General features: G+C 38.1%; 1 protein-coding gene and 1 long non-coding RNA gene across 10 annotated transcripts; both read right to left on the reverse strand.

Annotated features, from left to right (window-relative positions):
* Nucleotides 1–7,286: 7,286 nt before the first annotated feature.
* Nucleotides 7,287–10,038, reverse strand: LOC122356994. Its single transcript, XR_006252406.1, has 2 exons — nt 9,918–10,038; nt 7,287–7,319 (listed from the first exon to the last, which is right to left on the reverse strand). It is a non-coding gene; the product is annotated as an uncharacterized LOC122356994 (long non-coding RNA).
* A 2,071-nt stretch (nt 10,039–12,109) lies between these two features.
* fgfr2 (fibroblast growth factor receptor 2) lies at nt 12,110–58,189 on the reverse strand. 9 transcript variants are annotated; one of them, XM_043255034.1, is made up of 18 exons: nt 57,668–58,189; nt 55,171–55,430; nt 47,446–47,712; nt 46,175–46,249; nt 42,646–42,815; nt 40,990–41,113; nt 36,764–36,954; nt 35,634–35,772; nt 32,814–33,010; nt 31,693–31,832; nt 28,269–28,390; nt 25,224–25,334; nt 24,800–24,990; nt 23,834–23,956; nt 21,591–21,661; nt 17,376–17,513; nt 15,729–15,834; nt 12,110–13,926 (listed from the first exon to the last, which is right to left on the reverse strand). In XM_043255034.1, the coding sequence occupies exons 2-18, from the start codon at nt 55,352–55,354 to the stop codon at nt 13,762–13,764; spliced, it is 2,514 nt and encodes an 837-aa protein (XP_043110969.1). In that variant the 5' UTR covers nt 55,355–55,430; nt 57,668–58,189; the 3' UTR covers nt 12,110–13,761. The 9 variants fall into 9 exon arrangements, with proteins under 9 accessions (XP_043110969.1, XP_043110967.1, XP_043110968.1 ...); XM_043255032.1 differs by lacking the exon at nt 35,634–35,772 and adding an exon at nt 34,947–35,091 and having other exon boundaries at nt 32,814–33,007; nt 57,668–58,188; XM_043255033.1 differs by having other exon boundaries at nt 32,808–33,007; nt 57,668–58,188.
* Between the last annotated feature and the right edge of the window lie 9,099 nt (nt 58,190–67,288).

The raw sequence follows: 67,288 nt of genomic DNA on the forward strand, positions 1-67,288 counted from the left end.
GACACAAAACCGTCTGATTTACCTAAAGCTGCACAACCTTGACACCCAAACTGCCACAACATTTCCCTTTACTAATGATCTGTTTCAATCCTTTAGACGAGCACATCAGAAGAACTCAAGCGGGTTCGTTGCCTAATATAACATCCAGAACCATGTCAAAAATGTATAGATTAGGTTTCTTATTTTCAAAGATTGCTGCTGCAGTCACTTTAAACCCGCATTAAAATTACCTCCTAAATTATTTAATAATGAAAAACTGCATGCTTTCAAAACTGCACACTAGAACTTAAATAGAAATGATGCATAAATCTACTAGATTATTTTCTCATTATCTAACGTTTAAGCTCATGCATTTAAAATTTGGAGTTCCTCTCCACTGCAAATGTCAAAAGTAGCAAACAGTTATATGACAACACTGTCAAATTTTAACATTTTAACAATCATCTTAAATATGCAGACGTATTCAACACAAATCAAACTATTTGCCATTTCAAGCAAATATTAAATAGCGCACAAATCCCTGCTCATATAGTGCTCTTCACGGACAGTCACGCATGTTTCCATCAAAGTCATGAATGTAACTCACGCGGAAATTGGAACATCACTTAAAACAATAGTGAACCAAAGCATAAAATCGTCACTTTGTAGGAAATTGTCGCGAAGCGTCTGTAATAAAATTTAAAGTTGCTGCTCTCAGGGAAGCCTGGGGATATTTTTTATTGCATAAATGACTCGCGCCTCTGTGCATTCAGACAAAATGTCGTGCATTCAGACGCCTGATGTTTGGGAACGCGTTGTGGGAGACAGTTCTGGGTTTCCCTTAGATTTTGCATTTAAATACATGGATGGAATCTTAGCTACTCTAAACTTTCTATTAAGAAGGGAAAAAAAACAGCATGAACATTCTGGCGGCTACCTTTTTTGCTAAAAGTTTTCCTTTTTGCATTTTTGAAAGGTTTTGCGTACAGACAGCTACGTCCGTCAACCAAACCCTGTCCACATGGATTGGGAAAAAAACGACTTAAACACTAATTATGCATAACGAGGCACTCAAAATATGCCACGGTTTTCAAAAACTTGTACTCTTAAATCGGTTTTCGAAAGTTTTCAGACCCTCAAACACTGCTCTCATGTAAATGAACAGCCAAGACCCATATAAAAAAAAAAGAACAAAAAAATAGCTTTCCACCCATTAAAAACGACATGCGGGTGAGTAAACGATAATGATGATGAATTTGTTTCAACTACTCCTTTCAATTTACTTTATGTTTCTCTAACAAAACTGTCTGTCAAAATCAGATCAACTCTAATAAGAGCCATGTGGGGAAAAAAATAAAAAGTTAAAAGCTCAAATGCAGAGATACGGCGCTATCTATGGTTCTGGGCTGCCTTTGCTGCTTATCTTTAGACAGGAAATGCTGTAGTCAGAAGACTACATCACTCAGGCTGGACTGTGCATTTGAACTCTCTCACACACACACACACACACACACACACACACCAACTGAAGTGATCACTAACCTCCTGTCTGGAGTCTCTCTGGCTCAGCAGGGTAAAGCTTTACAGGATTTACTCAACAGATATTAAATCAAACCGAATTATTCTGAGCCCTAAAGAACGCAAAGCTGTAAATCTGATAAAATGTTAGGAAGAATAAAAAGATATTAAATTCATGACTTCTCTTTAACCCACTTCTCGCTGAGGTCAGCCATAACTTGTGCACGTATTAGTTACTTATCATTTAAAACGCTTTTATTTCAACTGTAAATGTATCACTCCTTGAATATATCTGCCCAAGCCGAAGAAATCCTTTCACACACAATCAAGTGCAGCGGTTCTCCATTGGCATTTCAGTTCCAACAGCCAAAAAAAACTATGCAAAAATAATGCAAAATTGTTTTAGTTCTTCAAACAAAAGTCTCAAACTCTCCAGCATGGGATTTTTAAATTTCAGAGTGTTGAAAAATTGATTTGCAAACTCGCTCCAAAAATTTCAATTCGAAACATAGGATTAAATGATTCACGCTCCCAACTTGATTTGTGATCCGATCTCCAAAGAACCGATGTGAATCTGAATATTCACAAGCCATTATTTCAGAGGTTTAATGGAACTAATTATGGATCACAAATCAATAGATCAATAGATTCAACCAGCTCCAAAAGACCCAAAATCTGAATGGGGATCTGAGTTCTAAAGTTCTGATCTAAAGTCATATGATTCACGGTTCAATCTCCACAGTCACAATCTGAATAATGACTGGCCATTATATGCGTTATGAAAGGGATAGTTCACCCCAAAATGAAAATTTTATGTTTATCTGCTTACCCCAATGGCATCAAAGATGCGACTTTTTTTTAGTAGAAAACTTTTTTAAGTCAAAACGTTATAGTCTGTCGGGCGTATAATGCTTGGCATAGGAAACTTGGGGGAAAAACTAGGGAAAAAAAGATGCACAGAGAAATCCAAATTAACCGATGCGGCTTGTAACGACACACTGATGTCCCGAGACACAAAATGAGAGGTTTGTGTGGGAAAACGAACAATATTTCTATAGTTTTTACCTCTAGTACACCACAATGTCCAACTGTTCTGAGGGCGTATACGTCACTTATTGTTCACACACCGCACAGACGTTGCAAAAGCGTTACTTTTCCAATATTTAGACGTACAGGACATCACAATGGAAGACGATTTTGACATAATTGCTTCCGGCCAATGATATGACATATTTCAGATATAAACGGTGTTGAAGTTACATACACATACTTAACCGTTTGACCAGTATCATTGCTAGGGACAATTCAGTAGTCGCTGTATATCGCTAGGGACATGTCGCTAGCTTCCCTACAAAATTCTAGACCCTTACAGGACATGCAAAAATGAGAGTATGTGATGAGGTCAGAGTGAAAATACTAGTCCTAGTTGTATAAACAGTGTTTATGATTATGGCTTTGATTATAATGTCACATCAATATAATTAGGCAGCTCATTATAAATGGTTCGGTCTCTGGAGGGATCGTGTGATCTACTTTCTGTCCCGTCACTCTGCTAAAACATTTGTGACCTTAAATGTTTCCAGCATGCCTTCTATTAACAACTCATTCACAGTGACGATAGAGTTTAAAATCCATACAAGAGGGGAAGATCAACAGAGTAGGTTCCTGTCAGACTCATCGGAGAACGCCGATAGTTAATTGACAGAATAGACATCACTCCAAATTAGGTTTACCGAGCACTAAACGAACGACCGGTTAAAGGAAGTTAAAGGTCCAGACATTCAGGCTGCATTGTGTATCAAGATATGTTCAATTATACAGGACATCTATAAACTTAAGCAGTAATAAAAAACAATAGCTTACCAGAAACTTCATGTGTTGGGGCTTTCCTTTTGAGCTGTGATCCTTTTGATTAGAACCCATGACAAATCTCCACTTAAAACTAAATAAACTACACTTCTATTTTTCACTTTGAAATACAATACAATATAAAAGTAGATAATGTGATCTTATGAGATATATATATTTTATTTATTTTTTTTTTTTTTATTAATTTAATTTAATTTATTTATTTATTTTTGATAGGGTATGAAAATATACTGCATAGTATAATTAACTATCCTATCCAATTTTATGTAATTTCTTTAAAAATCTGATATATCAGTGTACATTTAGTACTGTATGCCTTTTTATTTAGCTGGGACAAAATAAAATAAAGCATAATTTCATGATACTAAATCTTGAAAAACAAGTCAAGTTGAAATTATATATATATATATATATATATATATATATATATATATATATATATATATATATATATATATATATATATATATATATATATATATATATATATATATATATATATATATATATTCATTTCAACATTTGAAGTGGATAAAAAAAAAAAAAACTTTCAAAGTTGTCCTGAGGACCTGAAACCAAAATAGGTTCTTGTCTTAGGACAACTTTGATGAATGTCTTTGATCCACTTCAAATGTGTAATAAAGTATGTCTGGGAGTTGCCAAAAAGCTTTGACTTTGATTTAACAAGTATTTCAATACGGTCTCATGAGACCCTGCAGTTCCGTTTAGAACCTCTAGGGGTTTGCGAACACCTACATGAGACCCTGACCTAGACCTCCGAACGAAAATTAGGAGGTACCAGTGAAGAGAGAGAGCCAGCTGCCACATATCCGCTATTAGCTAAGTGCTGGTGTTTATGGTCTGCACTGTGTTGCTCTTAAGTGGAGATTATGTCACTAACCAGCTCGAGATGGGGAAGCACTTCACACTGGGGTAAACAGTAACCAGGCACTGAAAGGCCATCCAACGCCGTGACCCTCACGCATGACTGGACCCTTCCCATATGGACATAAAGTGACTCCCGAAGAGCAACTGTATTGGTCTGTTCTTATTGGAAAGAATCAAATGTAAAATGTAATGTAAAAATACACTAGTTTAATATGCATCTCCAATACGCTTTGAAAGTTTGAGAGTCGTTAAGACGTATTTATTTTTAATGAATTTTTTTGACAGAAATGCTCAATGGCAGCATTTTATTTCATAAAAATAATATGGAAAAAAAGAAATACTGTGAAAAATATATCAAGTTAAAATAACAGCTCTATATATGTAGTAAAATGCATTTTATTCCTGTAATCAAAGCTGCATTTCCACCATCATTACTCCAGTCTTCAGCGTCACATGATCTTTCAGAAATCATTCTAATATTTGCTGCTCCGGAAACATTTCACTTATCATCAGTTATGATTATTCTTTTTCTTCCATTATGAAAAACATGATTTTGATTGAACTAAAGTTCAAAATAAGATGAATTATTTAAAAAAATAATATTACTGCAACTTTTGATCAATCTTGTTGAATAAAAGTATTCACATCTGTCAAAAAAAACCTTTTTAATAATACGGTTTTATTGATTTGAGATTTCATTCATGTCTAAATGGGTTACGCACTGATCTCCGTTCCTCTTTGTTCAGAATTTTCTCAGCAGACACAGCAAACGCTTTATCCCAGGCCGTACCAAGAGGCATTTTGTGTTTTTTGCGTGACTGAAGTTCATATAAAAAGACTTTGTCTCATAATTTGCTTGGTTTGGACGGCGTCCACCAGCGAGGGCTTTTTATTTGGTGCGTTTGGTGTGACGGACTGAACCTTCGCTCACAAACCCCTTTCAGTATGGTTCACATTTCTCAACTCACCACGAATCATCCGTCATCACAATCGCCGAACACAGGCTATTGATCTACATAAACACGCTCGCATCCTCTGGGGCTTGACTTCCATCGCGTTCACCGGCTCAGACCGCTGACAGAATGAACGGCGAAACCGTAGACGATTGAAAGAGCTCGGCGGAAAACTTTCATTTCTCTTGCTCGTGAATCCATGCGGCAGACTTCCATTTGCTAACCATTAAATGAGCCAGATTGAGATCATCTTCCAAACCCGAATCCTCCACTGAAGTTCAAACCGCACGGTCGTCGAGTCGAAACGGATTTACAGCCGCTGCGTTTCAGGCTCATCAAAGGGAAGCGTCTTACGAGAAGTCAACACTTCTCACGGGCCATCTTACTGACGCGATTGTGAACGAAACGGGATGTTGAGTGTGGAAGAACCGATTGCGCCCAAAAAGAGCAGGAACGTGCATTTAGAAAGTAAACAGGGTGGATTTTGATGTCTGTTGACTTTAGCAGACTCAATCACGCATGCACAATTCCAACTGACGTCGTTGACAGATACAGCGAATGTGTCATCGGCATCATAAATCATTTTTGATGACGTTCGTCTCGGCCAACACAAACTCTTCGGTACCTTCCAGTTCACTTGAGCGCCGCGGCACATCTGGGCGTTTCGTAACCCGCGTGTACCTTCACTTAAGGTTTAGAGGGGCCCTTGTGAAAAAGAAGCGCGCTTAATAGTACTGCGTATACACTTGGAGTGCACTTCAAATCTTAAAAGCGTATGCAAGTGGCTGCGAACGTCAATTAATTAAAAGGCCAGCGTACTTAAGTGTTTTACAAAACGTAGTCATGGAACTCTACTAAAGTGTAAAAATACCATAAGATATTTAAGAGACATGCTAAGTGAACATACTTGTTTATCTGAAAAACAATGCTACGGTCTGTTGCTCTCCTTTGAAAATGGTCGTTTTCGAGAGTTCGAATGTCGGCTTCTGTTTTGGTTTGTGAAACCCCGCCCACTGCCAGTTTACCCAATCGTGTTTCGGAACCCGGGTTGCCAGTTGGCGGAAAAATGGAGTGCAGTTCATTTCAGCAATTGAATCTGGCAACCTACGTGTGCGTCAAGTGTGAGTAGGAGGGGCCGGGTAAAAAAAATAAAATAAAAAATACATCTCCAAAATTTTAAATTTGGACTGCAATACCTAGTTCAACCACTCAAAGTTAGTCCTACATACAACACCTTTAAGTACACTTCTGAAAAGTGCATTTTTGTATTGTCAGCTTTTGAGTTTCTTTAAACACTTTAATTTAAATGTTCTCTCTTTTTTTATATTTTCATATAGTTTTTTTTGATTTTTCATTACTATTTTATTATAAGATAAACTAAATTAAAAAGAATATATAATGTTTGTTTAAATGAATGCACTGATAAACATTTAAATTGTGTATATATATATATATATATATATATATATATATATATATATATATATATATATATATATATACACTAACAATTTGTAAAATGCAGAATGTACAGATATAAATGTGTATATAGATAGATAGATAGAGAGACATTTGACCTTGCTCTACAACTATTTATAATTCATGAAATTATAGTTAATAATAAAAACAACAATAGCAATAATAATAAATCATAATATAATATAATATATAATAATAGTTCTGCTTACATGGGTCAGAAACGTAATGCATTTAAAATACACCAACACATTTTCATTTAATTGCAACTAATATGTTATGAAGTGTTTAAAAACATTACACCCAGTTTGCACTAATTTTAATGTGGAGTATATTAGCTTTGTAATAAAGTATTCTAAGCGTACTTGTTTTTCACAGGGGGGTTGAGTCTCTGGTTTGTTTTTCCATCGGCGGTGGCTGGTTGTAGTTGTAGCTGGGCCGGGTTGAGGTGTTGAGCCCAGCTGTGTGCTCTGCAGACGGTGCCAGCGAGGGCCTGGACGTCCGCCTAGAACCACAAGCGCTGACGGGTCCACCTCTGTCAACCTGGAGCCCAGGACAAAGCACCTTTTCAGCGCTCGCTCTCCTTCAGACTCACTGTTTTTCCCCCCTCCGCTTTGGTCCAGTCATCTCCAGGAGCTTGGAAAAAAAAAAAAAAAAAAAAAAAAAGGGAGTTATAATTATCATGATTTCCATTACAACTTTCATCCTGCACTGACTGATGGGTAAGGATGGCTGTGCTCAAGGCGTACCTTTTTAGATCGGTGTAACTCCTTAAAGAAACAGTTAACAGAAAAAATAAATAAATAATAATAATTTCTGTGGAGCACAAAATACAATAAAATGCAATGACAAAAGCGTATAACAAAATATATATTTATATTATTAATTTTCAGTTTTAGCTTTAGTAATCTTAGTATTTATTACTAAAAATACTTAGTATTTCAGTTTTCATCAAGATCAACTAATGGTTGGAGAATGGATGAGTATATACAGCTGCCAAGTGTTTTTAATTTACATTTAATTTAATTTCAGCAATTTTAGTTTTAGTTAAAAACAATCAGCTTTAAACTTTTTTTTTTCCCCAATGAAAGTCTATTTAAAATGTATTTATTTGAAATTTTTCACGAACTATTCCTTAATTGCTTTTCAGAACCTTTTCTGGCAATGCTCCGTTTTTTGGCCCGAGGGCATCTGAACAATAGCAAGCGATAGAAAGAGGTAAAAGAAAAAGTTAGCATGGTCGGAAGCTGGAATTAGCGTTTCTTGCCAGGACAAGATGGGAAAAGTTCTTGTCCTCACAGGTAGTCGGCATTGAGTCACAGCCAGGAAGAAAACTGATTTAATTACATTCTAACCCCAAGACAAGCACAGACATTCCTGAGCGTTTGGAAGGGCAGCTCCTTCAACCTGCAGCCGGCAAGCTAATTATCCACACAATAGACACTGTGTCCAGGTAAATGACTTTAGATATTGAGAATTAGCTGAGGGAAAAATTGCAGGGAACGGGAGCGGGAAGGAGGTCATCCTTCTCTTATATGGCGTAGGATCAGCCTTGTGTTGTGCTCTTTTGGATTCTTTGGCCCGTCTGTTTTCCCGCTCAAACGAGCAGCTGTCTCTGATCCTCGAGCTGCAGACTAATTAAGTCATGCTAACACCGAAGCCACCTCAGCAGCCGGGAAATAGAACTCGAAGCAAAAAAAAAAGCTAAATAAAAAAAATCAAGTGCTAGTTTTAAAGCTATGATTTATTTTATGATTTTTTGTAATTATTTACAGTTTTGGAAACTGATACTGCTAAATAATTTGAAGGTAAGAAATGTTTATAAATAATTCGTTCAGAGTTGCCAGTGTTAATTAAATTAAAAGCATTAATTGGACGTTCCTTTATTTTATTTTATTTTACTACTCGCTTTAGACTGTTCGGTGAACATTTGTCCAGTTCGCAAAATTATAAAAATGTGAAAAAAAAAAAAAAAAAAAGTAAAAATATTTTTTTTAAATCAGGATTGTTTTGCATGATCTTTCAGAAATCATTCTAATATGCTGATTTGCTGCTCCGGAAACATTTCACTTTATTCTTTTCCTTCCATTATGAAAAACATGATTTTTATTTTTTTTGTCAGAATTCCTTGACTGAACTAAAGTTCAAAATAACACCTTAGCAGCCAGTAAACATAACTAAAAAAAATAAAACAAAAAAACAACAACAGGTAAATAAAAAAAAAAAAAAAAAAAAAATCAAGTACTAATTTTAAAGCTATGATTTATTTTAGGATTTTTTTTTTTTTATGATTTACAGTTTTGGAAATTGATATTGCAAAATGATTTGAATACAAGAAATGTTTGCCAGTGTAGCATTAATTGGACGTTCATTTAATTTATTAATTTATTTTCTTTACTACTTGTTTTAGACAGTTGGTGAACATTACAAAGTTTTGTTCCCGTATTGTTTGCAAAATTATAAAATGTAATGCGAAAAAAATTGTGTAAAAATATTTAAAAACCAGGATTGTTTTGCATTTTCAGAAAACATTCATAAATAAATGTTTTACAGCAGTATGTTCCAATAATTTTTTTTTTTTTTTTACTCTTTGCATTCATATGCTAATGACTCAATTTGTTTTAAGGCATCTTTTAAAAGTTTTTTTTACATTTTTTTTTTTAAATTGGTGCTCGCATTAGATTTAAAATTCTGGACTGAAATCAGCTTTCACAATGTCTGAAATGAGCTAAAAACTGATTCATTATCAGAACTCATTCATTTCATGTCAAAAAAACCAAAAAAAAAAAAAAAAACACACTTTAATAAAAACAACTCGCACATTTCTATTCTTATATTCTACGTTTAATGTCAAAGAGAATAGCGTAAAACCATTTCTAAGAGAATTACTGAAGAACCAGAATACTTCACTGGAATCAGGAGATAAAAGCACAATTCTGGATTATTTTGAAGCATCTCGTTCCACCTCCAGCACTAGCAGGCCAACAGCACCAGAGCTGCGATCAACTGCTCATCTGCTCATTTTCAATTAAACCTCATTTATGAGGCAGCGCTTCTTTATTGCTGTTTTTATTGGCCGACTTTATGACAGTAGCTGCACATCTGCTAAACCCTCTTAAACTTCAGAAACTCTATCGACAATTTAAGTCCCGTGGAGAGACGCAAGCTTCAGGACTGAACTTGATCGCTTTTAATAAACCTCTGAGGAGAATCTGAGGATGCGCGTGCACCTACCTCAGCATCTGTGTAGACGATCTGTGCATTGAAAAACGCTGCAAGCGGGTTGCAACTTATGAAAATAAACTTTAGTGTATGGCTTGAAAAGTGTATAATTTCTACACACCAAAAATGAACCGCTAATCAACTTCTTTCAAACACGCTCTCTTATTGGCCAGGAAACTGATAATCCCGCCCCCAAACTCACGCTATTGGCTGAATGTTCTTCTTTGCGTAATATCCACAATGCTACGATCCACAATTTTATCTCCAAAACGACTCGTTTCGCTGCTTAATTATATGATATTATAAAATAAGTGTGTCTTGCCATATTGCCTTTATCTTAATTATGAACACACTGGTTTATAGTGCAAACATTTTTTTTTCAGTTTATCGCACGTTCTTATTCTTCTCGTTATTTTCCTGTAGCAGCTAGTAACCGGAAGTGCCTCCCATATGTTTACTTTCGCGTTAAAGAAAAGGGTGGATAAAGATACCTGCGTTTTTCTGACGTTTAGAAGTGTGTGCAGCTGCAGTAATAGTATGCTAGTATGTTGTTACGAACCACGAAGTCCACGAAGATACAGTAGCATGAGAAATAAAAAGTAATATAATTACGCTCACCCTTTTCAGCTAATTAATGGCAATACATGTTGCACTATATGTATAAATACACCCTAACTTGCATACATTTCCAAACCAGAACTGTAAGTGCTACCGTAGTGGAGCTAAAATAACTCCATTAGTTTTCTTTCCGTTAAGTCTTGGAAGTTGTGTCAAAATTCATTAAGATTATACTTATGCACCGATTTAGGATGAGGGAGGTGAACCTCAACGGATCAATCTCTGAAAATGACTGAGTCTGCTTAAAGAGAGCGCAAGCTATGAAGCACTGGATGTGGTTTATGTCACTGATTAACTCTCTCCCAGCGTCACCCGTGTGTTATCTGTGAGTGCCCGCTCACGCCCGACTCATGTTGACATTCCAGAGGACTGGACCTTGTGCAAACAGCCTCTGACAGATGGAGGCCGTAAGAACCAGTAGATTGAGAGGCAGTCAGCGCTCCGATGGGCCTCCTCGCGTTTTTCAACAGCTCTGAGCTGAAGAACCCTATGTGGCATATGCTCGTGACGCTCTCTCGTTTAGAGGATCAGTCATGAGGTCTGAACGCTGCTGTCAGTGAAGGGCATGGCAGGTTTCAATCGCCACAGCTTTTTTTTTTTTTTTTTTTCGCTTTCATGAGTGACCTTCGACCCGTCTTAAACACACTGTAACCAACGTCGCTTTTAGGGGACACCGGAAATAAAAAGGTGATAGTATCTCAAACTGAAATATTATGCCTAATAAAATAATGTCTCTGATGTCCCGCAGGGGCATTTCCACAGCATTTTCAATTAATTCCTACGGAAGTTGAGCTGAAACACTTGCGCAGTGCATTGTGGGACTGAAAGCAGCACAGACAAAGTGTTGTAGAGGAAGGTTGGGTTTTTCCTCGACTTTATGCAGATATCAAGAGAAAAATGGCGGGTGACAAAGCGCTGTGAACACGAAACACAGATTTAACGTTGTAGTGAAAAGCACCGTTAAAAATCTCAAACTGCTCAACTATGCTTAAACAAAATACTTATAATACTTAATAATATATTAAATTGTGTGTGTGTGTGTGTGTGTATATATATATATATATATATATATATATATTTTTTTTTTTTTTTTTTTTTCTCATATCTCAGTATGAACATTTATTAAATTGTTTGTGTATATATATATATATATATATATATATATATATATATATATATATATATATATAATTTTTTTTTTTTTACCATGAAGATGTGTTAACAATTTTCATACTTTTTTTGTAAAAATATATTATCACTCATCCCATTAAACGTAGTTGCATATTTAAGTATATACAATTTTTTTTTGCATATATACAGTATATTTGCCCAAGACAAGAGATGATTGTTTGTATCATTGTAAAATGTAAACCATTTTATCAACTTCAATCTTCTAAATGCGACTAAAGGCATGAAAATATTAATATATTACAAACATTAACATGCTGTTTTGCAAAGCTGTTTTGAAACTGTGCTGCGCAAAAAAAAAACGCGCTATATAAATTTCATTTGAATACGTGCAAAAACACCAGAAAGGGATGTACTTGGAAAAGTGTCTCAAACTATAAAAACTAAGCACACACGAGTCATTTTTCATCTTTAATTTTACAAATCTGTCAGGAACACTTGTTGAGAACAACCTCAGCTCATTTGTCTGGAAGAAAATGAAACACTTGAACAATTCGTAATACTTTCGAGTTGATGTGGGTAAAACTGCACAAAATATACTGCAACCTCTTTTCCAGCATTGCGTCAAATTCAAATGCAAACTTCAGTGTGAGTAAAACAGCCGGATAAAAACGTCATCCTCTACTATAGAAAAGGGATTAGCTGACTATAAAAATGTACGTTATTTTTGCATTTTAACTTACCATTCACATTTGTATATATATATATATATAAAAAAGACGTAAGAAATGCAAATCTTTCGATACCAGCTACGAATAATTCTTTGTACCACTGAAATGTCATTTTAAATTACAAAATAAAATTATGAATCATTATTGTTTCTACGGTCATCATTAATATTATTATCTCTTTATTATTTTGATCTTTTTTTTGATTCTTCTTTAACATAAGTCAATAAATTAACACGCTATCTCTTTCCCTGAAAGCCAATACGCGACTGTGTCAGCAAGCGAGAGTTGCGCAGGACCCGACATTAAACGTTTCCAGGAGATTTTGTGCGCCCGGATTTCGAAACCAGCACCACGGCTCAGAAAACCGGAGAGTTTTGTGGCTTTTAGTCCGTGTTTGTTAGTTCCGAGGTCTTCTGAACGCTAGTGCGCTCCCAAAAGATGACAGAGAAAAGAGACAAAAGAGAAAACTGCACTCGCCGAGCCATTTCATGGAGTTTTTTTTAATGTCGAGTCCCGCTATATATGTGCTAATGAAAGTATTTCTGGGAATGTAATAGAAACATCTATTTTTCGCTCTGAGGGAAAAGGGAGGAATTGTTCGGAAGTCCATACAAAAAATAATTCATTGTAAATATATAATATATATATTTTTACATATTTGAATATATTTACAAATATACCCAGCACTATATACCATGTATTATTATTTTTTTTTTACCATTAAGGATAACTGCTTGGGATTTTTGTATGATAACTGTGTTATCATGGTAAAAACGGAGCATTTAAAAATAAAAAATTAAAAAAATCAACTGGAGGCAGTGTTATGTTTTCTTCTACTTCTTCTTCTTCTTCTTCTTCTTCTGTTAGTTAGTATGTTTCCTTATTGTACTCCTTTTTTTGTCTCTTAAGAGTCCTGTCCATGTGCTCCGTTAATTTCTCTTGGGAACACAGAATCCTGGAATGCCAAGCAATGGAATGATGGCAATAATGTAATAGAATTCCAACACAAATGGAAAAAAAATCATCAAAATAAACAAAAAAAGCAAGAGGTGGGTCCTTGGAAACAGTCACTTTTCTTCAGTCCTCGTCCTCTTTTTAAGAGCTTGGTCACGTGTTTTTGTGCGGGCAAGTGTGCGTTTCCACAAAAAAGGCACCTGCGCTTCACACACACTTCAGTTTCTTTCCGGAAAAGCAGCACTGCTGGCGTCTCAGCCTCCTTTAGCGGGCTCCCAAAGTCCAGCGAGAGCTTCGCCAGGAGCCTGGAGGCAGCATACGGTTCTGGATGGTGAGAAGGGAACTGTGGGTAAAAAGTCTCTCAGTCTTGTTGAGGACTGCAGGAGTAGCTTGGATGCAGTGGGTTTGGAAAAAGTTGGAGAGGCTCATGTTTTGATGCCTCCGTTGATGTGCTGGTACTTGGGAAGGCAGGGCTCGTCTGCTAAGGGGTCGTGGGAGAAGACCGAATCGTCTCCGGAGGAGCAGGAGCTGCGCGTGTCGGGGAAGCTGGGAGAGTACTGCTCCACCGGGGCACACAGGTCCAGATACTCCTGCAGACACAAAGAGGAAGATGAATAAACATGACCAGAACTAGAGCTGCCACATTTACTAGGGACAAAATATTTCAGTCAGTTGAAAGAGAACCTATTCCACGGAAATAAAGCCTATTCTAAAAAGAATGTTTTTTTTAAGTTGATTTAGTTTCAAACATTTTATTTCAGGCGATTTTTTTTGTATTTCAGTTATATATATATATATATATATATATATATATATATATATATATATATATATATATATCTCAAATCTCAATCAAACTGTATCTGTTTTTTACTATATTAAAAAATAAATAACAAAAAAACTGCTAAGTAACACAATAAAAGAATTATAAAAAAGTATTTTTCAAATGTATAGAATAAAATGTAGTTACGTGTTTTTGCAAATAAACTCTTCCTAAATATTACTATATTACTACATGAATGGTTTCATGTAGTTAGTATTAATATTTTAGTTAGTATTAGTAGAACTTTTAGTTCAAATGGGTTATTGTCATTTTAATCCATTAAATGCATCATTGCTGGAAAAGGTATTAATTTAACTTTTGAATGGTATTGTATATAATCAAAACATTATTTATTTGTTTATAATAATTATTCTAAACAATACTTTCTGCCGTTGCCTTGGAATAAGTTAAAGTTTTTCTTATTTTTTATTTATTTTTTCTACTTTTTACGTTCAGTTAGTTTTCAGTAGTCTGCGATGAATACAGAGTTAAAAAAAAAAAAACAGCATTCATTTAAAACAGAAATCTTTCGTGGCATTTAAATAGCTTTACTGTCACTTCTGATCATTTAAATGTGTCCATGCTAAATAAAAGTAATAATGTCTTTCCTTCAAAAACAATAACTACCGAACCCAAACGTTTAAATGGTAGTGTATATAATCATATAATCATTTATAACTCAAATAATACTTTCCGCTGTGGCTGACCAGCAATAACACTGATCTACCAGTCGCTTCCTTAAAAATGAAGTGTGCTCAATCCGCGTTTAACCATGCTGAAAACCACCGCGCCAGATTCACCAGTCTGAACGATCGCCTTCAGAATGTCGAATCTAACCAATATTTGCCTATCGAATTTCAGTGACAGTCCTGGAGACTATATATTTCTGGAAAGCATATCTAAACATCCAATGCACATGAATATACACGACCGAAAAGGATGTTTTTTCCTGGTTCATTCCTCAGACTAAATTGGAGCCATTTTCTCTTTGTGGCTGGTATTGAACTATTTGACGAGAGGAAGAGGGGGGTTTTAGGTTGCCGAAAATGAGTGTTGGATTGAACTCTCGCTGCTCAACACAAGGCAGCTCACGTTACTAAAGACCTTCACATCTGTGAGCAGTTTAAGACGGGGGGAAGAAAGCAGAGGCACTTTATTACATTTCTAAAGTTCAAAACGGCGAGCGAGAGCGGGGCTTTTGGCATCATCCCTCTTCCACGGCTCAATCCCCCCCTTCGACAAGTTCTGACAGATTTCCATCCCTCAGTCCGCCACACGGATATCACGGATGACAGCTGGGGAACGGAAAGAAACGTCTAGAAGGGATCCATCTGACAATTGAGCAACGTTAGCGCGAGGGCCGCTCTCGAAAGCCCGAGCCTGGATGAAATCAAGCGACCTGTACGCTGACCGTAAAAAAAAAAACGCTTCCTTTCCCTCGCGGATCTTGCGAAATGTTGCGAGCCGAAGCCAGCGTTGGCACGGCTTTGATGGATCCCAGAACTATAGGGAAAGCGTGAACGGTGTGGAGTGTGTTTATGCATGTGTGTAAACGTGTGCAGGCCTCACCTCGTTGGTTGCCAAAGTGAGAATGCGGTCCAAGTCCTCCACCAACTGTTTGAACGTGGGCCTGTGGGAGGAGATGGCGTGCCAGCAGTCCTTCATCATCATGTACCTGGGAAAAGACAACGTGACATCATTTATTTATTTCTAAGCTCTGTTTTGGAAATCAACCATTGGTGTAATCAGACATGCTCAGGCGGGTACACGTGCGCTAAATACGGTGATTTTGCGCAAAACTAATGCGGCAAGTCTATGTGAAAGACTGTTAGGTCATCGACACGATGGCTTATATGTACTTTTCTGGTAATTTAGGGTGGGAAGGAGCTCATTGGTCAATGCGAAAACCATGAGAGCCTGATTGAAAACCTCCACTGGGATTTTTGTATGATTGGAAAACTAGCTTTAAGTCGACATGACCAGCATTTTACCATTTTACTTTTTTTTTAGTATGTAAAATTGAAAATTGTAAGCGGGACACTAGCTAAATGGAAGAACTTAGCTTAAATAGTACATGCACACACCAAATGCCAGCCAATAATGTGATTACTAGTTTAACTAATGCATTACTAGGCTAAACGTAACAAAATTTAATAAATGTACATAATGTACATAAACTAAATGTAATAAAAACATAAAACAGCTCAACTAGTACATACTAGTACTAGTCAAAAATGTGATTAAAAACTGTTAATTGGCAACTACCTTAATGTATTGCTAGGCTAAATGTAAGGCCAAAAAATGCAAGTAGAACATTAGCTTAACTAGTACATGTACACTACACACAAGTCATAAATTTGATAAAAAAGTTAGACACTAGTTTAAGTTGGACGCATTGCTAAGCTAAATGTAAGACAAAAAACAGATAGTAGAAAATTTGCTTAATTAGCACATGTACAAAGTACATACACGTCAAAAAATTGATTAAAACGGTTAGCAGCTTAACTAAGCAACATGCTAGAAAAAGAAACAAGTTTAAAAAAGGCAGAAAAAGTAAATGATTGTTGTTTGAACTACCTCATGATGATAATTAAACCGACTCACTGACAAGGTAAATGCACCAACTTAACTAATACACAGACACTCTGACATCAAGTAAAGAATATGCTAACTAAAACATGCATGGTGCCAGTTTAACCAGCCGGGAAATGATCAGAAGTATGATAGCTTAACTAGCGCGCTGACAAGATAAATAATACAGTTAAAAGATCCTCTGCTCTGAAAAACGTGAAAGTGGATGACCTGATCACATATGGAAGTCGCTTTCAATGGCAAGATTTTCTGTTGCTATTTGGTGTGCTATTTGTACATAGAAAGTGAACTGGCGTACATATGAACTAGTACAAGTACATACTAAATGCAAGCTACAATATGGCAAAAAAGGGGCGCTAGCTTGACAATTTAAATTTAAGTGCAAAAAATTAAAAAATAAATAAATTATAATAATGGGCATATAATTTCCAATGCAATAATAGAAAATGTTTAGCAGTAGGACACTAGTTTAACTAGTCCTAAAATGCAAATGAAATGACAAAGACAATTTGGGAATGCCACCTTAATGAAAACAAACTTCTGTCAAATGCAAAGAGATTTATCAATTGGAAAAAGATTTACAGACAATGCGGCATGAACTCTTTAGAAAACATCAACACTCACAATTCGTTGGTGCAGTTAGCAGGTTTGTCCATGCGATGACCCTCTTTTAGTAGCTTGAAGAGCTCCTCGACAGGTATTCCAGGATACGGAGAACCGCCGAGTGTGAAGATCTCCCACATTAAGACCCCGAAAGACCAGCTGGAAGAGACAGACAAACATTCATCAGATCACTTTACCAGTACAACACACAACAAACAAAGTCCTCTCGTGGTTCATATTACACTTTCAATCAGTGTTTTGACCGTAAATACAGTGAGAGTATATTGGCACTCGACAATCAGCATTTGTTCAGTTATTCTCGGTTATTTAACAACAAATTCCAGCCTCTTCTGTGGTACCATTACTTCACTATCCCCAAAATTTGGACATGGAACGCTCTTTCCAAAAAACCCAATTTGATCCATTTACAGTAGTGATATTTGTTGGCGCTGACAATGCAGTAGCTGTTGGGGTCTCAATGCGGTCTTTCTGAGAGTGTCCCGGACTGTGGGGCCATTTTTACACGACTCAAATGGCTCTGGACTCAAAGCTGGCTTTTGTCCTCCGTGGAACGCCACAATGACACATACTGTCCAGCCAAAACAAACATTAGCGAGACCCACAGGAAACAAACATCCAGAGGACGGAAGATTGTAGCGGGGAATGATTTTTCAACACATGCCAATTCCGTGTTGCTTCATCTAAGACGAGGAGGGAAAATAAAATACGCAAATGATAAGAGTTTCCACAGAGGGTTTGTGCCCTTTGACTCATCATATGCGAGTTAAAAGCTTCCCAAAATAGGCCAGCGGACATGCAGAGCCAGAAACGCTTATCATCTGCATAAGCTTTTACTTATCCTGCTGAGTTAACAAAAGCGTTTCATAATCACAAGATATATTGGTTTGAAATCAATGCGTTACACAACGCTCTTGAGAAATACATCTCTACAACTATACACGCAGGTTAGCAGAAAAGAAAAGGTGTGAGCTTCTTTTAACATTTCAGTGGCAATGAGAGTCAGTGGAGAACAAATTTAAGACTTTGGCGTAATCTCCTGCTTCTTTCCTGATGTTTCTTTTCTGAGAATTTTAGAAGAAATCTAAAATTCTAAAATTATCTCAGATTCTAACATTTGCAGTCAGTGAGATCTCAATATGAACTCCAATATTTCTCAAAGATTCCTTGGAGGGCTAATTCGAAACTTTGCTTTGTTCTCCTGCTCCTCAAATGTTTCTTTTGAGAAAAAGCCTGAAAAAATGTCTCAAAATATGCTCAGATACTTGCACTTGCACTCACTGAGATCTCCATATCATCTCCAATATGTCTCATAAAGATTTAGTAGAGAGAAAATTTGAGACTGGCTCAAAACGTGATGCGGTATCAGAGTTTGTGATCAAAATATCAATATTTCCCATAAATAATTTGAGACTTTGTTTTGGCTTATTTAGATGTTTCTCCTGAGGAAAACTCACAATTTGGTCAGATACCGGGATTTTCAAACAATTACATCTCAACATAAATAGTTTGAGACTTTGGTGCAATCTTTGTCCTGAAAAAAAAAAGACTCTAAAATGATCTCAGATACCAACAATTGCACTCAATGAGATCTCAATATGAACTTCAATATTTATCAAAGATTCCTTAGAGGGATCATTTTAAAACGTTGCTTTGGTCTTCTGCTTCTCAAATGTTTCTCTTGAGTCTCGGAAAATGCTTAGATACCAAATCAATGCAATCAAAATTCATTATGAACACCATTACTCACAATGATCCCAATGAGATGCTATTCACATAAACTGAATACCTCTAAACTATTGCATTATGTTTATTTCTACTTCTAAAACATCTGAAACTTAGAACCCATTAAGTCTCAAGAGCAGCCTCCGAACAACACGACTCTCCTCTGGTTGTGCTCTTTTCTGTTGGCCCACAGCAGTCACACGAAGCAAAGCACAAAGGCTCTCTGCTTTCGTTTACTCCTGCGGTTACCAGTCTGTGTGTTTGTTTATTCAATCAGTTACCCTGTTTGTCGTCTTCTCATTTTTATCTAGCGCTGCATCTTCTTTGACATGTTTGCCAAATTCATCATCTCTATTCAGTCACCCCGTGTAACCGTGGCTAACCTCCCAATGATCAATCACTCACACTGAGAGAACAAAAAGGGTCACTGCAATGTCCTCTTGAACCCTTGCGCTTCGATGCAGTAGGCTGCAAATGGCTTGTGTGCAAATGATACAGCTGTATGCTAGACCTTGCTTGCTAATTAGCCACATTTCACTTCACTATTAGGAGAAAAAAAATGTATTTTATATAAAGAAAATATTTGGATTAAATTAAATTATCTTGACAAATTTCATGAGAAGAACTCTACATGCTAACTAGGCAATAAAAGCAAAAAGTGACCCTATTTTATAGGTTTAAAAGGCCAACACCTATCTTTATTCTAATTTAGCTGACCTCGCGTGAAGCCGGATGAACCTCAACCATAAAAGCCATTAAATTAACATCCTGAACAAACATGCACACACATGCATCCATATTTCCATTTTTGCAAGCTCTGCAGCTTACATCCCATTCCCCAAGGGACTTGTTTCTCGATTTTTATTATAATTTATGTTTTAATTTAATATGATGTCATGTATGGACCATGTCTGTTTCTGAGCCAATCAGAAAGCTCTAGACCTTAGCGACTTATGATGCATAATTAGCATTGAACCCCAAGACAAAAGATCCAAGCATTTGCCATCAATAATAGTCTCTTTGTTATTGATTTGATTTTACAGCACGGACCACACAAAGAGCAGACAAACATGACAAAAGATAATGAGCTGCGAGAGATTACACAACATATATCATTAGGGGTGGACAGTATAACCGCATTCCTTTATGATAATATCTGTTTATGTACATTCCAATGCCATTCCATTAAATACTTCACAAGTTAATAATTTGGAACTTGATAGGGGCAAACCAAAAGATCAAAATATTAATAACAAATGAATGTAGAAATGACTTCAGCCTGCGCATGCAGCCAAAACTTCAAAGCATCCAACAGAGGTCGCCTGAAAAATCCAACATGCACCAAAGCGTGACTTCCGTTTGGTTTCATCTCTTCAAGAAAAAAATAAATAAAAGGAACAAGCATGCAGTAGCGGATGAACGCAAATATAAATGACAATTCTATAGAAAATAAAAAGAAGGGAAGAGACTTTCAAGTGTTCAAAAAAAAGAAAAAAACAATGAGGACGAGAAGAGCTGGATGGAGGGAATGGAAGATAGAGGGCATTTCCGCCCGGTCTCGGGGAGGTGAGGGTCTGGCCCGTCTGAAGGGCTTTGAAGCTGCGCAGATTAGTAACACGGCACTGGTCGCAAGTCGAGCGTGAAATCTCTTGCTTTTCGGTGTAGCGCTGGCCGCGAACAGCCCTTCTTCTTTCTCTGCCTGACAAAAACACTTCCTTAACTTTCCATCACTCGTGTTCCTTTTTTTTTCACGAGGGAAACAATCCTTGTACTCCTGAACTCACCTGCCAGCGGGTCCCTTTCTTCCCCAAACTACTCGCTTTACACAAACACACAGCCACTCCAATCACAGTAGAACGGTCTTGTTCTCTCTAGACAACTTTTTCAATTTGTAGAAAGAAAAACAGCCCTAACAGTATCATTTAGACTTGGATCAATAAGAACCAACCAGAACCATCCAAAACCAATGAGAAGAAATAACAAGCTGTCACTATACGCAAATGATCTGTTATAATTGGCCACGCTGTTGCACTGATGTGTAAATGTGCATTCAGAACGTTTAATGTATTTGTTATTGCTATGATTCTATAATTGATCGCCCTATCTGGACAGCCTGAATCCCTGGCAATATTTCTTTCTCTTCCGTGTATCTCTTTCTTCTCGCTGCATCTTACGGAAGCCTGTTTCTGCCACTGAATAAAAAGCAAAAAAGGTAACGGCAACTTTTTTATCTCATAATTCTGACTTTACTTGCTGTTACTTTCCTATGTGTTCACTTTCTTTAATCCCTCTCTGTTTAATGTTTGAAATTTCTATAATGTTCTTTGCGTCATTATGATGAATTGCTTGTGTACTCCCCATAGTGAGTCGCTTTGGATATAAATGGAGATTAGGTTGTAAACATCAATGAATGAGCAATAAAATCTTCTTTTCCACAACATATGCCAAGACAAGACAAGACAATTTAAAAAAGGACATGAATGGATGACTTACACATCGCTCTGGTGCGTATAGACTCGGTCAAACAGAGCCTCTGGAGCCATCCATTTCACCGGCAGACGACCCTACAGACATCAATAAGAGAAAAGGTCAAAGACGAGGCAGCGCAACAACATCCAGACACTACAACGCTCACATCATCGTCTGTACCAGACCCTTGTTAGCCTGGAATTTCATTAAGCCCCAAGCAGCCAATAATGATGGTCAATTAAATCTTGTTGGGACGTTTCGCCAAACTCTAATTTCCCACAGGAGTCATTGTGGGGTTATAAATTAAAGCTAGTGGAGAAGATACAAGAGTCAATGGCATTTGGAGTGCTAGATCCAATAGGAAGGGCCCCGAGTTCACAATCTCCTGGCTCACAGTGTTTTATTTAGACGGGGTTGAACTAGTGTAATTGAATCTAACCCCAGCCATTAATCAGTCATCAGTATCTCTCAATCTGGGCTTAGCTCGTTGTTTTAATAATGGCAAACTATGTTTAAAATATTCATGGCCAGATCTCGGTGACCTTGATAAGAATGGAGAAATAAATCAGGACTAAAGCCGTACTGATGAGTAATGTATGGAAAAGTTGACGCTTACATTTACTTCCCTGTTGTAAAAACTAGCTCCTACCAGTTAAAGGTTGGCAAACTGGGAAGGCTTGGACGTTGCTGATTTTTTAACCAGCATGACCTAGAGTGTTAGGTCTGGAAACCTACACTGAAGGTCTGGAAATCCAACTGATCATCTCTCTAAGCCAACTAACAACCATACATATCCTTTTAGAATCATGCACAATAAGACTAAGTATGTTTGTTAAGTAATAAAATGGAATTGATCTTGATTAATTGAACAAATCAACTATAAATTTACATCCAATGGATCAACCATGTATGCCATCTAAAAATCATAAACAACCAACTAGAATCATGCACAATAACATTAGCGATGCTTATTAAATAATAAAATGTGGTCAATTTTGATTTCAGCACAACTAATCATCAATAAATGACCAACTTAAATCACGCACATTAAGACTTGAAAGGTTTACTCATTAACTAAAGCTAATTTTTATTAACCATGTATGCCATCTAACAACCATAACCTAAAACCATACGCTATAAGGAATTAAATAGGCTCCATTTTGATCATTTTGTTGATCGTTCGTGAACACTGACCCAAAGATAATGATGATAAAGATGCCACGTCCGATGACCTAAACTCTCAAATGAGTGAATTACAGCAAAGCATGCTAAGCAAGCATCTACGACAAGCTAGAGACTGGTATAATGGTGGGAATGCGAGTTAAAGCTATGCTAATGTGTTTAGGTTTGTCACTACCATTTCTTTCTCATGAGCTTGAACAACAAGCTTTGGAATAAGAGAAGAGGGCAGGCCCAAATAAGCAAAGAGCTGAAATCACTTTGCACGCCGACTGCCTGGGAATCTGCAAATCATGCCAAGACTGACGAGAGGAGGGGGGTGTGTGGCAGATAAACAGAAGGGAAAAAAGAGAAATGAAAGAGAGAAAAGGTAAGAGAACAAAGAAAGAGATGGCAGGAGGCTGAAAGGACTCGAGCGTGAATATGTCTGTATAAAGGACACTTTAAGACCCAATGAGATCTAAATCATAGGCATTTATAAAGGTGTGTACACATTGACAGACTTAACATTTAGTAAGTCTTAGCAAGTAAAATGAACCAAAGGACTCAATATTTAAACTAGTGTTCAGTCAATTTTTAAATTGATCAAAAATGGCATTTACAATGTTGCAAAACATTTCTATTTCAAAAGAATTGCACTTTTGTACTATGTAGTAAATCCTATGTATCTCGGTTTCCTTAAAAATAATAAATAGCACAGCTCTTTTTCTCCTTAATAATAATGAGAAGACATTTTTGGGGGCATATCAGAAAGATTTCTGAATGACTGGAGAAATGGCTAGAAATTCATGTTTGAATCATAGAAATAAATGATATTTTAAAATATATTAAAATAGAAAAGAGTCATTTTAAACTATAACAATTTTACTGTATTTTTTAGATTAAATAAGCACAGCCTTGGTGAGCAGAAAGGACTTCTTTCAAAAACGAGTCTGTATCTTATCTCAAATTCCCATTTAAGCATCAGCTAATGGAGCGCCGTTACCTGCATGCACAAATATAGCCAAATGAATGCGTAGAGAGATGAAAATCAACAAGAAATGTGTTTTACAGTAAACAGAGGTGCCTCCTGATGAAATGAAACTCACATTTGTGGTCTTTTTATAGTAATCTATGTTGTGGACGTCTCTGGCCAGGCCAAAGTCTGCAATCTTCATAAAGTTGCTTTCCGTGACCAACACATTCCTGGCAGCCAGATCCCTGTGTATACACTGCCATAGAGATGAAGAAAGATAGAAAGAACATAAATCACCACGACTTCATCTTGGAAACACAGACAAAAATCACACACGCAGACACAAACAACACAAAGGTTTTAGGTGCTTTAGGGATAAACCGCAGGGCGGATCGGCATGCGAGAGCGTCTGAGGCGCGATAAAGCCAGATAAGGAAGGGATAATAACTGCATGAATCTAACTGGACGCCTAAAAGCTCATTTTATGAAATGTGCATGTTAGAATGAACTGTCTTAATTATGCTTGTTAGGTTCGATTGATATTCTGTAAACGGTTTAGCATGAAGTCTTGTCCATTTCTGTTTAGAGCTGCTTGTTAACTTTTAAGGGACAATTAGACGTGAAATCAAACACTCTGAGAACGAAACAGAATATACAGGTGTGTGCAAACAAAACCCTTCCAAACTATCCAAACTAAACCAGTAGCAATCTTTTTGCTACCGCTTATTCTAGCAGCCTGAGATCACTGACACTAAACTTAAAGTTAAAGGAATAGTTTGCCAAAAAAACAGCCTGGTCACAAACTTTCTTTAAAATATCTTCAGCAAAAAAGTTTGAAATTTTTTTGGGGGAGGGAACTATTCCTTTAAATCAACACTGAACTGAATTATGACATTAATGTCTTATGTACAGTTTGCTTCATACCAGTTTTCCTGTTTATTACCATGAAGCTTCTTTGGAACAATCTGCGCTTTATAAATCAAACTGACTTGACTTGAGTAGAAAGATCGGATCTGAGCCTGAAAAAGTCTATTTAAGTGACATTTAGAAACAATTAAGAGAGGTAAACGGTATTTATATGGCGTGCGCGCGCAGATACCTTCTGTGAGGCTAAATACTCCATGCCACGGGCTACTTGATAAGTGCAGGAGACCAGATCTTTGAAGGTGAGAGGCTCATCTGATACTCGGGCTATATCGTATGAGTACTCCATTCCCGGGGGCCGCCGGGCCCTCAAATACTCCCGAAGGTTTCCCTTAGATGCATACTCTACTATGACATATAACGGACCTGTGAAAGAAAGAGAGACCACTGTCATTTATACAGGTTAGAGCTTAAAGGAACAGTTAACCCAAAAATAACACCGCCATGTTATTCCAAACCGTTTGGCAACTAAATGGTTTCCTGTAGACATTTTTTTTTTATTTCAATAGCTACCAGCAATGTTTTGGTAACCAACTTGCTTCAAAATATCTTTTTGAGTTCAACAGAAAAACAAACGGCTTTTATTTATTTCCACTCACCGTCCTGAGTGCACGCTCCCAACAGATTGATGATGTTCTTGTGCCGGCCAATCATCTTCATCATCTCCATCTCTGACACCAGGTCAGAAAGATCTTTCTCTGTTGCATCATCTGGAAAGATAAACACGGTGTTTATTGTGCCCACCCAAGAAAATGTAACTTGCTTTTTCAGGAAAATAAATGAACCTTGTTTGAGTCCTGCTCACTACAATGTGAAAATGGATACATTTGAGTACATTTTAGAGCAAAATGATAAATATCTTTACTTTGTAACTTTGTAACATTTGCCATTTTTTTGTAATTATTTCACAATACTAAATCACAATAGTAGTGTACTGCATACTTAAAAGTATATAAGCACTATGAACTTACATTTGCATGTAAGTGTAAATGTACTGTATTTTGCATATTATAGTTAAATAATATGCAAGAAAGAATAATATAATCTTCATTTGTGTTTTTAAAATATTTTTTGCGACATCAATATTCGCCAGTTCACTTTAATAAATATAAAAAAGTGACACGTGATAACTTCTAAATACACTGTCTGTGTCCCAGTGTAACTGTCTGTGTGGTTTAGTGTTACACTGAAGAGCCGCCACACAGCTCTCCTTTCATTGCCTCACAATTAAAAAGCGTTTCTTCCATTTAGAGTAATTACCTCAGAGACAGTCCCCTTTTCATTATCTGCCTGCTGATCACTGGAGCGAACCTGACTCAATCCACTGACCGCCATTCCTGTCTTATCTTACTCCAGTTTCTTCCTTCCAGACTAGATTCATCAACGTTTCAAGACCTTCTCTAAAAATTGGGTGGTTTTCTGAATTCTGTTCGATACTTTACATTGGCAAAACAACTTAATTAGTATAAGTAAAGTATTATAAATATACTTTTATATTTTATTATATTTTTTTTATATATATATATATATATATATATATTTTTTTTTTTTTTTCTTACGCTTACATTTTTTCAGCAAATTGCCAAAGCAATATTTATTTATTTCTTTTTTAATTAATTTTTATCATTTTTTGGTTTAAGTTTTTTAACTGGTATGTCTAATTTCAGTTACCAAGAAGATTTATCATAGTTTTCCAACTAAAAATCTCAATTCTAAATTCAATCTAAAAATGTAAAATTCCACACGAGATTGATCGATTTGCGCAAATATTTTGAACAATTTCGCACAATGAAAATCAGTAGGTTGCAATACAACACCGGACCTGGTTTACTTTCATTATATGCACAAAAAGACCTTCACTTGCGTTCCACCGAAGAAAGAAATGAAAATGGATTTGAAACAGAATCTGTAAATAATGCCAGAGCGCTCGTTTAAGGGTGAACTTTCCCTTTACGTTTCTAAATGTTTTTTGTCCGGGGCCAGTAATTAAGCCAGGTGTAAGCGGTGAACGTGCTCTTGTTTCAAGTGTTTTCTCCGCTGCAGCCCTGCCCCCTCGGCCCTCTCAACATCCTTTAAAACTTCTTTTGAGCTGCAGGCTCCCTCCCCCACTCTCTTCTCTTTCTTTCAGTGTGAGGGTCTTTCTTTGTGCAGGTGAAGAGCGAGAGCCGTGCAGCTGGTGAGCACCGGGTCAGCTATGCGGCCTCTTGACCCGAGCTCTACCAACATCACTCAGCACCAACAAATAACCCCGCGCAGGCCCCTACAGTCAAGACCTCTTCTCCCACTTTCTCCCTTTCTCAACATACGCACATTCTCGGATCATAACAATACCTTCCCTAAGATTTGCACCCAGTTGAAACACTCTTAGCTTACGTGAAGTACCTTTTTTTTTTTTTTGCGACTCTGCCAGAACAATTAATCGTCTGATATTCGGCCAGTTTGAGATAAAAGTACCCAGAACCATCCATTCCAAAATCCTTGAAAACAGATATTTATAATAAAATTCACATTTCTTTTTAGCAAAAATTAGCTAATTAACTAATACCTAGAGCTCCAAAATGGCTTAAAATATGTAAGTATATATAACAATTACTAATCATATGAAAATTATATAATAATGTTATTACATAATATTTAATATATAATATAATTTATATATATATATATATATATATATATATATATATACATGTATAATAAAAATAAACAGCAATCCATATTAATTGAATTTATACAGTAATTATACAGTATTTTTGTAAATTATTATATTGATGTGTGTATAAATTATAGAAATAATTATCTATATATATGTTACTTAAATAATTTAATATAATATATTATATTTATTATATTATATTATATTATATTATATTATATTATATTATATTATATTATATTATATTTATTTATTATATTTATTATATTATATTATATTATATTATAGTTTCCAACACTCTGAGAAATAAAAGCTGAGGTGAGGTGTCTGGGATCATAAAACACTGCTGTTTTTCACTGATATTTTAGCCTCATAAGGTCTATATGACAATATTATTAGTCTGCATCTGGCTCTGCCCGTCTGTTTTTTTGTTTTGTTTTGTTTCGCAAGATGTTTTTTGCCGCTTCATCCACTGCCTTGTCATTTTTATTAGCGCTGTTTGCAACCCCTCATCTCAAACCTTTCTGCATAAAACAGTCTAAAACCTCCTGCCTTTATTTCTGCAGAATATCACGTGAGAATTGTATCTGTCTGCTGAGCCGCTGTGATTTGTAGCTTGTATCTGGCGGGCTTTGATCTTTCACTCGAGTACCATCCATACACGAACCAGTAGTTTTGTGATTCACAGCAGCAAAGGAGCAGCTCCCTCGTAAAAAGCAATTCGAACTTTCTGAAAGGTGACGCCCACATCAATTTATGAGCTGATGAGGTTAAAAGTCAAGTAATTCCCACCGTCCTACATCCGATGAAGCCATAAGCGGTGAAACGTTTCAAATAAATTCAAATAAATGCAAAAAATGGTGCAACTGCAGAGACCTACATGATTAAAAAACTTCAGACATGCTAGCAAACCGAGGCTAAATGTTGATTTAGGACTTCCACCAGAATACAGTTTTACTCACATGGAAACGAATCCACAAATATTTACCTTTCAGCATCTTGACAGCCACCGTCACGGCCTCTTTAGGTTTGTCCTTGTCGATGCCCAGAGCTTCAGCCATCACCACCTGCCCGAAGCAGCCCTCGCCGAGCGGTTTACCCAGAGTCAACCTGCCCAAACAAACGGCAAAAAGCACAAACGTTACACGCAAACCCAGTCTGAAGTTATTCGTGTCCATTTGCATGACTTTTTTGGCAACTGATGCCAAAAAACGCGGTCTGGTTCAAAAACGCGTTGCATTGGCGACATTCAAGTGTATATCAGAGCCGCAAGAGCTTGTGTTTTGTTTACTTAACTCGTAGGTGTTAAGTGGATGCCCTTTGCCTTCCGTGGCAAAGCTTACATTAGACATTAGCGAGTGTGACAGCCGAATGTCTGGGAGATCTAGAGTTACGCTCCTCTGGGGTGAGCAACAATACGCCTTTGGGGATTTCGAGACTTTCTTAAAGCGTGCAAGAGAAGGCTGGATAGCCGGGTTAACGCTTGACTAGCTCGCTCTGGTCAAGTGCGAAAAAGATTAGAGCTTGTTTCAGTGCGTTGTAACGTATACATTAGTTAAGAGACTCACGCCTTTTTTTAAGGGGTAAAGGTATATTTCTGTGCAGAAATGCAAAAATAATGACTTGCAGTGTTCAATCAAACAGTTGATGCCAGCAATGAGACAAAAACACTGCAATTTCGTTTTTGTGTTGAGTATATAGTAATATATCATTTTCACATATGTATAGTCTCTGGGTAGATCAAGATATATATTTATAACATTTAACATTTCTATGGCAATGTTTGTATAAGTACTTGATATCGATTTTATTTATGAACCAACCCGTTCTGACATCTTAATTTCATTAAATTACCTTTTGGGAACTTTTTTCAGCTAATTTGTCCCTTGACTAGCTCTAGTTTGGCAACAAACACACCCTCAAGCATTAAAACGCAATCACACACACTTCATCTTCATCCCTCACGATAACTCTGACATTCGACCTCTTGCCCTCCCAGTGGCCCTCAGTCAACCTTTGATTGGCAGGAGCTGGGGTCTGTCCCCGGGCCCCCTGCAGCACTAGGCTATGTAAACATTGACACCCGCACCGGGGCCCGGGGCCGATCTGAGGCTGTGATAACACAATCCCCCTCTGTGCCGTACGCTCAATGGCGGCCTCTGTCTACTCCAGCCCACCACAGATAATCAATGTTATGTTTATCCTCCACGCTGACCGCAAACGTTAACATTCCACAGTTTTCAGCCCGGCATGCGCCCTGGGTCACGTCATGTGGGGATGAAGACAGCAGTCCAAAACACGTAATAGCTTAAACTTTGTGTATTTGTGTGAATTGTATGAATGCACAAAACAATCAAAATAAATGAATTACAAATAATGTATATGTATTAGTTTATACAATATGTTTATATATATATATATATATATATATATATATATATATATATATATATAAGCAATTATATGTTAAATGTTATAGTGATTATATTTATTATAATTAAAGTAATAATTTTATTTCATTTTAAATGTTTTTAAAAATGTCTGTATTTAACTGTACCGATAACAAAATTTAAGAAATTGATTTTAAAAAACCTAAATCGATATGTTAAGCTTGTGAAAATATTATGTATAGTACAAATACATTATTATTATTATTTAAGATATTTAATAATCATTTTTCAAATGTACAAATTTTAAAAAATAATTTAAAAAGGGAATTAAATAATTTAAAATCATTTAAAAAAATGTACAAATAATAATAATTATTCCAGCATCGGTAAATCAGTTAAAACACAGTGATTTATAATACATAAAATATTTTATACAGTAAATTCAACATTTCTCAAATTAATTTGATTCCTTGATTAATACTAATTAGTGTAATTCAATTCACTATATATCTACTTATCTACTTTCAATATTAGAAGTGTAAAAGAAAAAAGAGAGAGAAAGATAGTGATATGGTTACTGGTTGAATAGATTTTTTGTTGGAATGGTTTCTAACAAAATCTTTCTTTCTGTAAGCCTTGAGTTCCTAGCAAAAACACGTCTTAGCCTGTCTGCCCAAAGGCAACAATTCCTTTAATGGGTGTGAAGTCAAAAATACATAAAATGGTTCTTCCCTTCACCTATAGAATGAATATTACTGGGCATGAGTTGAACATGTGAGGACTTTTATCCACTAAATCATGTACAGCTTAATCCTGCCAAAACTGAGCAACTCCACCTGCACTTGCTGGGTTTCCACTATTCATTAAAATAAAAAGACTTGGTTGGAGTTTTTAGTTGAATAATAGCATGTTAAACTGCTTACAAATCATCCTCGAGACAATCAAAGTACAAACAGACTCCTTTTTAACCACCATTTTTGTTACAGATTGCTTAAACAGACCTGGTCATTAATTAGGCGTCTGTACGGTTTTGGCAAGACCAACATAGTGGATCCGTCGCAAACCTCCAAATGACATCGGAAGCCTTTCGTAAATATTAAGCGTGACAATTAAACATTAATCTGAGAGTCTGAGTTTATCTCATCGGGGTCACGGTGTCAAAACAGAACATGTGATGCTAACCGAAAGTTATCTGGTAGCCGCGTTATATAATGAGAAAAATGTGTGTTTGGTTTCTCTGAGAATAATAAAGGCTAACGAACAGAGGCCTGTGTCGTGTTATGAATGATTGATCGTGCATTGCGCCTGCATAATTACACATAATGGGTTTGTAAGCGTATAAGAAGATTAGCTTCGCATCACAATGATTTACAAGTGAAAAATATATAATCGCGATTATTAATAACAATTATCCTAGCGAAAGTGTAAGTGCAGTAACGTTCGACGTGTTTACCTCCACTGACTTCATTTAACCGACTAGGTTAATTCAAAACTCATGGTTTTGGTTGTTTTTTTTATTTGTATTTACATCAGACCACTCAAACTAACACTGCCGTGTAGTTTTCAACAGAATAACATTGCGAAAACTGGCAAAAACTTGTGAAACTCGTGACGTAACTTGCAATGGTTAAAACTGATGCACGTTTTTACGCACTGTGTTGCCACACGTAGCAAAATCGCATTCATTTGCATTCATTAGCTCCTTTAATGAAACTCTGTGAATAGTTTTGGTTACACAAACAGCTTGTATGGCTGTATGAAATGTTCACGTTAGCGGAAATAGCCGTGGAGAGATCGCTAAACTCCAGCGCATGTATGTTTTCATATCATCAGCCCTTGTTCCGCCATCAGTCAGCGCACACATAGGGTTGCCAGATTGCACGGATTAATTAAACAGCAGGCAGAGAGTGTATCCTGTTTTGGGGACTAAAAGCTGTATATATATATATATAACGCTAGTCAAGACTTGTTAGCCATGCAAGATAATGCAAATGCTAAATTGTGAAACACAAGGACGCTCACTTGTCTCTGGAGAACTCCCAGCGAGGGTCCTCGGGGAGGTCATACTCCGGGATGGGGTCGTCGTGGGCGGAGCTACGGCGAGTGGTGATCCTGACCAACGGTGTGCTAGAGCTCATGGAGGAGCTGGAGTCAGACGACACCTGTAAGGGGAAAGAGGGTTGGCTGATCACCTGAGTCTTGAAGACAGCACCAAACACTGTTAACACCTACATGTGTGTTTGTGACTGTGTGCAGCTCAACAACATCAATATAGGAAGCTGTGACTAATACGACACAAATAATAGCACATAATCTAGAATGAATAATCAGGCTTAACTGAAGTTGCCTAAACCCAAAAGCCATGCATTTTTATTTTGTAGGTTTTGTAACACATCGTAAATTTAATGGTTTCAAAAATGTTTCCAACTTACCACCGTATAGCATACCTTCAACTTCTCAGCAAAAAAACTTGACATGTTATTCAAAAAATGTACAACAAAAGCACTGCTATAAAGTTTTTAAATATTTAATGTAGGATAATACATCGGTTGTTCAAATATATTACAGCTGTTTATTATAGTTTGCGAAATTAATATAAATAATATATTCGTATAAATTATAAATATAAAATTCACTTATCAATTATCTTTATGCAATCCATAGTATACATCTTAATCATGCAAAAGTCAACATGTTATAACAGTACTTGAGCTTATATTGAGGTATATTGATATATAATATAAAATCATTATATATAAAATGTATACAGAAAAAGATGTCATCACATATAAAATATAAATATATCACTATACTATGCATTTATCTTCTCAATTATCACAATTATCTTCATACAATAAATTACATTAAATATCATGATTTATTATATCTAAAAAGAAAGTTGCATAAAAAAATGATTGCATGATTTGAAGAATTATTTATGTTTGTAGCACAAATATCCAAATCAAGTTAGATGCCAAAATGCAGTATTTCAAAATAAAAGTCTGGTTCGAATCACTAAAACATAAGCTCTCAATAGATACCCCTACTAACTGCATAAATCGAAGATAGACCATTCTTATATTAGTGTGTGTGCGTGTAGGTGTGTATAAAATCTCTAGAACTCTTTATCTACTTTCTGTTACCTGGCGGCGCAGAGGGATCTGTTTGGTCAGCTTGTGCACTGCCGGGGGACTCCCGAAATCAGGCTTCTTAGCCGACGTCCTCATTCGACAAACCACCACGATCACCACCATGCAGGCGATCAGAAAGACGCCTATGCAGTAGATGGCGATCTCCACGTAGTCCGGAGGATAGTCTGGCTCGGGAGTGAGTGGCTCTGCTGTAAATCGGGGGAAGGATTTAAGACATGCGTCCTTAATCATACATGCGAGGAATACTTCACCAAAAACCTTCATGTCGGACACAGCGGTTTTAAGATGGCTGTGAAGGACATTAATGTTAAAGAGCAAGATGTTCTGCCAGTGACAACAAAGCAGGAGAGGAAAAGGTGAATGTGACTAAAGAATTTACAACACACACACACACACACACACACACACACACACACACACACACACCTGACATATTGATCAATTTCAAATTATTAAAAGTTTTCTTCCAAGGCTGTAGCAATAAATAACTAATAAGTCATAATTTCTCTTACTTAGCTCAGCTCAAGTATGGGTTATTAAATGAAGGTGAGCGATTACTGGTGAAAAATAAGCAAAAAGACCAGGATCTCAATTTAATAAGAGATCTTTCTTTCCATCGTTGCATATTTCCTGACCTTCAGCGGCCCCTGCAAACATACGCACGCTCACAAAATGGTTTACATGTGAGCACGGTATTGAAGTACTTCCTGACACTTGAGGTCCTTCAGAAATCACACACACACACGCGCACACACACATGCACACACACACGGTGACTTGCAGTTGTCTGACCGCAGACCAGTAAGTGATGCCATTTGCGGTCAAAGATTTGGTCTGTTTCCTGGTCAGGAAATGGACTCTTATTAAAATGCAGTGAGGTGCACGCTGTTGCATTATGCATGTTAGCATGAACACGGGATGCTGTCTTGTGCACGACCACAGACAGCCTTTGTGTTTGTAAAACTATGTCAAATTCACTAATATTCAGTTAAACCTGTCCACATGTTTTAAAAAATGTACCGAAACATCTAAAGCTTTTTGTTCTAAATCGCATTCAAAAACACACACAGGCACAAAGACACAGAATTTGTGAAGAAAGACTTTCTTTAGAAAACAAAGCTGTTATTGGAGCAAAAATGGAAAAAGAAAACTTATATACAAACAATTCAGCCAAAAACGTTATCATCACGAACACCCTCATGACATTTTAAACCCATCTGACTTTCGTTTGTCAACAAATCATTGCTCATTTTTGTACGATATGAGACCATATGGTTCTCAGTGACTTTTTTTATTCGGTTTTGTGCAAAGAACATATCACCGAACAAATTCAGCACGTCTCCCATTCGCAGTTTAACTAATTTTTTGATATATCTGGGTATTTTTTCATTCTGCGTTAAACAGAAAGTCAGTCAAACCTTAAAACAGCATGAAGGTGAGTGAATACTGACAGAATCGTCATTTTGACACTGTTCCGTCAGAACATGCCTTACCAAACATGCAACCACTAAAATGTTAGTTAGGAAAAGAAAATTGAAAATAATTGGGCTCTTGAGACACTTGGGTGCAGTTTTAGAGACTTTCAGCCAAATATATTATTTCATAACATTTGATGAACAAATTTAAATGTTAAAAATTAAAGGACCTACAAAAAAAACCCCACACATTTAAATCCAAAATAAACATGAACTATATAGTGCTCACGATTAATCACATTAAAAAAGAAAATTTGATATATATATATATATATATATATATATATATATATATATATATATATATTAGAACTATAGACTATAGACATTAAAAAGGAAAAATACTCAAAAAACTTACCAAAAACAAGCTAAAATTAAATAGAAATAAATTTCTAAATATTTAATAAATTGTAAATACATTTATAAATTAAGTTTTTGGATCTGTAATGTCTGCGAACATTATTTTTCTTTGTCAGATAACAGTAATAACTGTAATAATATATCTAATATAATGCTACTAAAACAAGCACTGTTGAGCACCGTCCCAAATGCCTCTCGTTCCCTCACAAAGACCAATGGTGCAATTTCAACCAACTTGGCTTTCGCCATAAAGAAGGCGTAGCTACGGAAGCAGTAGACGAGTGTATACCTGGAAGCACCGTCAACCAAGCAGTGTGATAGGAGATCCCAATAGAGTTACCCGCCAAGCACGTATACTCGCCCGCATCCTCGAAAGTTACATTAGGCAGATAGAGCACCTCGATCTCTTTGTCCGTAGTGTTCACACCTGCCGTCTGAGAGAAACGCAGGAGAAGAGGAAGATGGAAGAAAGAAAAGAAAAGAAACAAATCAGACCCATAATACCAAGAAGAGAAAAAAAAGAGATGTTCAACGCTGTACTTCCCATCTACGCATTACGGAGATGGTAGATGTTCCACTTCAGGAGAAAAGAAGATCGTCAAATAGAAAGGGCAGAATAAAACCGGCAAACTTTTGTACCCAACACAGGTGAACCCACCAGATCCTCAAGGGTTCATGCAAACACATGTAAAGAAACATGGAAAACAAGCCGCTGTCTTTTCGCCAAGAAAAGCAATAAATCAAATGGGAAAAAGTAGGAGGGAAACGTGACACAGAACAGAACAGGAAGGCAGCGGCAATGACAGACCAAAGGCTTGTTTCCATGGCTGATTGGGCATCAGGAAAGATCCACCAAAAAAAAACAAGAAAAACACCACAACGGCTCAGCGAGAATCCCAGGATCACCACGACGACAAAAAAACAACCCAAAACACCAGCAGAGGGGAAGGGGACGCCGTCTCGTTCGCGTTTTTACCTGGTAGGACAGTGAGCCAACCGGACTGGTTGACCTGACCGATATAATTGGATACATGGCACGTGTATTCACCAGAGTCCTCTTCCGTGACGTTGGTGAGAACGAGCACTTCCACGTCAGAGCTGTTTATGCCCGAACGCTAGGGGGCACCGCAACGAGGGATAAAACACAGATATGGGAGCCTGTTATAATCTCACTTAAGCCCCGTTCACACTAAGAACGAAAACTATAAAGAACTGTGGATTCTCAGAGCGAGCGCGGCGTCTGCCGCTTTAAATTCTTCACATGCAAAAATATCTCCTGCAAAAAAAGGGTTTTGTTTTTGCAACTTCTCAGAAATCACCAGCATCGAAAGATTTTAAAAAGAAATGCAATTCATGTTCCCCAAAATTGCAAGGATAAATTTTTATTTAAACTATACTTAAAATTTTATTTATTAAAATATGCCAATATGTATGTTTTTAAATTATAGTTTTAGTTTTGGTGCATTAAGATAAATATGGCAAATAAAATAAAATAAAATAAAATTTTAATTTCAGGTATATTATTTCAAGTAACTATTTATTTTTATATATATATATATATATATATATATATATATATATATATATATATATATATATATATATATATTTTTTTTTTTTTTTTTTTTTGGTTAGTGGTTGTAGTTTAAATTAACTATAATAGCCCTGATGTGGATAAAGCTAGAACTACTGCATCACGTTTTCCAAAGAAAAAGGGAAAAATAGTCTAAACCACATTACAAACACACACCAGCGAACAATATTGTCCGTTTATTCTCAGCGCAAGTGCGTCTGCCACCTTAAATTCTCCAGCTCGTGACAGCAGGATGGATTCTGATTGGTTTCACAACAGTTTCTTACAGTTTTCGTGCTTGGTGTGAATGGGCCTTAACTCTTTAGAGGAACAGAAAAGAAGAGAGCGCTACCTGTTACATGGAATAAAATAAACGAGAATATCTCCTGCAAAAAAGAGTTTTGTTTTTGCATCTTCTCAGAAACGACCCGCATCGAAACATTTGAAAATAAAAGCAATTTGTGTTCCCCCAAAGTTGCGAGGATGAGCGGAAATAGGAGGCCTAAATAGCCCAAAATGAAAACCAAGCCTACCTTCAACACCCGGACGTAAGGGTGTCCATCAGGACCGTAACGGCTGCCGTTCTTCACGATGTGCTGCAGCCACTGGATGTGAGGTTGAGCGTCACTGTATACTTTGCAGACGAACTTGGCGTCCTCTCCGACTTGCACAGTGACGTTGGCTGGAAGGCCTGCCTGAAGAATGGGCCGGTGAGGAGAGCGTTCTGATAGAAAGGAAGAAGAATTACTTTAACATTCACCAAGGACACTCCGGTTTTGGACGGTAAGAGTTTATTCTCACCAAAGCTGCTTTTATGTGCTTAAAATTACAGACAAAATCGAGAATATTATGAAAAATAAGAACCAGTTTTGTATTTTAATATATTTTAAAATGCAATTTATTCTCGTGATGCATCAGCATCATTACTCCATTTCATTGACACGTGATCTTTCACTCTTGATTCGCTGCTCATTTCTTATTATTATCAATAATGATTTATTTTGTGGCACCCAGCCGGATCTGAGACCACCACACCTACTGTCCTCTTAGGCTGCTGTTAAGACTCTCACGAAACAGAGGCTGTTGCGTTATCTCTGCTGATAAGAACTGAACAAACAGATGAAGAAAGGCTTGATGTACAGTGTCCACTTTATATCAGCAGCAGTTCCTGCAGCACTGGCGTATCAGAAACCTTTATTTCATTGCTTTTTCCCTTTGATCATTCAAACTAAGAAAGAAAAAAAAACTTTGGTTTTTGCTTCCAAAAGAAAAAATATTAAGCAAACTTGTAATACACGTGAAGCTAGTGAGCAGTTTCCTATTATTTGAAAAAAACGACTATTTATAAGGAAACGGTTTTCAGTGTTATATTTTAGTATTATTTTTTTTTAATGATCCGATTTTTTATGTTAATTTTAGCTAAAATTTGTTTTTAAAATATGCGTTTTAAATTCATTTTTATTACAGTTTCAGATAATTTAAATGTTAAAGTTTTTTCAGGTAATTCTATTATTTTAAGTAACTATTTATTTATTTAGTTATGTTTATTTATTTTTTTAGTGGTTGTAGTTTAAAGTTAACTATAATAACCCTGATTTGGGTAAAGTTAGAACTACCGCATCACGTTTTCCAAAGAAAAAGGGGGGAAAAAATTAAAAACTAAACAGTCTTAACCACATTACAAACACACACACCTCATTGTCTTCACAACAGAACATTACTCTTGCCCTGTAATTGTGACACACGTCTCCTGGTTACCCCGAAACACACAGACTCACAGGCATGATGTCACGCAGGAGATGTGGAGAGGTCAACCTTCACAGACATGCAGCCAAGGTTTTCGGGGGAAGTAAGAGGATTTAGGGCTGAGGGGCACAAGAGGGGGCACAAGAAAAGCTCAAAACAATGGCGCAAAGCAGAAACAGAGAGCAAAAGAAAGAGGGGTTGGGGTCAAGGGATGCAGAGGATAAAGGATGCCCAACAGATGGGCAGTGAAAAGAAGAGACAGACAGATGAAGAAGAACAGATGAGAAACAAAAAGGTGGAGTGACGAACTTTGCCGACACACAAAGATCTAAACATCACGGAGTCTGGCAGAAAGTCTTTCTTTGGAGATGCTTTGGAGGTGTTTAGGGCTGGCTATCGAGAACTTATTCGCATTTTCTCCAAAAAAAGCAGCTTCATAGAGTGCGTGAATTCTGAACAGCTTTCTTTCGCATCGTCTTGTCTTTCGAAACGTGTTAAAATATACTTTTACACGCAGTAGATTTTGTCTTGAAACGAACACAAAATTATAGAATTATATTGGATCGGTGCATTAGGTCTTAAAGTGACAGCAGCCTGATATACCTGGACTTGTTTGTGCCATTAATGTTTATCAAAGAACAAAAGAAAAGTCACTGATCTTGACTAAATAACTTTTATATTAGGGATATGTCTATATTTAATTTCTATAAAAAAACTATCCAGTGCTATTTTAAATTTCTTCTTTGCTTGTATATATCTGGACTGTTGCCAATTCGGTTATTTGCTGTTATTATGTTGCTGACTGTTTATTTGTATTTAATGATGCTTGAAATCTATATTATTTAGTTTAGAAGCAAGTTCGTTAGGTAAGTATTCTTCAGGCTGCTGATTTTTTTATGGTATTCAGCTGCAACAGAATGTTTTGCAAAAAAAGAAAAACTAAAGAGTGAATCAAAATGTTAAACTTCATTTTGTAGGCCTTCTGAACTGGTATTTGAGAAGTATCGTAATCTCAATCGCTAAAATACAAACCCACTGTGTCAGGTTATGACATAACAAGTTAGCTAGCCACTGCCCTTACCAAAAACCCAATTGAAACCATATTGAAGGTCGGATCCTCCTCTAAAAAGCTCATCGAGTCAACCACAAGTTAAGCCAAGTGCCCGTCGCTCTCCCGCATTCCCCACCAAATCACAATCGATCAATTACATCACCAGCCAGGCATTTACAGGCTGATCTGGCATCCCAAAACAAGACTGTTGAACTCTAGATAACCTGCTGACTTAGCATACTCAGACCAAAAACAGTCAGGGTGGGGTTGTTTGGGCTGCGGCACAGGATTGGTTGAGAGAGAAATCAGGGTGGAGCTGAACTGAGTTACTGTGCCAACTAGGTCTGGGTGGTTTGAAACGTCAACGAGTAAAGACACTGCAGTACGGTTTATTATGAAGAAGATGTGTTTATAAGGCTATCAGTGTAGAGAACTCATTTATATTATTTATAAACCTGAACAGGACGGTGAACGCATGAAGTAATGCAAGTCGAGATTAGGGAGAGCTTTTTAAATTTAATAAAATGTATTAGCAAAAACTATTTTGTTCTATGTATACACTTATCTTCAAATTCCAGCGCTAGTGGCAGGAACTCAAATACGTATATAATGTGTGCACAAATTGGTAGAAGAGTCTATTGTTGGAAGAGAACTACAGTAGAAGTTTCTGGAATCTGGCTGACGTCCACAATAAACAGCGATAATTAGAGTCTTTTTGGCTCTTTTAAGTGTCAGCGCTTTGTACTTTGTCCAGCTCAGAAACGCAGGCCAGTTGAGACTGGCGCAACTTTCATTGACCTGTTCGAAGGGTCAGCGAGACTCCAGTGCCGGCACAGGGACAGCGTTTTCTCTCTCCCGACCTCCTTTTTCTCATCTTATGATTTTCATAGACTTCCCAGGTAGGTTACTCTGACATTAAAGTGAAAAACAACCTTCCTCTGCCTCTTTTCTCTCCCGCTTTCTCTGCGATGAGAGTGTTAGACTGAGCCAGACACAAAAGGGCTTTACGGCCATGCAATAAAACAGAAAAGAAAAACAGAGACCTTCTGAAAGACTGCTTTTACTTAACCCAGAACAGGGGCCCTAAATAGGGAGCATGTATGTGTGTGTGTGTGTGTGTGTGTGTGTGTGTGTGTGTGTGTGTGCGTTTTGTACGTGTGTGCATGTTCTTGGGCGTGTGCATGCAAAAATATAGTTTGGTTCTGAAGTTTATATGGGCCAGCTCTACTCAGACAATAAACCAACGCAGACAGCTGCGTATTAAAGGGGCAGTTCACCCCCCAAAAATTAAAATGAAACCTTTCATGTCTTTTAAAGCTCCATTACAGCTTAGACCTGTGCATAGTACACACAAGAACACCGCATATGGCTTTAGGAGACTTGAAATATTGCTTGTATGCCGTATGGGAGAGAAAACAAATGGCCAGTCAACACAAATTTTTACTGACTGGCGATGATTTGATAATTTTTTTAGTCTAGCAAAGTAGCATTATTGTTTAAAAAAGACAGTAAAGTCAAGTTTTCTCTTACAAAGAAATGCCTTTTTAAACTTTCTATTCATCTAAACAAATATTAAACAAATAAAGGGATATGGGAGCATATTAGAATGATTTCTGAAGGATCACGTGACACTGAAGACATTTCATCGCAGGAATGAATGACATTTACTCAGTTTATAGAGTTGTTTTAAATTTATAATACTATTTCACTATAGATAGATAGATAGATAGATAGATAGATAGATAGATAGATAGATAGATAGATAGATATCTTATCAGCCTGGCCAATATATAGATCTAACACTTTCTAAATTACGACATAATTTAAAATTTGGGGCGGATGATTGCTTCTTTCTTCTTTTTTTAATACACACTCACACTTTATTTGCTCTGCTGTCCGCTCGAAGCTGTTTACCGGTGTCCAAATCAAACAAGCATCTAAACACTTGTAAACAGTACTCACCTACTACATCCAGCGTGTAGGTGTGATTGATGGATCCGTAAGAGTTCTCCACCACGCAGGTGTAGTTTCCTTTATCAGAGGGAACCACGCTCTCCATGATTAGAGTCCAGTGCTGGAGTCGGAGCTGAGCGGGAAAAGGAAAAAAACGAACTCAGTACAACAGACCACATTCAGAATAGTTTAGTCACTTGTTTATGCAATGTTCCCAGATAACATAACCAAACGCAGGAGGTTGTTTTTGTTATTCACGAATTCATCTCTAACAAAACTCCAGGTTGAGTTAAGCGTTTATCATCCTCGATTTCACTCGTGCGTGTGTGTGTGTGTGTGTGTGACGTCTTGCTAAATGAAGGGCAAATCTGACAGAGGCACTTGACAGAACAAACAAGAGAGAGAAATTGGCCCAGAAGACGAGGGTTTTTCGAGCAAGAGCACCATGGGAAAAGTAATATCGCCGTGCCGACAGACGAGCGAGCTCCCGCCCCCACCCCAGGAATTCAGCTCTCGTGACTGCAGGCCACAAAATCCAGCGTCTCTTCCATGGAGACTTTCACTGCAAACCCTCTGCCTTCTGAAACCCTTCAAATGACCACAAAATAAGGGTTCGTCCACCTGAGGCACATGCTATCCTTAAACCATAATCTCGCTTATTTTATTAAACATTTTTTACTTATTCAGACTGAATGCTGCGACCTTGGTAAGGGGTGGACGATATGCCTTGTGCATTCTAAAATGCAACAACAATCGGGGTTACTATGGGTAACTATAATCATAAAAACACATTTTCGTAAATGAAATATGTGTTAACTGAAATAAGATTTAAAAAAAAACTTTTAACTAGTTTTGAAGGCAACAATTATAACTTTAGATTGATTTATCTTCACGCTAAAGCTAAAATAAAACAAATAAAAACATCAATAATAATAAACTAATAAAATAAGAAAATAAAGGAAACAAAAAAATTACCACAACTTTAACAAAAATTTACGTAAAAGCAGTACATGTAAAAAATAAAATCCAATTAAAAATATGAACAAAAACTATAAAAGTAACTCAATAAAAAATAAATTAACAGCTCATAATCTGATGGTTATCTTAAAAAGCGTATATTTTAAAAGTTATTATTGTTAGAGCTTTTAAAACACAATCAAATTAAAAATAATCATTAATAAACCAAATACTTAATTAGCTCATTATTTTTATCAAAATGTTTCATCTGATTAATTAAGGTTCGTCAGAAAACATAAATAATATTAAAAATGATACTAGTACTGCTACTACTAATGATAATAATGTAAGAAGATGCTGTATAATAATAATAATAAATGGTAATTTGAGTCTGGATTATTAAATGAAGCAGTATTTGGTCCTGTACACAGACACTGACTCATATCTGAGTCTTCAGATCAATGGAGCGTAACCAGCTCAATGATTAGTGACCTTCTGTGTGGATCAGCTGTGTTTTCAGAGAAGGAAGTGCAAACAGACACTGATCGGGGTACATCGACCAGTCGCCCCGCACATCTATTACACTTTAACCAGGAGTCAGCGCTTCGCCAGCTGTTCCATGCATACAGTTCTGACTTATTAAAGTATTAAAAAAATACTTAAATGTAACCATTTTCGTATGTAACAGTTCCAGTGAAGACCTCTCACCTTGTAACCTCCCATGCGATCCTCCTGTTTGAATGGTTTTCCGTTTTTTAGCCAGCGCATTTCAGGCTTGGGATTTCCGGCCGTCGCGCACCGAAACTTCACAGTGTTGGCCGCGGGGACGGCATGCAGCTTCTTCTCCATCTTCTCCGGCGAAGTCCAATACGGAGCCACTGCAGGAAAGAAGAAGCAATTACAAACATTTGCATCGTCTAAATATCAACAAGAGCTGATGTATGTATAACTTTGATGTGTCAAAGCCTTTAAGATTACATGCAGCTTTGATATGCATCACACGAAACCTCCATGCAAACTTTTTTTTTTTATCTATGCCTCCTCTCTTATCTGTTTTCGGCCGTTCATAGATCAGCCCCTGACATCTACAGTGTTTTCTATATCTGTGTTTATGGAAAAACTTAGGATCAAAAGCCAGCAACAGTAGCTTCTGAATTGTACAGTAGATGAATCAGCATGGATTCTGCAGTGCACTGAAGATGAATCACTAAACATGTTTTTGGCTCTCTGGAGTTCAGAAGATCATGCATTAGTCATAAAACAAATCAAAATTGCAATATGACCTAGTGCAACTGCTAAGTCAAAATCAAGCCATTTAAAAAAAAAATGCAATCTATTAAAATAAATATTTCAACTATTATTAATTTTGGCCTTATTTGCATGTGCAGTGAACGCAGTGTTGTTCTTGGCTCCCACTTTATATTAGTTGGCCTTAACTATTGTGTACTTACGTTTAAATTAATCAATAAATGCAATGCACATGTACATGTTTTTACATTGAACTTATATATTTCTAAATACCTATAAGTAATTACATATGTAATTAATTTCCATCATTACATTTATAATTACACAGTTGGCCTACAGTAGCTAAGGCCACCTAATATAAAGCGTGACCTGTTATTGCTATCCTAAAACTATTTAAACGGCTCTTATTCGATTAAAAGTTTAATTAAATAACCGGACAAAAAACTTAGGAATTACAAAAAGGCAAAATATTACAAAATATAACATGCACTGGCAAGTATGTGAAATAAAATAAGTACTAAAAGTACTAAATTTAAAACAGAAAAAAACAAACATTAAATCTACATAGAAATACATTTTAAAAACCTATGTGTAACTTAAACTAAAATTAAACACAGCACATTAAAAAAATGCCAAAGGACACTGATTCAATCACACAAAGAAATTCAGTGAAATGGCAAATCAGTTCGAGGTCCGTTTCGATTCAGCCCCTGTAACCCAAAAGAAATGCATCGTTGCCAAGAGAGAGAACGCAGGAGCCCGTCTGATACTCAGCGAGGGTATAACAGGAAGGCATGACCACGGATGCAAATCGAAACAGTTATTCACACTCGCAGCGCTGCATGACTGCACCGCCCATCTGCTTAATGGAACCCTGCAACTCACAGCGAGCGGCTTAAATAAAAACATATTCCCATTTGCTCTGAAAACACACAAGAGAAAAGGAGGATAAAACAAGCCGGTCCAAAAGCGCAGCGGCTTGCCAAGAAGGAACTGGACCATCACATCCAATTTCTTTTGTTCGGCAGACATGCTAACCGGAAGGTTGCAAACGACTTGATATCAGACTTGTAAACAGACATCTTCCCTTCAGCGTGAAGGCATGATAATTGGTTTTCAACTCAGACGTCTATCTGTCCGCCTGTTTTCTTTCCTCGCCGCCCAACTTTTTCATCTCACCTCGTGGGAATTCTTAGGTAACGGTCGCTCTCTTTGACCTCGGCGCCCCGACGGACGGCAGACTACGTGTCTGTGAGCCGGACTCCTTTTAACTTTGTTAACGGTTCAGGTTTTCATTGAGAAAAACGAAGATGGGAATGACCCTCATACACTAGGGCAGTAGGGTCAGATGTCCTGGGAAAACCCCAAAACAGGTGACCTCCAGATTGACCGTTAACCCTTTAATGACATATTTCTCCTATGGTGCAAAAATCTACCAGTAAACAGAAACACTGACACATCCCAGCAGCCAAAAAAAAGAAAAACCCCGCAAACCAGACCTTTAGACTTTAAACAATCCCAGTGTTGTCTAATCCAGCGCGCCTCATACGAAGGCAAAACATCGCACAAATAAAGGAAACTTTCTCGTGAGAGGGGGAAAGACTGGTGTTTTTGAGACTGCTGTTGTTGAGGCCCCTTTGCACAGAAATATCAAAGAGTTCTGAGTGGTTCAGCTGGGCAGAAATCCAACCCACTGAGCCCGAAACCACCCCGAGCACAATGCTAAACACCCCCCTCCATCCCAAAAACTGATCCACCCCAACCCCCAACACACCCGCCTCAGCTCCACTCGTACGCGGCCAAAGGCCAGACCTCCAAAGCATACGCGGAAAAGCGTTGGTGCAGATCCAAACCAGAGCCCATTAGCTGGAAGACCTCGCTCCACCCCTCTTTCCAACAACTCTCTTTAATATTTGGTTTTGCACAACTCAAAACAGATTCTGGTGGGTATGGCGCTCGTTTCAACAGTGGAAATGCAGTCAATATCCTTTCCTCACCTGTCACGGCTACTCTTTCGCGAAAATGTGAAGCGATTGGGGTTAGCCGTGACAAAAAAGAATGAGCCTCGAAACTGGAAATAAGCTTAAAAATCCATCGTCCCAAAGTCAACGGGTTTTTGGCCTGGAATAAGGTATGCAGTTAATACAAGCGCAAGATATCGTCCTATTTTAATTTACAAAATAAAATACATCAGTTAAACTCAACTCGTGATTTTTTAAAGTCTTGAACAAGCGTCTAAATTGGGACTTTAGACAGAAGTTGCTAGATCCGTGTTGAACGGAAAAATAATCAATCAATCTCTCGCAAACTAATCTAATTCAAAGTTTCCAACTAGCAGAAGATTTAGAGTTGTTGCAAGTGTAGTGGTGGTGTTGATAAAGTCGTGCAACTGGTAACTTTAGCTTTTTATTTCTGGCCATTGTATTTAGGTTTCAGAATGCACAAGGTGTGTTTATTTGTGAAGATTATCATGATGGAAAAAACATAGAAGAGTGAACTTTTATTGCTCACGCAGCTCGTTTTCTGCAACAATCTAAAAGCTAATGGAAAAATCCTTTGCTTTTTGTTGAGGAAACCAGTCCAGTTTTGCATACAAAAATACATCACCCTTGCAGTACTGTATTTATTGAAAAGATTTTTAATGCCCTTTGAATTTCTATACTTTGTTAACATTTCACCTCAGAGCGAAGCCCGATTCAAAACAGATCTATTAGCAGGTAAATTACAGAAAGGCCTCTCGTGGACCTGAGAAACGTGGAACGCAAAGAAGATGGAAAGAGAAGGCCTGGAATTCTGGGAATATGTGTGCTGGAATCGCTTGGTGACATAGTTGACATCGAGCTTGTCCTGTCACCAGAATGTGGTTTCAGTCACAAAAATGGCAAAAAACAATACCTATGCTAATAAAAAAATCTGTATGCATCTAAATGCAACATTGGAAATTTCACATGGTACTCTGTGACCGCTGGTGTTCGCTCCCGATACTCACGCATCTGCTCGCCGTCCACCCCGACATCCTCCGATCGCTCCGTGTCGTCCTCGTCGTCTCCGGATGAGATGGCATCTGCAGAGAGTACCGGGAATACTATAACCGTGCTTTGTTTCTCCTGACGTCACTTTTTGACACATTAATACAGTAATAAGAGCGCTGAACAGCTCATCCAATCAGAAGCACAGTCATTTTTAAAATAGTATAACTTTTACTGCTAAGAGTCTTTATTTTTTAAGCAAAAATGTGAACCTGTTAGGACGGATACCATAGTTTGCCATTCATTTGTTATGAACAATCATTGCGTGCATGAAAACTGAAAGAAAAGTAAAGGAGATGAAGAACTTTTAGTTCATAATTACTGTATTTACATTAATTTAACTTACTGACTGTATAAAATATTTATTGTTGTGCTGTCAAACAAGTAATCGCATCCAAAATAAATGTATTTGTTTACATATATGTATGCATACTACGTATTTTATACACACACAAATGTATGCATTTCAGAAAAATTTTATTTTTATATATTAAACATATTTATCATAATAATATAAATATAAATATATACAATGTAAAAGCATGTATGTGCACAATAAGTGCATTGTTTTAATTGATTAAATGGAAATACATGTAAATATTATCAAAATATATACTGTATGTGTTGACAGCACAAATGTATTAATAAATATATTTATATAATGAATTTAGAAATTAATCAACTAATTCTATATATACGGTATATGTATGTATATTTACATATATAAAATTAATATATAGAATTATATATATATATATGAATATTTTTAAATATATATATGTATGTGTGTGTGTGTGTGTGTATATATATATATATATATATATATATATATATATGTTGCAAAAAAATTAAATGTATAATTTAATGTTACTGTAAGATAAGATTGTGCACCAGTTACTTTGAATGCTAGCTAAAAAAAACTGTAAAAAATATTTGTTAAATGAGACAAAATGTCTGTATAGCACAATAACAAAAAGTGCAAGCTAACATCAGGCATGTTTAAAAACTCAATTTACAGAGCCAACGAATGTTGCAGCAACAACACATGCAAACATCAATTCATTTTGAAGACAACGTCTTCCGCTTCATTGCACTGCAAACTGTAAAAATGCAATGAAAACAGACAAACAGAACCATTCAGTTCAGGCAGATACGGCGTGCGAACACTCATCTACGAACATCACAGTCTCATTCAGTAGATGGCGCCACCTCTGGCAGACAAGCGTCTCACCTGTAACGTTTACGATGAAGCAAAGCGTGTCGCCGGCCCGGGATCCCGCGGCACTGCACGTATACAGGCCCGAGTCCTTAGGGGTGGCGTCGCGGATGTGTAGCCACTCCTGATCTATGAGCGTGCGGTTGTCAGGGCCCAGCGAGGAGCCGTCTTTGGTCCAGACGATGGCGGCCGCCTCGGGCAGCGGGCAGTTGAGCTTGAGCGGTTCACCCGGGTGCACCGAGCACAGTGTGGGCTTAGAGTTTTGGTTTTTGGTTGGAGGCTCTGCAGAGCGAAGGGGAAAAGAGAGGAGGGCAGGAGGAAAGGGTGCACAGAGAAAGAGAAAGAGTGTAAGACGAAAAACACTGCACCAAAATAACATCCCTAGAGTGACTAGTGTGGAGAAGAGGCTTCAATTAAATGAACAGATCACCCAAAAGTCAAAAAATCCCAAATACAGACACCTCAGAGCGTCCCATTAGCTGTGAATGGTGTATACAGAGCGTTTCTGGAAGCATGCAGTACCAGTGGGAAAAAAGTGTGGCATTAGCAGTGCGCCGACATGAAAGAAGTGCCAGTCGAGAAATAGAGCTCAATATTTGTTCATTTCATAAACAGAGCCTTCGGTTTTCCTTTCCCTGTCATTTCAACCTCGACCTCACGCATTAGGACTGAGCCCGTTATTGCCGGTTTATTCCATTATCTTTAATTATGCTCCACAATGACTATATTGGCTAGCCAAACGCTCATAAGGAACGCCAACTGGCCTCAAAGCCAGGCACCTAAAACAGAAAAATCTAAGGCTTGAATACAGATTGAAATAAGGTGGCGTGAGCATTAAAGGAGTGCTCAACAATAACCCTTTCCGTATAGCGTGAGTACAAATATCTGAAAATGTTTAGTTCATTTTGCATAACATTCAAATAAATCGTTTTATATATATATATTTAAAAATTATTAATCATGATTATTACAGTCGAAATAAAAGCTTTTGTTTACATAAAATGTGTGTAAACTGTATAATTATTATGCATATATATATATATATTTTTTTACTAAATATATACTGTATGTGTGTTTATTTATATGTACATAATAAGTAAGCATGGTACACATACATATATATTTGGATGCGATAATCATGATTAGTTGTTTGACAAATATACTGAAAACACTGTTCGCATATGTATATACTTATATAGATATATATTGAATATATTATACATGCAGATTTTTTTTTTCACTTAAATTCAACATTCGTTTCGTTATAAACCCATATCAGCTGACTAGTTATGCGAAGCAAAACACACCAACTATATCCATTTCAATTCACCCAAGATTGCATTAAGAGCAAAGCCAGGATGAACAGAAATCAAATGCCCCAATCAGGTCAGAATGAGAAGCAGAGAGAGAGAGGAATTCAAGTTATTCTATCCATTTAATTCACTTAATCTTACGGGTAGAATGATAAACAACGACGAACCCTGCAGTGCACAGAAACCACATCGGTGCCTCGACGCTGATACACGATGACTCAAATGAGGTCGAAGCCGCCTTCAGAAAAAAGCCATCAACACTTGCTAATACAGATGGAAACTGTACAATATGCATGATACAGTCTGAGCTACACCAGCACAGATATTACATTTCTGGGCAATTAACATAGCTGGATGATTAAACCCAGACCGCAGAAATGCAGCCCAGACCACAAACACGTTCAGCACAACCCCGGACTAATTGTTCATTAATTTGTCCGGTACACCATGATCCACTTCGGTGACAACAAAAAGTGAATCCAAAATGCAAATGCGTGACGTTTGAGGACGGCTAATAAACTTTCATGCGCTGTAGGAGATCCCATGATTCTACAGTACTAACAATAACCAGCCGCGTCTTGGCGGAAACTATGAATTAAGGCAGACTAAACAGCTTTCTAAGCATACAAAAAGACATAAACTTTGAAAGCGAGAGGTATGGAAAAACATGGTCGGACTTGTCAGAAATAATCAGAGACACTCCCAACCTTTCTCGCACTAACACACCTATCTTTCTGCACATTCTTGTCCTTTTGTGAACGCTTATGGCAGACTGAACTGCACACCACAGGAAGGGAAAGTCATATGACTTGCGTTCGGTCCTCGAGGGGTTTGGAGTGTGCTTGAAGGTCTAAACTCTCTCCCCAGGCGGGTTGCCCTACACACGTTCCGTTCCCGTATTGTTCCTTTTTTCGTCACTCCGGAAACAATTACCGTTTCCTTTATGACTTTCGCGACGGTGCGGCCTTAGAACGAACTCTGTTGTTGATTGATGGGACCGGTATTCATTGCCTTGCTCTTCCGGAGGCCTCTGTTTGTCCAACTGTTATTTAACTGTAATTGGTTGCGTATTTCCCTCTATTGTACGATTAAAGACAAACCGAAAAAAAAAAAAAAAAACGAGGCCTGCTCCCACTCAATTCCTGTTAGAGAGCCAACACATGTGGATCAGTTTTTTTTTTTTTTTACGTACACACTTAAGAAACTCTATAGAATGATCGAGTCTCTCTAAACTTTTTCTATACAAATAGCGAACAGATAAAATGCTAAGAGGAACTGAAGCAAGCAGTGCAAAAGATTAAGCTGTGCGTGCTGAAAGCAGAAAGAGCCATGCAAAAAACGCTTGGAAGGAGACAGAAGAGCTCTCCAACTAAACAATCCAAATGATTATGGTTTTTCTACACGTACGCATTTGGAAGACAATTGTATTTAGAGTAGTTTCCGGTGCATTCAAGCTCATTTGATTTGATTTTAAATGTTTACTTAACATCCACCGTCATGTTTTACCAGCAGTGCTACGAAGAAAAGACAAGCCAGTCGGTTTCTATCGATTTTAGCGGACTTTATCGACATTTAAAAACAGCTTCGTAACTCAAAGGTTAAAAAGCTTCGATACATTTCGAGGAACTTGATGCAAGATCAAACCTCTTTAATAATTTGGCATGCTTTCGTTCTCCTCAGCCTTCAGGTCCAGTACATCTGTTCTTTACCATCAACACCACCTCCCGCTCCTCTGATTTGCTCTTTGACCTTTCACCCCTCACCCTGCCAACCGGCCCCCTGCCATCCACAAGACACAGACCCTCCACAAATCCACAACCTGTTGACATCCAGCAAATTCCTGATTTTTCTTCTTGGGAAAGGTCAAAGCAGCATCCCTACTATGCCACAATAAACGCTGCCTTTTCCTTGTGTGCTGAAAGTGGAATAATATACGAAACACGTGCAGGAAAAAAAAACCCTCAAACTCCATTTCTTGAGGTGTGACTGTATCTGTTCTCCTGTGTTTTGATGGGAAGGCTATTGAAAAGCGCGCTGTGAGTGGCGGTTATTATCAAACGTCCCGTCAGGAGTGACGGATACGGCCTGTCTCGCACTTCCCGTCCGCTCCACCAAGTCTCATTTGCGCCTCCGCTAGAACAGATAATTAGGCTCTCAACCAAACTGTGACAGGATCCAGTCTGTCCAATTCTCACACTATCATCCTTCTGTCCCCGCCCGCTTGGAATCGAGACCGCTGTGCGCTTCACTGAGTGCTCGGGGTCAGGCGGATGAGATGCGTCTGCGACGAGACAATGATGAAACGGCTCTCTGATAACAGACATATACACCCTATCTCCACTTGCCCAGGATTTCCCAACCAGAGAGTTGCAAACCTCTAAGAGCTCATAAAGGTACTAGTATATTTGTTAATGCCAAGTGCAGTTTCATACAAACATATAAATGCGAAATAAAGTTACACAAAATGATCAAAAAACTATAAATGAATAAAACATTTGTTCATTTTTTAAAGAGTTTTCGTTCATTCGGATGTTGTAGTTGATGCCAAATATGACTCAATAAAAAAAGTGTATTCTTAAAATTAAATTAAAGCATAATTGTATTAATAAGACTAAAATTATTACTTGCATAAAATGAAACATGCTTAAAAAAAGGTTTTTTTGCTCATGCAAAAGTCTTCACTGATGCCAAACGCAATGAATAATCACGGAACGTGATTCGTTTAAAAAAATGCATTTTAGCAATTTTTAGAAGCTACTTTAGTTGACATGCCAAATGCAATCTTATAAAAATGCATAATGAAAAGTAGCTAGGGTTAGTGGCCTGTTTAAATTTAGTGATGCTTACTTTAGCAAGCACTGATAATTAGATCGCAGGGTTTCAGCAGACAACCAGGCCGCCCCACGCAAGTTAACTCTACACGAGCTGCGCATTCACCCTGTTCTCCTGTCACGTTCCCCTCCTTCCTTATTTTCTCACCCTTCCCTTTTTCTGCTCCTGTTAAATCCCAACACTCTTCCGTAGCCGCTCCTTTTCTTTCCTAATCACAATCGCCTTTCAAATTGTAATTCTCCGAGCTTTATTGTCATGACAATGGCATGCCCAGCCAAAAGCACAGGCCTCTCAGGGGCGCCCACGGCAACGCAAGCATCCGGGGCAAATCTCATTGGCCAGCTTTCCCTCCAAAACCTCCGGAGTCACACATAAACGCGGAGATTTGGTGGGGGATTTGAGCAAATTGCTAACTTTAAAATGTAGCACGTGACTTACTCTGTGCCTCAGGCACGAACTATGCATCAAATCATGTGGCTTCTTGAGGTGAGGTGTGCTAGTTACTTTCTAAGTCATTGAAATAATTAAAATCGCAGTTACTTTTTGTGACTACGTAGAAATCACACACGTATTAACAAAAAACAGTGCAAAGTTTACAGCAACCGACTGCACTATAAACATTTTCTGGAAGAAAAATAAAACTTTTTAGTTTGTTTAGTGGGAGAGTGAGGCTTTATTCGCCCGAGAAAACAAAATAAACAAAGGGTGTGAGCTGACACTTTTATTACAGAGACTTACTATCATGATTTAGGACGTTAAACAGAGGACGATTCGCCCAGGAAACCCCCTACTGTACGCAGGTGGTCACTTTAAGGCACGCTTATCGAGAGGCCGAGCATCTCTTTTCGGATTCGGGTATTGTCACTGTGGTGAACAGGAACGTCTGGTTAGCGAGAGGAAAACCCTCGGAGCTAAAAAGGCAGAGAGCAAAGAATTGGGGACGATTCCGATTCCGGAAAAAAAAAGAGTGATGGCAGGAAAGACAGCGAGATATTCGCTTGGATCTCCGGCCAATGTTTTAAACATCATCAAAGCTCCGTTTGACTGTGTCTAATTCTGTCCAAACCAACAGGGCACACACGCACACTAAAACACCAGCAGAACCACTCCAACGGCAAGAAATAAATCACACAATCCAAATAACAATGATCCGAACAAGCTTGCGCGATTCCACATTTTCCATCACTGGGTCAGCCTGGCCATACCTCTGGTTCCAACCACAAACCTTATGGGGCGGCAGGGAATGAGAGAATAAAGGGCGAAGATCTTCAACTTCTATTGTGCTCTAAGCCCTGTCAGATTACATTTGATCCAAGTTTGCTTTCCCACACTTTCACAATGTGTTGTTTTCCAACCTCCGAGGAGATTTCGACCGCTCTCCCGGCCTTTATCACGTCTACAGAGAAGCCTGTTCCAAATAAAAACTCGTTTAAGTTAGCGACGTTGCTGATTCGGGAAGCTAATGGAATATTTTGTTCATATAACTCTCACAGAAAAGCCAGCCCAGGAATTCCAAAGTGATATGCTATCTTAAACAACCACCCCTCCCAGAAACACAACTGAGCCCTTGGTGGGCTTTGCATGCATCAGGTGGGGGCTGTTGTAGTTTCCCTCCAGGGGTGGGCGTTTAATGGCAGGCCTTTTTTGTTGTACTGATACACATAGTGTCCTTTGGTGCAAAAAGTAAACACGGTTAGCACGACCATTCGTCTACTTGAGTTGCGTCTGTACCACAAGAAACCGGTGTGGTTAGCGCTCTCCACCTTTCACCAAAAGCTCCCAGCCTACAAGCATCACATGACACCACTTCAGCCACTTAATCCTCCGTCACATGACCTCTCGTAATCTTCCATCATATGATAGGAGAGAAAGGTGCAAATCGTCTTACGAAGTTCCACAACATACACCACTTAGCATCAGAAGATGAAAAGTTAAGCATCTGACTTTAGACAAAAGATAACCCGTAGAACAATGCAACGCGATGTTGCGTAATAGAGCCTTTTGTATTTGAGACGCTAAGCAAGGCTTTACTCTTAAAGAAACAGTTCATCTAGAAAAGCAGAATCTTTCATTTACTCACTCTTGCGTCATTCTGTCTGTTTCTTTATTTTGTGAGAAGCAAGATATTTAAAACACTTCTGAGCGGCTCTTTCCCATACAAAGGAAGAATAGAAGAAGTTTCAAGCGACATGAAAGTAGTCCGTGCAAGTCTACGCCAGTTTTCAGTGAATAACAACTTAAATTTCATTTCTGACGAATCTTTATCGTTAATCATTTTGGGAAATTCTGCAAATTACCTTGCTTTGAATTCAAAACAAAAAGAAAAGTCAAGCAGGTTTTGAACAACATGAGGTCAGAACATTTTAGGGTGAACTTTCCCTTTGACCCTACTATGGATCTCCTTTAACCCTGAGGTCAAAGGGCATCTGGAAAGTGTTGGTTGGGGGTGGGGTGGCCGCTTCCAATGATTGTGTTTGACAACCCTTTAATTAACATAGTGATTAAGGCCAGAGGAACAAAAGCAGACTTATCCAACGCAACAGTTCTCATTACCTGTTGCCCCCGAACGAAATGGAAAAATCACATCAATAACCGCGACTACTAATGGCAGAATGTGAGCCAGGATTACATGCCACTGGGAATTTACCACTTCAGAAAGTGCCAAAGGAGCAAATAAAATGAGTGTTTTTACTTAGAGTTAGGAATGAGGACGATGACAAACCACATCCCGTTAAAAGGAAGTCGGGAAACCTCCAAAAAGAGCGGAGAATCTCTTCTTTCATTTGAGCTCGAATCTGAAAGCATATAAGGTTTATTTTCTTCCCAAACAAACTAATACGGGTTGGTTTGCATCTGCATGCCAAGCTAGCAGGTATGTGTGTGGTCCTCAACTCTGAACAACATTAAACTCAGACAGATGGAGAGAGAGAGAGAAAAAATATGGGGGGAGAAAGGAAAAGAGACGTTACGAGTGGAACCGCAAAAATCCTGAAAGCGACTCTTTTGAAACGAGCTGCTGTGAGTATATAGCATACGAAAAATAATTCCATACATTATAAAACCTCAGGGTTCGCGGTTCAAAGATGCCAGATATGCGCTTAAACCGCTTTCTCCACATAATTATCGGAGTTTCAAAGACGTGCTCCACGCAGAAGAAGTACTTCCTAGGGTTTGCACACAGCAACTCATAAAACCTCCAAACCGCACATCACTGCAAAGCAGCACCTCCTCAGAACTTTCCTGGCTGTCTTGAAAGGTTGAACGCGAAGCGTTTCTGAAAAGTTTCATCCCATAAATCTGCGCTGCGACTAATGATGTATGAAGCCATGAGGAATCCTACCTGCACCGCGAGAAATTCCGCGCGGCGATGTTTTGCTTCACCCAAATTCCTTATTTTCCCCAAGACTTCCCCCCCAATAAAAACAAAATATTTTTCACACATAGGTGCAGCTGCGTACGAGAAGAGGGTTGTTTTCGTAGCGATTAAGCAGTAAAGAAGCATCTGTTTTCTTGTCACCGCTGAAGTATCGAGAATTCCAAACAAGACCCCGCTGTTAAAACGGGTGAACGTTATTCCGTCGCTCTTACTCCTTACCTTCGCGTTCGCTCGCAGTCTCCAGCTTTTCGGCGATCTTCGTCGACGGCCTTGCCACGGACGCCGTTACCAGGGTCAAAAGCAGGAGCGCACCCAGAAGCCACCCTCGGGCGGACATCCCGTCAGCAGCGGGCGTGTCTCCCCATCCCCCCCTCCTCGGCCTCCCCCTGGACACGGATCCCATCTGAGGGACTCCACCCAACCATGAACTGCAGGCGGCACGGTCGGTCACTCACTGGAATTCCCACCAATCACCTGGGCTGAGGAGGGCAGCAGAGAGGCCGGCGACGGGGCAGGGAACCCCCCCGAAATAAAAACAAGAGGAGAAACAATTAGAAAGCGAGTCACAATCCATTAAAGGCTCTGGCTAACAACACTCCCTGCGCTGCATATCTGGCGTGCATCTTTCAAACCAGTCGGCTCTGAAGCACAGCTATCTCGCGGGGAGAGTGCGTGGGCCTAGTTATGAAAGAGACGGATAGAAACTAAAGGCCCACGTGTCAAAATGCTGTTAAACGAGCCTTGCCACAGACATACCAAAGCTCTGATGCTTTAGACCTACCTACTATCTGACACCTACACACTAACCCGACAAAACACCTTGGTCGGCCACTGTTTCAAGAGCTACCTGCAACTTCGGCTAACTTTCGAAACAACTGACAGAATGATAACGGAGAGGACCATTTTCCAATTTGCTAAAGAGTGATTTGTTTTATCAGGACTGCAATTTAACAAACTACAGATGTTCCCATGCATTGCAATTCGTTTAGAAAATGTCATCCCCAGCACTTAAGATGTATCTATCGTTCTATATATCGATGTATCTGTTATATCACTCGCATTTCGTCGTTGTTGTGAAAGAAACTGCTTTATCGAGAGTTCAGAGCTCCTATGAACGTGGTGATTCAAACCCTTCAGAAACAAGACCGCTGGAAACGCACTGAAAACGCGGGAATCGCTCAGAAGCGGAGGCGCGCGCGTCACTCTGCGGCTCTGGCGCGCGTGTTGATCTGTCCCGCGCTCGTGCGTGCGCCTTTACGGCGGGCTTTAACGCTTGCGAGACGACTGACAGCTGATGGGTTTCCTCTGCGGTGTTTTTTGGGGTTTTTTACCGTGAGAGGCGAGCGACGCGGGACTTCGACGCCGCAGCGCGAGCGACTGTTTTATCCTCCTCCCCGATCGCGCGCTCAGAGATCGCAAAACGCATTTTTTGCGCGCGCTGGATAGAAACAGCGAGCGAACCCACCCCCGGCGCTTCCCGGGGTCGCTGCACGCGCACGATTTTGAAGAAGGTTTCCCGACGCGATGCATGACGTCACCTTTAGAGAACTTTTCTCGTTTTGATAGGCACGTGCGACGCGATCCGAACGCGTTGATCGGCGCGTCCCGTTCACATTCAAATCGGAACGCGCGTAAAGGACGCGATGCCAATGCAGAAAAAAAAACAGTGATGCTCCCCTGGAGTCAGCTGTGCTGTGCTTCTGATCACATCTGAATTGTTACTTGAGCCTAATGGTCGTTCTTTATCGAGGCCCATTATATAAAAAAACAACTCTAACGAGTTTATCGTGATTTTATTACTTAAGACTAACTAGATCGCTTTGTGAATGGATTTTATCATCAGGTCGACACTAATTAGTATCTGAAGTACGATTAGAGTTGAGTTTTGCAAACAGCATTCTAGTTCATTTCTGTTATAGCGGGCTGATCCAAAGCCCAATTATTAATAACGATTAAGTAAACGTTGTAAAGCAAACTCGTTTCATTTTTATAAGAACTAATTGCGTCCACCGATTTCAGGGCAGGACGCTTGAGGATCATTTTTGTGGCTGCAGCGATTTAAAAAAAAAAAAAAAAAAAAAAAAAAAGCAAGAAAGAAAAACAGGTTGGTCACGCTGTTCTAGAAAAACGCCAAAAAAATGATAACTTTTTGAATCTGAATGCAAATCTGCACGCGAGTGCTGTGAAAATGCACGTTCTTTTGAATGCATTAAAAATGCATAACTCATTTATACTTATTTTTTGACTTCACGCAATCCTTCGCGACGGCGGAAAAATAACAAAACGCGTTTTCGCGAACGTTTACCTTTTCCCACATCGCGTGTTAAACTGTCGCTGGTCTTGCAGCTTTCATTTAAGGCGTCAGTTTTAAATGGCACTCTCCTCATGCAGCGACAGCAGCCCGATCTTTCGCATGCGTTAATCATTTTTTTGGTCTAGAAAGTGCGCGCGTTTAGATCAGCTAAGTGAAAATATTCATCTAAATGACCTCGACGAAAGAGCCCGACAAACGCAAGGCCGTCACAAAGGCTGATCGTGATAGACAGAGGTTATGATATTTCCAGCGAACAGTGACCAGAACGCCGGAGCGTGCGCGCGTTTAACGTAACGCGTTACCGTTTGCGTAAAAGTCGAAACGCGCAACAAATGACACAAAGCTGCGTTTCCGTGAAAGCCGAGCGAACCTCCGCTTAAGACGCGAACGCGAGCGACTTACAGAGAAGGAGCTGATAGTGGAGTTCAGGATCCGCATATAAACGGGGAGCTCATGGGCCGAATCCAGGCAGGAATGCGACCAAAACTATTCCCTATTCCCAAATCCAACGGGGGCGCCGAAGACGGGATCGCATGCCAAACAGCGAGCCACCGATAGTATCCGTGCGTGTTTGGGTAAATCCTTCCAGGAGAGAGGGGGGAAAAAAAACGACGCGTCCCGCAAACTTTTTTTTTCGTCCGTGAACCAAGTGGCTGTCGCGCATCAGCCTTCGGCTAGACGAGATGCAACACCGAATAAAACATCCATCCCAGAATACACATCCAGTGACACGAGCGCAGTCTCTGAGGATACTGGCCGTTCTCGGACGCTTTGTCGGGTTTACACAGATTTTTTTTTTCTCTCTCCTTCCAACCCCCTGAAGAAATGTCACTCCCCCCCCCTGAAACCGGAGACGTTTCCTGGCCGATAGTTTTTGGACTCCTCCAATCACAGACCTCGGAGCTGGAGCTCCCTCCGATCGACTCAAACTGTTCTGCGCAATCCCGCAAAGTTTGTCCGGAACTGGGGGTCTCCCTCCTCCCCTGCGCGAGCTTCGCCGCAACCGCGCCACCTAGCGGCGGACCCGGCGGATTATTAACCCTTCGGGGGCCCCAGAGACCCCAGGGCCGGGCCTTTTAAATTGCGCGCATACTTGGGTCCGTTTTAAATCGTTTTGACCAAGAATGTCTGTAAATGTTAAGAAATTGCATTGTGACGTCTTAAAGATTCATTGAAAAAGTTTATCCAAGGCTCACAAATCTAGCCAAACAAAGATTAAGGCAAAAACGACTAAAAGATTGAAATAATTAACATTTTTAAAAATTGTTTTTTTTGAAACCAAGGCTTTTGTGATCACAAACAATGCAAAAAAAAAAAAAATAATAATAAAAAAAAAAAAAATAATAATAATAATAAATATATATATATATATATATATATATATATATATATATATATATATATATATATATATATATATATATGTATGTATATTCATGTGACACTGAGGACTGGAGTAATGATGCTATAAATTCAGCTTAATTTAAACTAGAATAATACTTCACAATATTATTGTTTTTATGCATATTTCAACAAATAAATGCAGCCTTGGTAAACATAAGACTTCATTCAAAATCATTTAGAAAATATTTAATAATTTTTTTTTAATACATATGACACAAAAACATGCCTCTAAAGTTCAACACAGTGTAAAATGCGTAGCGTTTATTTTTATATTTGCACCAGATTATAAAAAAAGCCATGATCAGATTATATTTTTGTCTTGCTTTAAGCAGCATTATGGTTATAAGCTACAATGTTTGTTAAATTTGCATGAAGTTGTAGATTTTAGAAACTGTTGATTTCCTTTCTAAAAGAAAGCTATCAACCAGTCGTTTTTTATTCTGTTTTATTGGATCCTGCTGGAAATGCAAACTGCCTTTCATACGCAAAAGAGCTGCGTAAAGTTTGGTAAAAGGTCCGTGAAGACACGAGGGTGAGCAAATAATGACGGATTTGTAACTTCCTTTAATCCCTGCGTAAACTGAGCTACGTATCATCCGTACCGCTGCATACGGAGCCCGTCGTTTTCCCAGCGTTGCTAGCGGTGCCCGATAGACTCCCTCGCGCAGCTCCCCCGTGGAGCCCTCTCTGTCCCAGCGCTCACACAGGGAGCCTCCCTAATCAATGACCCCTAAATGTCAGAGACTGAGGGGCCCCCCTGCCGCGCTCCGCACTCCCCTTCCAAACTGTCTCCTCCATTGGACAGGCCCTTTCACCGATCCCGAGGAGAAAGCTAAAGAGTCGGGATTAGGAGAGGAGGAGGGAACTGTGGCGAATATGCCTTTCCCTCTTGTTTTTCCTCTCTCCTCTCCACCAGGCTGTCCGAGCCTCCTGCTTTTTTTATCCCCCCTTTCCTCATAAAAGAAACGTTCCCATTCACTCCGAACGAGCCAGCTAATAAGGCTGTTAAAGAAAGCGATGAATGGGGCCTTCGATCGCGGCTTTTCTTTCTTTAGCCCAGATTCTCTCGCTCACTCATACACAGTGAAGCCATCACACGCTCCCATAAAAGGTGACAGTTTGGATCGCAATGAGAGGGAAGCGGGAAAAGGAGGGGACAGGCCACAGGTTTAGGGGTGCGAAATAAAAGATGGACTATACGGTCTTTCACGCGCTTCCCCGTCGCCCAGATTTACATTGTTTTTATGGCTGTCTTACAGGCCTGCCGCATTTAGCAAACACAATGGGACAGCTAGTGAGAGTCAGAGAGAAAAAGACAGAATTGAAAGCGAGGTGGGTCGTGTTCTTCACTTTTCCTCCTCGTCCGGCTGGAGATGTTAGGATTGAACCGACGGTATGTGCAATGATGATTTGAAAACTTAATAATAGTATGAACTCATCTGCAAAAACACGGCTGCATCCCAGAAACCCGAATACTAGCTGACTGCACATCGATGCAACATGTCGTCACAAATTAGCACATCATGTTGCACGCTAGTCAAATTGCATACGATAGTGCTAATCCAAACGTAGCCTCAAATCAAAGAACATTTGAAATAGCACGCTACAGATACAAGCATACATAACTTTTTCAGCTCATAGGCCACTGAACCAGGGCTATTCAAATGAACTTGAAGCCATTAAAGTGAATTTTTAACTGGAAAAAAAATATTTTAGCTTTTTCTGCTAGGAAATATTTCACCTGATGGAGTAAAAATGAAATAAATTGTTTTAAAAAAAAAAGTATAATAATAATGCAATAATACAGACATGAAAAGGATTCAAAACAAACAAAAAGCAATGTTGCTGAAACGTAGAAAATGCACAAATTAAAAATTCACATTCCGACATCAGTTTCGGCAATTATAACTCAAAATTATAATCAAATAATTATGCCATTAATTACAGAATTTTTTCAATGAAATCCAAGAGCTCTCTGCCCCTGCATAGACAGCAAGGGTCCTACCATGATCTGCGATCATAATGGTGAAGGACTCTCCCCAAAGAGAAGAAATCATTGAATAAAGTCTTTATTTTTGTTTTCATTGCGCACAAAAAGTATTCTTGTAGCTTCGTTGAATTGCATTTGAAGTCCTGATGTCACATGGACTTGTTTTAACGATGTGCTACGACTCTAGACCTTGACCGCAGTAGGACTCTTCGCTGTAAAAAAATACTTGTTTCAACATGATATAACTTGTTACCCTGCTGCCTAAAACTTTTAAGTCGAATCAACTTGAAATTTTAAGTTACAACTGGAATATTTTAGTTGACTAAACTAAACATGGTTAGGCAGTGATATTAACAAGTTATTTTAAGTTGAAACAACTTTTTTTACAGTGTTGCTGTCAGAAAGCTCAAAAATAACCTTATTCGTGTTCTGAAGGCGAAGGAAGGCCTTAAGGGTTTGGAACGACACAAGGGTGAGGAATTACTGACGACATTTTCATTTTTGGGTTTACCTTTCAGAAATAATGAGGTTTGGAGAAATATTTGATTGCTTAAAATCTTAACGTGTGCACTAATAAAACACGTTAAATGCAACTTCCTGTATCTATTTGTATCTCAGAATTCAATTGTATTTTATTTCTTTCAGAATTGCAAGATATCAAAACGTGAGTCAAAATTGCGAACACTTTACAATAAGGTGCCATTTGTAAACGCAAAGTGATTTTTATTACGCTTTTTTACGCTTTTTTAGTTAATAAAAATACAGTTGTTCGTTATTTTCTCATTTTAGTTCCTAGTGCATCAGCAAATGTTAACAACGACAGATTGCAGCGGTAACATTTACTATATCATAGCTATTAATAAACGCATTAGAAGTATTGTTCATTCTTCATTGTTCGTTGTAGTTAACTAATGAACCTTATTGTAAAGTGTTACCGTTTTTACCGAGTTGTGAGATAGACATTCAGGCAAAAAACGTTTTTTATTCTGATGCAAGCTTCCAAACAATACCTCAAACGAATTGGTGCGAATTGTTGAACTGAATACAACTATTTACCAAGCACTGTTTACCAAACGGTTGACGCAGATCGATTCCGTTCAGGGTTCATGAATACAGCACAAGCATGCAACTTGGAAAGCAGCCCGTGACATAGCAGTATAAATTAAAAAAAAACCGCACAGTCATTTATTGAGTCGGTAGAGTAATGAGAACGGCCTCCTAACAGACACTTAGCGTTCATTACAGCTCAGTCCTGCTGTTATGCTAATGTCGAGTGATTTCAGCGAGGCCGTCGACGCTACGCTGTTATTTCACCCCCGAAAGAGAGTCACGTGAGCAGCCTGCTGCGTTCTGCCCTTCTGTCTGCCGACAGCGAGTTATGATTTATGCCAGACGCTTGTTTGGTCAGCTTTTGGTTCCAAAACAATCCTACCAAAATGCAGCGTTTGTTTAACTCGGAGAGGAGACGAAAAGAAAAACTCTTCACACGGAGAGCAAACACTCCCTCCCCGCGTCGCCGCCAGGGCAAGAATTCTTAGAAAAACATGATGTCACCTATCATCTCCACGGCAACCTGAATGAGAATAAGCATTCATTACGAAAATTAAGAAAACACTCTAAACAGCGTTTGACTTCAGGTGTGCCAAATTCTTCAGCTCCTAAATTATAGAGAAGAAAATAATTGCAGGATAATGTCTTCGTAGGTGTTCTTTGCCGTGTGTTAACGTGTTTTGTGTAATAATCCACTTGTAATGGCGCATATAAGAGTCAACCATTCATAAGTGCTATAGTTAGTCCTGAACCTTTGTGTAGAAGACCTCAATTACACACACAAAACTCCCTGCATGTATATGTATATATGTATATATATATATATATATATATATATATATATATATATATATATATATATATATATATATATATATATAGGGATACAATGAAATCCAACGAAAGCATTTGCAATCTTTGTAGATAAAAATGTTATTAAATTAATTAAAAATTGAATACCAAACAGAATAATGTCAGATTATACAAATCCAAAATTATTATCTGTACTGTTGTGTTTGAAATCTTACCAAACTCTCTTTTTTATTTTTTACAAAACTCACAGCCATGATGACGTTTGCTGTGGCTGCTCTGAAGATGCTTCTGCCTCAAGCCTTTAATCTCTCCATAGTGCCATTAGCTGAATTACGTGGGATCAAACCTACAAGGAAAACTGTATTTTTAAAATGGTCGCGGTTCACCAGTGTCACTTACTGTAAGTAAGAGGTGGAAAAGTGTGTGAATATGATTTTTGGTCTTTCAGATAGCACTCTTTTATATGTATATGAATGACAAAGCCAGTTAAGGAGTTTGTGGTGCTCCTGCCTGTGAGACTGGCACTTTTGGGCAGCAAACATTAGCAGTAAATGACCCTGCGGCGCAGCTTTAGTGATGCCATTAGTGGTTGTGGTGATGATCTCAAACTGCGGTCCATCAAGCGTTATATGACGCTTCCTTGTGGATACGACAGGCCGAACAAAACCTCGTAACTACCAGTTAGGAACCAAAAAACACAGCCATTTAAGGAGTACAATAAATTAGAGCGCAAAGATTAAAGACGTATTTTAATAATCTACAGATTTTAAAAATCACACAGGTTCTCAAAGGCAAAAAATAAATTAACGAGCTAACTAACAACACTTTTCAGAAATATAAATATATGTACTTTAATTTATTTAAGCAATATAAAAAAATTTGCGAAGATTTGTTCAGGCGTTGCTTTTCTTCAAAAAAAAATAAAATAAAATAAAATAAAATAAAATAAAATAAAATAAAATAAAATAAAATAAAAAATAAAATAAAATAAAATAAAATAAAAATATTTTTCTTTTTCAAACTTCTTTAAAAGAATAAACAGAGATCTCATCATGAATTTTCCAATCAGATGCATTGACTAATACAGCGATGAGTTCAAAAACACACCCTGTTAATTACAGGCAAGATCTGTGGTATGCAATGCAATGCAAGATAATGGTTTGTCCATAAATATAAGATACTGAAGTAAACTCAGGTTGTGTTTCAGTTGTTTTATCTTGTAAGTATCAATTATTACTAGTTAGTTTGGCAAACAGTGATATAGGTGCAAATGGTTAGAATGTAGTTGCACTTGATGTATTAATGTAACAATATATTTGATTTTTACATTTTCTGAAGAAAATGTGAACTTGAGTTGTCTCACCAAAATCATCGGTGCATAATAGGTCAAATCCTTCTAGATTTTGCATAAGCTTGTTTCTAGAGGGTGCTTAAAATGCATTAATCTAATCCCCAAAAATATATGCAGATTTTAGAGATTGATCAGGGCTCAAATGAGAACTCAAACTAGAAGTCTAGTGACAGGCATGCAAAATATTCCAGGCACTCGAGAGATCAGCAGCTCAGACATCTGAAGAATCTGGACGCTTCAACACACACACACACACACACACACACACACACACAGTTCTAGGGCTGGATGAGCAGACTGGGTTGAAGGACGAAGGACTGTTAATGCACGGAGATGACAGGAAAGGCCAGAGGTTAAAAACCTTCATCTCTACAAATCACCGAAGACTGACTGATTTATGAGCCATTTAAGACAAAGACTTAATTAAGGAGACTCATTATCATGCTATTCTAAAGACACGTCATATTTCATGCGCACTGTACCACGGTTTTATCATCGTAGGTGTAAGATACCCGCAAAAAAGCTATGGTTCTGCTCATTAATAACACTCAAAACGTGACACAGCTTCAAACAGTTGCTAAAAGGTTTCAAACTGTTTGCTCTCTTGCTCTTAAAGAAATAGTTCGCTCCTAAAAACGAAAACGATGTCTTTGTTTACTCTTTGTTGCGTCGGTCCAAACCCATATGCTGTTGTTTTTATCTGCGGAACACAAAGGGACAATTCAAAGTTATTTTCCATGCGACAACTCATAGCGACCACATTTGTCAAACAAAACACATCATAAAAGAAGTCCATATGCCTTTATTTCAAGTCTTCTGAAGTCGTAAATTAGCTTGTGTGAGAAACAGATTGAAATGTAGGTCATTACTCTTTAAAATCCTCCCACCGAAGCTCTGAAATGCCGTTTGCATATGCATTCGAGTTTGTCAAGACTTCTTAGTGCCTTCTTGGTTCATTCATGTGATCAATAGTACAGTAAAATGTAAAAAAAATTTGCAATTGAAAATAACTGTTTTCTATTAGAATATAAGGTAAAACGGCATTTATTCCTGTGATGCAAAGCTGAATTTTCAGCATCGTTTTTTTCAGTCTCCAGTGTCACCTCGTCCTTTAGAAATCATTTTAATATGCTGATTTGATGCTCAAAAAACGGATTAATTTGAAAGCAGTTGTGCTGTTACGTTTTCATTTATTTATTTTAATTTTTTGTCATACATTTTTAAAGGATTCTTTGATGAATTCAAAAGAACAGCATTTACTAGACATGGAAATGTTTTGTAATTTTGTAAAAATGCATCCAATTTAACGCATCCTTGATGAATAAACGTATTAAGTAACTCCAAAACTTTTCGGATGGTAATGCATGTTTATGAAACCAGAAACCTATACGGACTTCAGGAAGTGTTTGGTGCATATCCGAAGAGGTGTTTAAGAGCTGTGGAGGTCATTGTCTTAGACCTCTGAAGATTGAATCTGGACAAGTTCTCAGTGGCTGTTCCTCTAGTCTATCACTGCATCTTCTATTCATACAAACCAACATGTTTCCACAGTCAACTTATATGGTTCATATTAAGGCCCGGGGCGTATGTGTGCGCGCACACACACACATCTTTTCACATTTGTTTCATATTCCACTCAGGATATGAGTCATCTACCTCTGATCTTTTAATTATAACATGACAAAAATACATCGAAAGAAAAAAAAAACCCCGGACTTTTAGGAAGTCTGGGCCCTAGAAAGTGCTGAAACGATGACAATTAAACTCGAAGGATGATGAAGCTGTGCTAGGTGTTGATGTGCGTATTTAAGTCTTCTCATGCGGGAGACGAGCTAATTACTACAACAACAGTGACTGGACATTTGTACAGCTGCTTTTATGTAATATGAGGCAATTAAAAGAGTAGCTCAACCAAGCATGAAACAGTTTACGCGCTCTGGGTTCATCCAAGATGTAGATGAGTTTGTTTCAGCATCGGATCTGGAGAATGGGTGCCATGAGTCCAGTCCATCAGTTAACATCTTCAGAAGTATTCCCATCATCATCTGAATCAGCAAACCAAGCACCGTTTACGAGCGAAAACCATCCAGGAGATGGACTTTTACACTGGATAGAGCAATTTTATGGACTCTTACTTTGACCAGAAGCAACAGATTGAAGTTAAATTGATGATGGATCTGTTTCTTGCAAACGCACAGCTTTTCACTTCAGGAGACATTAACTGATGGACTGAAGTGCTGTGAATCTTTGTGTTTTTATCAGCATTTTGGACTCTCGTTCTGACGGCACCCATTCACTGAAGAGCATCTGTTGGTGAACAAGTGACAGAATCACAAAAATCTGCTAATTTTAAGTTTTGGACGTCCTCTTCCTGAAATACGACTAATCGTAATCTTTGCACGATGGAAAAACCGGCAGCCCATCGTAAAGCAAATACAAACGGTATTGAGGTAGAAACGCTCAGCTCTTTCTGCTAATATCTGTTGACCACAGGTTAAGCATTTGTGCTGACCGAGCGAATCCGTGAACTCATTCTGTCTGGACAAGCAGGAAACGTGGTTAAACTTTAGCACTAAAACTGTCACAAACAGGCCTCGACACAAACCCCGGTCACTCCCCGCGCGTCATTAGCAGGGTAATTAGTCAGCGCAGACACTCGTCGCAAACTGTTTTTATAGCATTCATCTACAGCGTTGTGACAAACTGTTCTTCGGTGACAACAACATCGTGGCAGTGAAATATATCAGAGGGCTTAGTTAGTGTAAGCTAACAATGCATGTTTTTCTGAAAAAAAAGACTCTTGAGGTCATTAGAGTTATTTATGAAATGTTTCACCTGTCACTTCTTTTTTACGTGTGTTTACGCACTGCCTCTGAAATGTTCATCCATCATAAAACAAAAAAAGTTTTACTGTGCTTCTGCATCCGTAGCAAGCATTTTGATACGAAAGGATGGAAAAACATGCAAAACTTCTCAGTGTGCAAGGACCTGTACAGCGCTTGATTTTTATTGTTTTGGAAAGAAGTCATTTATTCTCACGAAAAGGGTGAATTTATTTAATCAAAAATATAGCAAAATTTGGAAATATTATTATCAATTTAAATGACCATTTTCTATTGGAATATATTTAAAAATGTAATTTATTCCTGTGAAGCATAGCTGAATTTTCAACATCATTAGTCTCACAAGATGCTTCAGAAATCATTCTGATACGCTGTTTCTAAAGAAACATATAAAGATAATACAGTGATGCTTCTTTTTGGAAACATTATACTTTTTTCAGGATATATAATTGCCCTTAAAATAAAGTATTGCTGAAAGTTTAAAAGAAGCGTTTATTGGAAATACAGATCTTTTGTAACAATCCACATCTTGCCACTTTAATTTAATGCACGAATGCTGATTAAAACTATAC

The sequence above is a fragment of the Puntigrus tetrazona genome, chromosome 13 (assembly GCF_018831695.1).
Source record: "Puntigrus tetrazona isolate hp1 chromosome 13, ASM1883169v1, whole genome shotgun sequence".
NCBI classification, from domain to species: Eukaryota; Metazoa; Chordata; class Actinopteri; order Cypriniformes; family Cyprinidae; genus Puntigrus; species Puntigrus tetrazona.

Bases quoted from the DNA above. Each gene is read 5' to 3' on its own strand.
- fgfr2 (XM_043255028.1), bottom strand. From the start codon at position 55,354: ATGGGATCCGTGTCCAGGGGGAGGCCGAGGAGGGGGGGATGGGGAGAC. The intron at 15,835-17,375 runs GTGAGTGTTGAT...GTCTTTTCCCAG, and splicing joins GCTAACTGCACCAACGAATT to GTACATGATGATGAAGGACT. The intron at 13,927-15,728 runs GTGAGGCCTGCA...TTGTGTCTGCAG, and splicing joins TCACTTTGGCAACCAACGAG to GAGTATCTGGACCTGTGTGC.